Source organism: Bos indicus x Bos taurus, chromosome X, assembly GCF_003369695.1.
Source record: "Bos indicus x Bos taurus breed Angus x Brahman F1 hybrid chromosome X, Bos_hybrid_MaternalHap_v2.0, whole genome shotgun sequence".
NCBI classification, from domain to species: domain Eukaryota; kingdom Metazoa; phylum Chordata; class Mammalia; order Artiodactyla; family Bovidae; genus Bos; species Bos indicus x Bos taurus.
In genome coordinates, this window is record NC_040105.1 from 57414777 (window position 1) to 57479388 (window position 64612).

Sequence of the window (64612 nt, forward strand, 5' to 3'; positions counted from 1 at the left end):
TTGCCCCCATATAACAGCTCTGTCCCCGCTTTAATACAGGGGATTGAGCTGATGAATTACTCAGACATCTCTACTCCCCGAGATGTCTCTTGAACATGTTGTTCAAAGTGTTCTGCCTCATACGTTATATACATTCTCTCATTTTACCCTCACAACCAACCCACAAGGTAGCTACTTTTGTCCACATATTACTAATGAGGAAACTGAAATTCAGAGAATTTAGGGGACCGGTTTGCTAAAGGTCACACAGCTAGTGCAAATAAGGCTGAGCAGTGTCTTATAAAATGTTGTCCCCAGTTCCCCTATCCCCTCACCTCATTTGTCTATCAACCTCCTATTGATCCTTTGGATTTTAGCTGAAACATCTCTTTCCTTCCTTGACACCCTGAGTTCAGTTTCTGAGCTTCTCCTGTGGGCTCCCGTGGCCCCCAGACTTACCCCATCATCCCTCCTCTGTAATCCCTAAGTGGCCAAGAGATTTGTGGCTTGATTTTACAGTTTTAAGCATGTAGGAGATGTTCAAGAAATAGCTGTAGGGACTTGGAAAACAAACTCATGGTTGCCAGGGGGAAGGGATAGTTAAGGACTTTGGGAAGGTCATGTGTATATTGCCATATTTAAAATGGATGACCAACAAGGACCTATTGTATAGCACAGAGAACTCTGCTCAATGTTATGTGCCAACCTGGATGGGAGGGGGCTTGGGGGAGAATGGATACATGTGTGTGTATGGCTGAGTCCCTTCCCTGTTCACCTAAAACTATCATAACATTGTTAATCAGCTATACCCCAACACAAAATGTTTTTGGTCTTAAAAAATAATAAAATTTAAAAACAGGAATGTGAAAAAAAAAGAGAGAGAAATAGCTGTGGGATGAGTAAATAAACAAATGCACAAGCAGGCCAATCCCCATGTTTCCACAAAACCCCATCATCTCCCATAAGCCACAGTAAGCCCAGTGCTGAACCCTCTAGGGTAGGGGGAAATGTCCAGAGATGAATGAGTTCTGCCTTTGTGGCTTTACTGCTAGTTAGAGAGACAATCCAGAAAACAATAATTGGTAACGCAGTGTCCTCTGAGCTAGAGGTGGAGTGGATAGAGGCCAGCTGAGGCAGGAAAATCAACTGATGTCATTGGCAAAGAGGCAAATAGAAGTCTGGTTCATCCAAGTTCATTTCTCAGTCCAAATATGAAAACAATCACATGAATATAAAGTATGAACTTAGGGGTGGGGTTTTCCTGGTGACTCAGTGGTAAAAAGTTTTCCTGCCAATGTAGGAGACACAGGTTCAATCCTGGTCTGGGAAGATCCCACATGTTATGGAGCAACTAAGCCCATGCACCACAACTATTGAACCCACACTCTACATCCTGGGAGCTGCAACTACCGAGCCCATGTCGCAACTACTGAAGCCCATGCACGCTAGAGCCCATGCTCCACAACAAGAGAAGCCACCACGATGAGAAGCCCACACACCACAACTAGAGTAGCCCCCACTCTCCAAAATGAGAGAAAAGCCCTCACAGCAACAAAGACCCTGCACAGCCACAAATACATAAAAATTTTTACAAATATTTTAAAAAATTCTGAACTGGGCAATCAAGCCTTTATAGTCAGATGTACCTTTACAGTCAGATGTGGATGAATAGGCTAAATACACTCTTACCTGTGAGTGATGTATTATCTATTGTACGGTGTGTGTGTGCTCAGTCATGTCCAACTCTGTGCAACCCCATGGACTGTAGCCCACCGGCTCCTCTGTTCATGGGATTCTCCAGGCAAGAATACTGGAGTGGGTTGCCATGCCCTCCTCTAGGAGATCTTCCCTGACCCAAGGATCAAACCCACTTCTCTTCAGTCTCCTGCATCAGCAGGTGGGTTCTTTACCAGGCAATGGCATGCCACTCCAGTACTTTTGCCTAGAAAATCCCATGGACAGAGGAGCCTGGTAGGCTGCAGTCCATGGGGTCGCTAGAGTCGGACACGACTGAGCAACTTCACTTTCACTTTTCACTTTCCTGCATTGGAGAAGGAAATGGCAACCCACTCCAGTGTTCTTGCCTGGAGAATCCCAGGGACGGGAAGCCTGGTGGGCTGCCGTCTATGGGGTTGTACAGAGTCAGACACGACTGAAGTGACGCAGCAGCAGCACCACCTGGGAAGCCCTTATCTCCCACACAGATGAGCAATTCTTAAATTGTCTTTGATGGTATTTGTTTGACACAAGTAATTCTTGTCATTCAACATTTTTTCTTTTTTTTCTCTTTTGGTTCTTTGTATGGGCAAAGAGGAGACATGAAGACTACCCCAGACCTGACCCTAGCCTGCTGGTGAGACACTGGCTTTCTGGTTTGTGTGACAGCTGCAGATAAGTCTCACTGCTCCTCCTGCTTGCCAAGGCCCTATGCCCTTCATACTACGATAAGAGAGAAGAAATGAGCGCCTCTGAGCCAAGGCTGAAGCTCTGTAATTGGTGACTATCATTACCTTTTTCAGAGTGACCTCCTAATAGGTGCCTCTTGGCAATGCCTGGGCTTAAGAAGAGATTCCTGCTGCCACTTTCTGGGAAAATGAATAACCAAAGTCAGTGTTTGATTGGAATTCAAGGGGAAACCGAATTGGGATCTTGCTGAAGATTTATCCTTTTGATTAATTCCTTTACTCACCATTGAACCTTTGTTTGATATCTTCACAGTAGAAATAGCATCCATTTCAGGCCTTCATCAGACACTTCATTCAACCTCTCAGTTCTTCAATGATTCTGAAGAGATTAGAAGTTGCTTTTCAAAATATTTATTAAATACCTTTTTGCACATGCCAGTTTTCCAGGCAATGCAGAAGGATAATGAAACAGGCCTGGCCTCTCTTCTCCAGAAATTTCTCATTGAGAAAAGGGCCCAGGGGTACAAGATACAGGACAGAACCAAGGTGAACCGATACAGGTACAAGGTTATTTCCCTTTAACATATTATGACCAGAGACACATATATTTTGAAAACAAGATGAAGAAAGGGTAGAAAGCAAGGAACGAGGCCATCAGAAAACAAAATTTAATGGAAGCAGTTGAGGTGAAATCCCATGTAGTTTACTAAACAAGGCCCCCTTAGGCAAGAGTCCAGGTTTTCCTACATTGTGTTTTTTCTGTCATCATCATCATCATTTTTTTTTTTTACTTTTATATTACATGTTATTTACTTCTTGGCAGCTGCTACCTAAATAATGTCTTGGTAGCTGCCCCTGGCTCTGATTCCTCTGTATCCAGAATTATTGTTCCTTTTCTATGTGGGGACACAGGAGAAGGATAACCCTGGGCTAGTACCTGAAAACAAATTGAACACATAAATTCCACTTTCTTAGAAGTCCCCTCAGTCCTGGGAGGGAGGTTGCTGCTGCCCCCAGGACACTTTGGTAGGGCGCTGGGTACCTCCTGGCCCAATTTCTTCTTCTTTTCCCATTTCTTCTTCACTTCACTCTTCCAAGATTGCCTCTTGTCATTTCATTTAAGCAATGGCACAAAACCAAACTTTCAGCTATTATTACTATTTTTCCTATTGGTCTTTTAGCAGAATCCAGCCTTCTGCAAAATTTGCCATTTTTTAGACACAATATGGAGACTATTGGTGACTTTTTAAAATAAATGTTATAATTTATTTATGATAAATTTTATGTACATTTTAAAGTATAATTTAAATATATAACATGGACTCTAGTCAAATTTTTGATGGACTAATGAATCTCCTCCTCCCCTCCCCCCAAAACAGGTATGGCCATGTATGTACACATGTGACAGGGGAAGAGGTTGGCCAACTTTCAATTTACCAAGTTAGTGCTCGCTTTGGCAGCACATATACTAAAACTGGAATAATGCAGAGAAGATTAGCATGGCCCCTGCTCAAGAATTACATGCAAATTCATGAAGCAGTCCATATTTTTTTTTGTATGTGCCATTAAACCACCTCTGGATGAGATGGGGGAACACTCGTTCTTTAATTTTGAAATTGTATTTGGAATTTATTGTTGCTGTGTACTAAGAACTTGGCCTAAATAAAATCCTACAAGATATATTCACACAAAAAATTTTTTTACCAAAAAAATTGCTAAGGTTTTAGAACCTTAGCAATCTAACAGAGCCTCAACTTCGAACTATTCTTGCCATCTTTTTGTGAAAAAAGACAAAATTTTCACATTAGAAACAAAAGGAGAAATGACCTAATCTCAGAATCTAGCCATGTCATTCTCCGGAGTTCCAGAAATCCAGAGAAGGAAGCGAGAATGGGGATAAAGATGTCAAAGACTGAGCAGGAAGGAGAGAAGAAAAGTAAAGAAAATTCCATTTTTCCAGATCTTGGAGTACCAGATCATCTGCTAGAAAGATAAAGGAAATAAGCCTGGGGGGTAGTCATAAAACTTTGGAAGATCTTTTGAGGGAAATGGGAATTTCTTCCCAAAGGCAAACAAAAGGTCTTCTGGATAGTAGTAAGGCCCAACAGCACCTGTGATCCCTTCTTGTTTATTTATTTTTTATTTATTTATTTATTTTTATTTTATTTTATTTTTAAACTTTACATAATTGTATTAGTTTTGCCAAATATCAAAATGAATCCACCACAGGTATACATGTGTTCCCCATCTTGAACCCTCCTCCCTCCTCCCTCCCCATACCATCCAGAGGGAGAGGGTGGGAAGATTTGGGAAAATGGCATTGAAACATGTAAAATATCATGTATGAAAAGAGATGCCAGTCCAGGTTTGATGCCCTTCTTGTTTAAGAAATTGCTGTGGCTGCACCTCTTATCGGAGAAAGCGATGGCACCCCATTCCAGTACTCTTGCCTGGAAAATGCCATGGACGGAGGAGCCTGGTGGGCTGCAGTCCATGGGGTCGCTAAGAGTCAGACACGACTGAACGACTTCACTTTCACTTTTCACTTTCATGCATTGGAGAAGGAAATGGCAACCCACTCCAGTGTTCTTGCCTAGAGAATCTCAGGGATGGGGGAGCCTGGTGGGCTGCCATCTATGTGGTTGCACAGAGTCGGATACGACTGAAGCGACTTAGCAGCAGCAGCAGCAGCAGCAGCAGCACCTTACTAGTTATTGGTGATGATTTGGAGGGAAACGAGAGCGCAGAAACCATGGCCTGGAAAAGTCTGATTTCAAGTCAAGAAAATGAAATATTTTGTTGTGAAGAACCCTAGAAGAGCATCTCACAATGCTAATAGCAGGTCCTTGAGGAAGTCACCAGTTTTGGTCAAGAGAACTGTGGTGGCTGCACTATGCCCTCAGCCCTGGTTTCTCATCTGGTTTATCTTCCAAGCACACACTGTGGTTGGTGTTGCTATGGCTGCCAGGGCAAGATAATAAAGCCCGTCTGTCTCTCCTGAGTCTGTACATGTATTTTATAGCTTCATCAAGGTATAATTTATATATCATAAAATTCACCTATTGTAAGTATACAATTCAATGATTTTTAAATAAATTGACAGAATCATACAACTATCATCATGAACCAGTTTCAGAAGTTTTTCATCAAATCTAAAATTTCCCTCAAGCCCACCTGTAGTCACTTTCCACTCCTGATGCCCAGCCCTAGGCAAGTCCCTGTGGATACTTTTTCTGGACATTTCACATAAATGGAATCTTACAATGTGTAGGCCTTTCTGTCTGGCTCCCTTCACTCTGTATAAGACTTTTGAGGTTCATCAATGTTGTAGTATGTATCAGTATTTTGTTCCTTTTTATTGCTGACAGTAATCCATTGCTTGGATATACCATGTTTTGTTTATCCATTCACCAGTATTGGACATATGGATACTTCCTAGACTTTCATTATTATGAATCAGTTCAGTTCAGTTCAGTCACTCAGTTGTGTCTGATTCTGTGACCCCATGGACTGCAGCATGCCAGGCTTCCCTGTCCATCACCAACTCCCAGAGCGTGCTCAAACTCATGTTCATCGAGTCAGTGATGCCATCCAGCCATTTTATCCTCCGTCGTCCCCTTCTCCTCCTGCCTTCAATCTTTCCCAGCGTCAGGGTCTTTTCCAATGAGTCAGTTCTTTGCATCGGATGGCCAGAGTATTGGAGTTTCAGCTTCAGCATCAGTCCTTCCAATGAATATTCAGGACTGATTTCCTTTAGGGACTCTCAAGAATCCTCTCCAACACCACAGTTCAAAAGTGTATTTATGAATAATGCTGCTATAAATAATGGACTTCCTGGGTGGTCCAGTGGTAAAGAATCTGCCTGCCAATACAGGGACACAAGTTTGAACCCTGGTCCAAGAAGATTCTGAGTGCCATAGGGCTGTTTGCCATGACTAGAGAGTCCTTGAGCAGCAATAAAACTAAGACTCCAAGCAACAAAATAAATAAATAGTAAAAAAAAAAAAAAAGTTAAAAAATATTAACATACAAGTCTTTGTGTGAACATATTTTTATTCTCTTGAGTAGATTCCTAGGAGCGAAATTGCTGGGTTGTATGAGAGTAGCTCAGCTGGTAAAGAATCTGCCTGGAATGCAAGAGACCCTGGTTCGATTCCTGAGTTGGGAAGTTCCCCTGGAGAAGGACATGGCAACCCACTCCAGTACTGTTGCCTGGAGAATCCCCATGGACAGAGGAGCCTTGTGGGCTACAGTCCATGGGATTGCAAAGAGTCGGACATGACAGAGTCACTAAGCACAACAACAACACGATTAGTTTATTGATAAATTTTCAAGAAACCTGTCAAACTCCTTTACAAATGACTGTACTATTTAAAATTCCCATCAGCCATTCATGACGGTTCTAGTTTCTCCACATTTGTGTCAACACTTGGATCTGCCTTTTTGGTAATAGCCATTCAATAGCCATTTGGAATGTAGTGACATCTTATTGTGGTTTTAATTTGCATTTCATTTCCTTAATGACTAATGATGCTAAGTATCTACATTTTCATTTGCTTATTAGCCATTTCTATACCTTCTTTGGTGAAATGTGTACTCAAATCCTTTGCCAATTTTTAAATTGGCCTGTCTTCTTACTAAGTTTGAAGAGTTCTTTGTATTTTTCAGATATAAGTCCTTTATTAGACGTGTGATTTGAAAATATTTTCTTCCAGTCTATGGTTTGTCTTTTTTTTGAGAAAAGTTTATTTTTATTTTATAATATTCATTGGAAATACACTGGAAGAGTATATATCAAGTCTTCAACAGTGGTTATTCTGGGGCAATAGAAATTTTAGGTAGTAAGCTTTTTACTCTTCTTGCTAAATATTTCTGTAATTAATTTTTTTCATTTTAATGGGTATTATTTTTTATTTTTTAAATTTATATTTAATTGGAAGATAATTGCTTTACAATGTTGTGTTGGTTTCTGCCATACAACTACATGAATCATTCGTAAGTATACAGATGTCCCCTCCCTCTTGAACCTCCCTCCCAATCCCCACCCCATCTCACCCTTCTAGGTTGTCACAGAGCACAGGGTTGAGCTCCTTGAGACTCTCAAGAGTCTTCTCCAACAACACAGTTCAAAAGCATCAATTCTTTGGCACTCGGCTTTCTTTATAGTCCAACTCTCACATCCATACATGACTACTGGAAAAAACCACAGCTTTGACTAGAAGGACCTTTGTTGGCAAAGTAATGTCTCTGCTTTTTAATACACTGTTGAAGTGCATGGGCTTAGTTGTCCTGCAGCGTGTGGAATCTTCCCAGAGCAGGGATTGAATCGGTGCCCCCTGCATTGGCAGGTGGATTCTTAACCGCTGGGCCACCAGGGAAGTCCTCTAGAAGTTATTTTTAAAAGGATTTCTTAGGATACTATTTTCTACATATAGGACCATATTGTTTATGAATGAAGATAGCTTTACTTGGTGTTGTTGATTGTACTAGCTAGAATCTCCACTACAGTGTTAAATGGAGATGGCAAGAGCAGACATCTTCACCTTATTCCTGACACTAAAGAATTGATGCTTTTGAACTGTGGTGTTGGAGAAAACTCTCGAGAGTCCCTTGGACTGCAAGGAGGTCCAACCAGTCCATCCTAAAGGAGATCAGTCCTGGGTGTTCTTTGGAAGGAATGATGCTAAAGCTGAAACTCCAGTACTTTGGCCACCTCATGCGAAGTGTTGACTCATTGGGAAAGACTCTGATGCTGGGAGCGATTGGGGACAGGAGGAGAAGGGGACGACAGAGGATAAGATGGCTGGATGGCATCACTGACTCGATGGATGTGAGTCTCAGTGAACTCCGGAAGTTGGTGATGGACAGGGAGGGCTGGCATGCTGCGATTCATGGGGTCACAAAGAGTCGGACACGACTGAGCGACTGAACTGAACTGAATGAAATGCTTAGTGACTTCCCTGGTGGTCCAGTGGTTAAGACTCCACACTTCCAGTGAAAACGATGTGGGTTCAATTCCTGGTTAGGAAAGTAAGATCCCACAGGCTGCAAGGTACAGCCAAAAGAAAAGAAGCTCTACTCAAAGATACTTTTGAATATGCTTGCACAGTGACAAGGGGTTTGTTAAAAATATCTTTTTCCATTTTTATGTTAGTATTTAGAAATCATTTTAAGAATTGCATATTAGTTGACTTCTGCTGCATAAGAAACAGCCCCAAAACGTAGTGACTTAAAACAGTAAACATTAAATTACTTCCCAAGATTCTGTGGGTCAGCTGGGTGGTTGTTCTGGTGTAGGTAGGCCAACTCAGTTGGTGTTGGAGGGTACCAGATGGTGTCGCTCACACATGTAGCAGTTGGCAGGCTGGTAGGTATAAGAGAGGCCTCTGCTGACCTGGCTCACCTCCATTCTGGTAGGCTAGCCTGGGTTTAGGGTTCCCAAGAACAGCATATGTAAGCACACCTCAAGTCTCTGTTTTCATCACATTTGCTACTGTCCTATGGGCCAGAGCAGAGAAGGCAATGGCACCCCACTCCAGTACTCTTGCTTGGAAAATCCCATGGACGGAGGAGCCTGGTGGGCTGCAGCCCATGGGGTCGCTGAGGGTCGGACACGACTGAACGACTTCACTTTCACTTTTCACTTTCATGCATTGGAGAAGGAAATGGCAACCCACTCCAGTGTTCTTGCCTGGATAATCCCAGGGACGGCGGAGCCTTGTGGGCTGCCATCTATGGGGTCGCACAGAGTCCAACACGACTGAAGCGACTTAGCAGCAGCAGCAGCAGCAGGTCGAGTAGAAATGGAATTCTAGAAGATGTCAGACTTTGCAGCTTAGACTTCAGATTTATTTCAGATTCATCAAAGGAGAAAGATGGGCAGTACTGCCGCAGTGAGCGGGTTTCCCGCAAACACGGCAGCCAGCAGCTTCCTTCCCAATCGCCAAAGGGCTCTGCTGCGTTTTTTTCAGACGCGAAAGGCGGGTGAAGAGGCAGTGTAGATGGGGGTGGGGGTGAGGAATTAAGGGCTTCTTGGCATTTCTGGAGCAACATTGCCACCAAGAGGAAAATGTAACAAAGCCTCAAGCCATGTGAGCAAACAAAAGGAGGCTGTTGTTCAGTTGCTCAGTTGTGTCTGACTCTTTGCAATCCCATGGATTGCGACACACCAGGTTCCCCTGTCCTTCACTATCTCCTGGAGTCTGCTCAAACTCATGTCCATTGTGTGGATAATGCCATCCAATCATCTCATCCTTTGTTGCTCCCTTCTTCTCTTACCCTCAATCTTTCTACAATACCAGAAAGAAAGGAATGCTTTGGTGGAACAGAAAATCCAGAAGTCACGAGTGACTGACTCAGAAGCCAAATTGAAGATAATCCCAGGGATTTGTCGATGGGACAATTTGAGCATCAACAAGGTTGCAGTGGTTTGAAATACATGAAATATAAACCTGGGTTTTTTTGTTTTCTTTTTTCCCCTGCATCATGTGGCCAGTGGGATACGTTTTTCCACCAGGGGAACCTGTGGTCCCTGCAGGAACCTGCAGTCCCTGTGGACTCCTGCAGGGAGTCTTAATCCCTGGACCACCAGGGAAGTCTTGGAAAACAGCTCTTTATGTTGGAAACTGATAAATACAGGGAAAGAATCAAGTATCAAGTATTGATCCTGTTTTTCTTATACAAGCAAAGAGTTGGGGGGGGAGATCCTTTTATAAATATATTTGGGCTAATAAATGAAAGAATAAGAGAATCAAAATATTCTACTTTTTCACCCTCTTGTAAATAAATGGATCCAGTCACTGCTCATCAATGCCTGGTGACATCATAAAAAGAGACAGCCAACAGTATGTGCCTAATTATGGGGGTGCAAAGCATTCACACTGACAAACCTAGACAGTGTGTTGAAAAGCAGAGACATTACTGTGCTGACAAAGGTCCATATAGTTAAGGCTATGGTCTTCCCAGTGGTCACATACAGTTGTGAGAGCTGGACCTTAAGGAAGGCCAAATGCCAAAGAACTGATGCCTTCGAACTATGATGCTGGAGAAGACTCCTGAGAGTTCCTTGGATGGCAAGGAGATCAAACCAATCCATCTTAATGGATATCAACCCTGAATATTCATTGGAAGGACTGATGCTGAAGCTGAAGCTCCAATACTTTGGCCACCTGATGCGAACATCTATGGTCATCTGATACAGACAGCTGACTGACTGGAAAAGTCCCTGACGCTAGGAAAGATTGAGGGCAGAAGGAGAAGAGGGCGTCAGAAGATGAGATGGCTGAATGGCATCACCCATGCAATGGACATGAACTTAGGCAAACTTCGGGAGATGGTGAGGGACAGGGAGGCCTGGCATGCTGTAGTCCATGGGGTCGAAAAGAGTTGAACACGACTGGATGACTGAACAACAACAACAATAAAGCATCCATATAAAGCCATCTTGAATATATATTAAAAAATTAGGGTAATATGAGGGCTGAATGGATATTTGAAACTATTTAGGATTTCTTATTATTGTTTTAAATGAGAAAATGGTATTGAGGTTAGATTTTCTAATGAGTCCTTATCTTTCAGATACACATACACATATTGTACATTCAAAAATATGATGTCTGAGATTTGCTTCAAAATAATCTGAAGGGTACATAGTCGATGGGATATGTAGATGATTGGCCATGAGCTTATGAATGTTGGAGCTGGATGTGGTACAGAATGTTCATTTTGCTGTTCTCTAGATTTTTGTGTAAGTTTCTAATATGCCCTGCCGCTGCTGCTGCTGCTACTAAGTCACTTCAGTCTTGTCCGACTCTGTGTGACCCCATAGACAGCAGCCAACCAGGCTCCCCCGTCCCTGGGATTCTCCAGGCAAGAACACTGGAGTGGGTTGCCATTTCCTTCTCCAATGCATGAAAGTGAAAAGGGAAAGTGAAGTCGCTCAGTCGTGTCCGACTCTTTGCGACCCCATGGACTGCAGCCTATCAGGCTCTTCCACCCTTGGGCTTTTCCAGGCAAGAGTACTGGAGTGGGTTTCCATTGCCTTCTCTTAATACACTGTCAAAATAAAATTAGATTGCTGGAATTATGCCTTTTATAAGCACAGTGCCCTTAATTCAGATCTAGCTTTGAATACACTCTTAGCACATACTCTATTTATATAATTTGTATACATACAGCTTGTATGAAATGAGACTTAATAAAGTTTTAGATGGCCTAGTTTCATACAGTCCTGAGTCATCTCACAATTTATGAGTCATTTCCAAAATCCACGACACCTACTTCCGGTTAAGGAAGTAGCAGTTCAATCCATGTTTAGCTTTTCTTTTTTCTGGTAAACACATGCATGAATTCACATGGTACTGCATTTTATGTGTATTTAATACATGGAATTATTGTATGTACATGAGGTCTAGTAAATACAGTCAGAGGGTCTCAACTTGCCCTGATCCATTTCATAGTGAATTGCATGTCTGAAATCCTTGTTTTTGCCACTTGTGAGAAATGAAGCTTCTCTCAGTCAGCAGTGTTAGCTGTTAGTGTTACTCAAAACCCTGCAATGACTCCCCGCTAAATAAAGGACACATTCTGTCCTTTACCTGTAGGGATGCCTTCTGCTCTTACATCTACTTCTGGTTTCGTCAGCGGTGACCAAGCTGGCAAGAAGGTACTCCACACACAGTGAAGGAGTCATTGTAACCTGGACCACAGCACCGAATGGGGCCCACTTCCTCCCAGGGAACAATGTGATTGACAGCCATTTCAAGGCTTCCAGAACTGGGTTTGGAGCCTGTGCTGAAAAGATGTAGCACAGAAGGCCTGTGACTGCTGTCCTTAGGAAGGCCTGTTTGAAAACTTGGACACTGGTTAGTGTAAGAGACTGAATTGTGCCCCCACCCCAAAGTCCTATGTTGCAACCCTTTACCCAAAGTGAATGTATTTGGAGATAGGGCCTTTAAGGAGGTAATCAAGGTTAAATGAGGCCATAAGTGTGGGGTCCCACCACCTAATGAGGCCATAAGGGTGGTGTCCTTAGATGAAGAGGAAGAGACCCTAGAAATTTCTCTCTCTTGGTGCACGCACAGATAAAAAGCCATGTGAGGGCCTAGCAAGAAGGCAGCTATCTACAGGCCAGGAAGAGAGTCCTTACCAGAAACCAACCCTAGTGGCACCTTGATCTTGGACTTCCAGGCTTCAGAACTGTGAGAACAGAAATTTCTATGGTTTAAGCCACCCAGTCTGCAGTAACTCGTACGGCAGCCCGAGCTGACTAATATAGCTGCCATCTGGGAACTCAGATTTCGGGAGAATTCCCAGCACTCTCTAAATGACAAGTAGGTGACTGTGCTTAAATAGTTTGGACAAATTCTGTGGTTTATGCCTAACACCTGCTTTCCTTCTGGGGATCTACCATTCTGGTGCCTGTTAACCAGGGGGTACCTACATGACTGGCCTCTGAGAAAAATCTTAGACTCTTACCCCAGGTGAATTCCTCTGTGATAGCATTTCAGATGCTTTGTCACTGGTCATTGCTGGAGGAATTAAGCGTGTCCCGTGGGACTCCCCCAGGACAGGAGCCTAAGAAGCTTGTTCGTGTTTCCCTCCCCGCTTCACCTCATGTGCCTTTTCCCTGTGCTGACTGTGTTTTGTGTCCTTTCACTGTAACAAATCATCACCGTGAGTATGACTCCACAGAGTCTGGAGTCCTCAGAGTGAATTATCAAACTTAGGGACTTGAGGCACAGAGCCTCTTCCCCACAGTCTCATGCCATCATTCTCAGAGCCCCTTTGTTCATTGCTTTGTTGTTGTTGTTGTTCAGTCCCTAAATTCTGTCCAATTCTTTGCTACCCCATGGACAGCAGCATGCCAGGCTTCCCTGTCTTTCACTATCTCACAGAGTTTGTTCAAATTCATGTCCACTGAGTCGATGATGCCATCCAACCATCATCCTCTGTCTTTTCCTTCTCCTCCTGTCCTCAATCTTTCTCAGCATCAGGGTCTTTTCCAGTGAGTCAGCTCTTTATATCAGGAGACCAAAGTACTGGAGCTTCAGCTTCAGCATTAGTCCTTCCAATGAACATTCAGGGTTAATTTCCTTTAGGATTGACTGGTTTGATCTCTTCGCTAATTTCCAAGAGACTCTCAAGAATCATCTCCAGCACCACAGTTCAAAAGCATTAATTCTTCAGCATTCAGCCTTCTTTATGGTCCAACTCTCACATCCATACATGACTACTGGAAAAACCATAGCTTTGGCTATACCAACCTTTGTCGACAAAGTGATATCTCTGTTTTTTAATATGCTGTCTAGGTTTGTCATAGCTTTCCTTTCAAGGAGCAAGTATCTTTTAATTTTATGGCTGCAGTCACCATCTGCAGTGATTTTGGAACCCAAGAAAAGAAAATCTGTTACTGTTTCCACTTTTTCCCCATCTATTTGCCATGAAGTGATGGGACTGGATGCCATGATTTTAGTTTTTTGAATGTTGAGTTTTAAGCCAGCTTTTTAATCAAGAAGTTCTTTAGTTCCTTTTCACTTTCTGCCATAAGGGTGGTGTCATCTCCATATCTGAAATTGTTGAGATTTCTCCTGGCAATCTTGATTCCAGCTTGTGCTTCATCCAGTCCAGCGTTTCGCATGATGTACTCTGCATATAAGTTAAATAACCAGAGTGACAGTATACAGCCTTGACATACTCCTTTCCCAGTTGGAAACCAGTCTGTTGTTCTATGTCCAGTTCTAACTGTTGCTTCTTGACGTGCATACAGGTTTCGCAGGAGGCAGGTAAGGTGGTCTGGTATTCCCAGCTCTTTAAGAATTTTCCAGTTTGTTGTGATCCACATAGTCAAAGGCTTTAGCATAGTTAATGAAGCAGAAGTAGATGTTTTTCTGGAATTCCCTTGCTTTTTCTATGATCCACCAGATGTTGACAGTTTGATCTCTGGTTCCTCTGTCTTTTCTAAATCCAGCTTGTACATCTGTCACTTTACTGCTTGTTTTGCTGCCAGCTCATCAGATGCAGAATTCTTACTTTAGTCATCACTGTATTCTCAGTACCTAGAAAAGAATAGGGTCCCAGTGTCTGTTGAGTCATTAGTGGGGGGTGCTTAAAACAACAGAAATTTTGGGAATTCCCTGGCTGTCCAGTGGTTAGATACCCATACTTTCACTGCCAAGGGCCCAGGTTCAATTCCTGGTCAGAAACTAAGACCCACAAGCCATGCAGTGCTGCCAAAAAAAAAGAAAAAAGAGAAAAAAAATAGAAGTTATTTTATAGTTCTGGAAGTTAGAAGTCTGAAATCAAGGTGTTGGTGGCAGGGCCCCCTGAAGGCCCCAGGGGAGGGTCCTTTCTTGCCTCTTCCAGCTTCTGGTGGGTTGCCAGCAATCCTTGGTGGTCCGTAGCTTGCAGACCCATCACTCTAATTTCTGTATCCATTGTCACATGGCATTCTCCCTGTGTGTGTATCTCTGAGCCTCTTCTCATCAGGATGCTAGTGATTGTATTCAGGGCTTGCCCTAATCTAGGATGACCTCATCTTAACTTACATCTTAATCACACCTGCAGAGACTGATTTCCAAATAAGGTCACATTCACAGGTTAAGACTTGAATAAACTTGGGGGGCGGGGCAAGGGAACACAATTCAACCCACAACACCTTGTTTCAGCTATACCAGGATGCCTCATTGGTCAATGCTAATGATTACTGACAATAATTTCTAATTTTCCTGAGCACTTGCCATATTGTGGGCACTGGACTAAGTACTTAATGTGCATTATTGCATGTGATTCTTTCCCTCCACCATAGACACTATTATTATACCCATTTAATTGATAAGGAAACTGAGGCCTAGTGAGGTGAAGCAACTTGCCAAGTTTCTCATTCAGTTAGTGGTAGATTATAATTTCCAAAATTATGGAAATTATACAGGTAGTAGATTATAATTTTCAAAATTATGAAAATCATACAGATTTCTCCAGACCACCTTATCTCTCTCCTGAGAAACCTGTATGCAGGTCAAGAAGCAACAGTTAGAACTGGACATGGAACAATGGACTGGTTCAAAAGTGAGAAAGGAATATATCAAGGCTGTATATTATCACCCTGCTTATTTAACTTATATGTAGAGTACATCATGCAAAATGCTGGGCTGGATGAAGCACAAGCTGGAATCAAGATTGCTGGGAGAAATATCAATAACCTCAGATATGCAGATGACACCACCCTTATGGCAGAAAGTGAAGAGGAACTAAAGAACCTCTTGATGAAGGTGAAAGACGAGAGTGAAAAACCTGGCTTAAAACTCAACATTCAAAAAACTAAGATCATGGCATCCAGCCCCATCACCTCATGGCAAATAGATGGGGAAACAATGGAAACAGTGACAGACTTAATTTTATTGGGCTCCAAAATCACTGCAGATGGTGACTGCAGCCATGAAATTAAAAGACGCTTACTCCTTGGAAGAAAAGCTATGACGAACCTACACAGTGTATTAAAAAGCAGAGACATCACTTTACATACAAAGGTCCTTATTGTCAAACTATGGTTTTTTCAGTACTCATGTATACATATGAGAATTGGACCATAAAGAAGGCCGAGCATCAAACAATTGATGCTTTTGAACTGTGGTATTGGAGAAGACTTTTGAGAGTCCCTTGGACTGCAAGGAGATCCAACCAGTCAACCCAATCCTGAAGGAAATAAACCCCAAACATTCATGGGAAGGGCTGATGCTGAAGCTGACGCTCCAATACTTTGGCCACCTGATGTGAAGGGCCGACTCATTAGAAAAGAGCCTGATGCTGGGAAAGATAGAAGGCAGGAGGAGAAGGGGATGACAGAGGATGCGATGGTTGGATGGCATCACTGACTCAATGGACATGAGTTTGAGTCAACTCTGAGAGAGAGTGAAGGATAAGGGAATCTGGCCTGCTCCAGTCCATGGAGCAACTGAACAGCAACAATGTAATTTCCAAAAATGGTCGCAGCAATATTTCTGGCCCCATGTGCCTTTCCAGAACCTTCTCACTCCCCATCAAGAAGCAGAACCTTTTTCTTCTCTTTCTGAACCTGGGCAGGACTTTATGACTGACTCAATGAATAGGGTATAGGGGAAGTGACACTATGTAACTTCCAAAACTGGTCATCAAAGGTACAACTTCTACCTGCCTCTCTCTCAGAGTCCTTGGCCTTGGAACCCAGCCATCATGCTGTGAGGAAGCCCAAAGCAACCACATGGAGAGGCCCAGGCTACAACCAGCATCAATGTCCATTCATGTGAGTAAAGGAGCCTTCAGGTGACCCAGGCCCTGGTCTTCAAGTCTCCAGCTGGGGCTACAGACAAAGAGGAGCAGAGACAAGCCATCGTCACTGATGTAACCCTATGGGGCTGTCCCAGAGCTCTGTGGCTAGTCCCAGGGTGGAGGAGTGGGGGACAGGGCCTGGCGAGTAGATTGCTCCTGCTGGCTAGTGTGGCATTTCTTTCATAGGATCTTATGAGACTAGGACAGCAGAATGGTGGCAACAGACTGATTTGGGGTGACTTTCAGTTGTGTTGTTCATAGGCCAAGTTCAAGGCTCCAGGCCTGAACATTCAGTGCCAGCCCTTGTGCTTGAGCTGCATGTGTATCAGCTCTCACCATGACTTTTTCATGCCTCCAGTCTAGAGCACCTAAAGGTACAGAGGTGGTGGCAGGTGCCTTTACCTTGTATAGCATCCAGGGCAATCATTTCCTCCACAGGCTCTGCACCAGGTATCAGGCAATTCTCTGGGCCATGTCCACTCCCTCTAGGAACTTTCAAGACAATTGCTCCACAACTCCAGTCAGGTCTCTTGGCTCATCAATGTGGTGATATCATGCTCCTCTAGGTGGGTCTCAAGCCCTGCCAGATGAAGAAAATGGCAACCCACTCTAGTATTCTTACTGGAAAATTCCATGGGCAGAGGAGACTAGTGGTTTACAGTCCATGGGGTGGCAAGATGAAGAATGGACATTCTTCAAAAAAAAAAAAAACCACTTCCCTGATGATCCAGTGGTTAAGGGTCCACCTGCCAGTGCAGCTCACACAGGTTTGATCCCTGGTCCAGGAACTAAGAGCCCACATGCCGTGGGGCAGCTAAGCCTGAGTGCCACAACTACTGAGCCCATGCACTCTAGAGTCTGTGCTCTGGAACAAGAGAAGCCACTGCAATGAGAACCCTGCACACCACAACTAGAAAGTAAACTCCACTTGCTACAACTAGAGAAAGCCCGCTCCCAGCAATGAAGATCCAGTGTGGCCATAAATGAATACAATTATTTTAAAATGAAATATATGCATTTATTATTATTATAGATTGTTTTTATTTATTTATTTTTGGCCATGCCTTGTGGCATGGGGGAATCTTAGTTTTCCGACTGGAGATTGAAGCCGTCCATGCCCTGTGTGTTGAGAGTGTGGAGTCCTAACCACTGGACTTCCAGGGGAGTCCAAGAATGGACATTCTTTCTACAGCTGAGACTTCTCACTCTGCCATGGGCACCATGCTTTCCTCCCCCCTAGTGGGGATGTGTGGAAGGTAGGGGTGCAGTCAAGTTTGCAATAGATCTCATTCTAGGAATGCAGTGATTATTGTTTAAAGAGTTCAAGAAAAGACATGGCTAGAAGTTTTCTTGTTCTACATTTACGATATAAAATTCCAAACAGAAAATTTAACATGACCAGAAAATGAAGTATTTTTGTTCACATTTCCCCACATACTCTGTGTAAGATTTGCTGTTGTGGGTCTTATCAGCAAAACACAGAAGTATGAGGAGTCACTGGAGGCCAGGATTTATGGGCAGCCCAATGTACGACGTGATGTCCCAAGTAAGATGTAACCAGCATTAAGTAAATGGTATTAGGAAACTGCAGAGGCAGGCGCTCTATATTTTCCAGTACAAACAGATTCTAAAAAGCCACAGTATTGTGGGTAATAATGGCGTTGCTACCTACTTGTGGTAGGAGATGAAATTAGCCAGTAATGGCACTGTGAGAAAATAGAAAATATATATTGTTTCTGCCCCCGATTCCTGACACAGAGCTCATAAACCCCTTGTAAATTCCTACATGACAAGAGCACTAGCAGCCATATATCAACATCAATCAGCCATAGTTATACATGTTGATGTATGGCAGAAACCAATGCAACATTGTAAAGCAATTATCCTCCAATTAAAAATAAAAAAAGAAACAGAGCACTAGCAATATCTTTTATTCTATTGAGTGACTCTAGGTGGGTCTGGATGGCTCCTGGATGCAGGCTGGTCACCAGAAAGACCACACCATAGTTAGAAGCTTGAAATTTTCAGCCCCACCTCCCATCCTCCAGAGAGGGGAGAGGGCTGGAAATGAAGTTAATAATTCATCATGCCTACGTGAGGAAGCCTCCATAAAATCTCAGTAGCGTGAAGTTCTGGGAGCTTCCTGGTGGGTGAACCATCCACATACCAGGAGGGTGATGTACCCCAGTGCCACAGGACAGAAGTTCCTGCACTAAGGAGTCTCCCAGACCTCACACTAGGTATCTCTTCATCTGACTGTTCATCTGTATCCTTTATCATGTCCTTTAATAAACTGGTAAACGTAAGTATTTCCTTGAGTTCTGTGAGTTGCTCTAGCAAATTAATCTAACTTGAAGAGGAGGTCATGGGAACCTCTGATTTGCAACCAAATCAGACAGAATTTGTGGGTAACCTGGGGACCTACTACTTGCAATTGGTATCTGAAGTGGGGTGAGGGGCAGTCTCGTGGGGCTGAGCCCTTAATCTCTGGGATCTGATGCATTCTCCAGGTAGATAGTGTTGGAATTGAGTTAAATTATAGGACACCCAGCTGGTGTCATAAAGAATTGCTTGATGTGGGGGAAAAAAACCCTACACATCTTGTGTCAGAGGTGTTGTGAGTGTTCTGTGTGAGTAGTATAGGAGACACATCAGAAAGAGAAACACAGAAGGAGGTGGAAAACTTGGTTTTTCCCTACATGGAAGGTGAAGGATGTTTTTTTTTTCCTTTTTAGGCACATTTGACAAAAAGAACATAAAGAACATAAGGAGATGGCTCCTGGACCTGAAGAGGAAGAGATGGAGACTGGAAATACAAGGATTATTCAGGTGTATTGACTATACAATAAACAGATACCTAAATCTCTCTTCTTGAGAACTTACTATAGAGCACAGGGAACTCTATTCAGTGCCTTGTGACCTAAATGGGAAAGAAATTTAAAAGAGGGGCTATGTATATATGTATGGCTGATTCACTTTCCTGTGCAGCAGAAACTGACACAGTAGTGTAAAGCAACTATATTCTAATAAAAATACCTCTTCTCTACACTTTTTTCTAAATCCTCATTAATAAATCATAATACCACATATGGACCCATGATTTTAATACATTTTTAATTCAAACTATTCATATAGATGGAGACCTCGCAAAAATATTTGTCTGTGGCCCCGAACACCTTAGAGGCAATGTGGTAGGCAGCCTCTGAGATGGTCCCCCATGACCCCTGCCTCCTGGGGCTCATGCACTTATATCATCTCTTCCACTTGAGTGTGGCCTAGATTTACAGAGTCACTTCTAACAGGTAGAATTAGGCGAAGTGATGAGGTAGCATCTCTGAGGTTAGTTTATAAAAAGACTGCAGCTTCTGTCTTAGGTACATTCTCTGCTGCTGGCTTCCACTCTCCCTGCTGCCACCCATTGCCTTTTCCCTCCCTCAGCTGGAGCCCAGCCAATTATATAAAGAAGTACAGGCTATCCCATGAAGGCAATGTGGAGGAGAGAGGCCTTGGAGGGGCTAGCTGCAAGAGGTACAAACTACCACACCAGATACTCTGTATGGTCTCTTGCCCAACCTCCATTCATTCATTCACAGAGGCCCCCAAATTGTCAGATCATAAAGGCAAATTCCCAATCATTGCTGCCACCAATGGGCAATAACTTGATTACAATAAGCCCAAAACAAACATTTAACAGCCAGCGGGGCAGGCGGTATGGCCTGGCCTTGACTGTCTATTTTTCTTTTCATCCCTGCAAGAAGTAGGGTGATATGCGGTAAAACTTTCTTTTTTCTGCACTTTTGTTACTGCTGCCGCTGGAATAGCCTTTCTATAATGCCACACTTATCTCTGTGTTCTCCTCTTCAAGAACGCACAGTGGCTCCCTCCTTCCTGTCATCACATGGATTCAGCCGATCATTTCCTCCTCTTCTGTGCTGGCCAGCCATCTGTCTGAATATGCATCGAGGCCACGGCGCTCACCGGGCATCACAATCATCAAAAGCAAGGCCAAGGGTGACCTCTGCTCTGAGTCTGCATCACTGCATGGGTTTTAGGGGTCACCAGGAAGGCTGTTTTCCTGAGGGCAGAGGTTTTATCTGTTTTATTTCTTGTTAAATCCTGCTGCAGTGCCTTGCACAGTGTGAAGGCTCAGGTACTACATGTCAAAAGAATGAATGAACTGACTCCCTAACCCTCAGCTGGGTCCAGAGGAAACTGACCCACAGAGTAGAGAGGTGACTGGCTCAGGACTATGGGTTAAAAACTTGGGTCCTCACTCACTCACCCAGTGGCTACCTGTTTCTTTCCCAGCCCTCTCCCTGCACCACCTAGACCCCGTTTCAAGGAAGCCCTGGCTGCAGTTGTCAGCTCTGCAGGGTGGGCCTCAGGTGATGAGAGCCACCTCCCCGAGGTCAAGCCCTGCCTTGGCCAGCCCACATCTGATGGCCCATCAAGGCCCAGACATAAATCCCCATGGTTTCCTCCCAACAGGGTCATTCTGATGGGCAGCTCTGGCTCCAGAGCTCCTTTTTGGGACCACCCAGACTGTGTGGGGCCCTCATCACAGATCAACTGGCCCTTCCCCCAATCCCACTTCCTCCTGCTTCCCTGTGCAGGAACCAATCCTTAATAAACATGTTATACCCCAAACTCCATCTGAAATTCTGCTTTGAGAGAACCCACCTTCTGACACTGACTATTCTCCAAGGGCCCAATAAAATGCCCCAGTGATCCCAGGGGCCTTAACACTGCCTCCAGTTCTACACCAGTTTGGGGGAAGCAGGTGAATAGAATAGCTACCTCATTTATCAGCTAAATATAGATGTCTAACTAGTTGAAAAAGTCAATTTATTTAAAGCTCACCTGAGAATACTGGAGGCACATGATGCAAACCAAAAGGTGCAGGAAATGACGGTGTGTATTTCACTGGTGCTGAGTTGTATTAAACTCAGTCCAACACAAGCAGGCAGGTGGGATGGAGCATGAAAACACAGGGATGGCTTTTATTCAGAACATATCTCCATGCAGTTCTGAGGGAACTGAAAAAAATCTAAAAGCCCAAGGGAACAGCAGATGGACTGCATTTTTCTGGATCTGGGAAATCAGTCTTCCGAGAGCTCCTGAAACATGTAACATGCTGTGTAGCTCAAGAATCATGTCAAACAGGTTATTCTAGCTTAAGACACACTCAACAATGAGGAGTAGAAAGCAATGATACTTGATGCTTGAATAATCTTTCTGATGCAAGAATGAGTAAGACCAGATCAATCCTGTCAGGAAACTAGAGCATCACCCGGGACAGGTAGAGGAAACAGCCTCAGAGAATGTAGCCCAAACCTCATTTAGGGTGGTGGGAGGACCCTGATGTCTTCGTTTTTAGAACTGAGTGCTAATTTCTAATCACTATTGCATCATGGTCTGAGAGTATGGTCATTGAAAGTTATGTTTTTAAATAACTTGAGGGTTTCTTGTGGTTCAGTAATAGAGTAGTGCACATCTTTTTTATTCAGACGAGGTTGTGAGGTAGAATTTGACCACGAGTAACTTCTCATTTCGAATAAAACCTGAAAATGGACCTGGAGTAGGGGATGTTCATAGATACAGAGAGCAGATTGGTGGTTGCCAGAGGTGGGGTGGGGGCAATGTGAAATGGGTGAAGGGAGTCAAAAGGTACAAACTTCCAGTTATAAAACAAATAAGGGGAGATAATGTATCACATGGTGACTATAATACTGTAATATAATAATACTGTTAATACTGTGTTGCATATTTGAAAGTACTCTTAAAAGTTCTCATCACAAAAGAAAACTTGTAACTATATATGGTGATGGATGTTTACTAGACTTATTATGGTGATCACTTCACAATATATAAAGTATCAAATATTAATGTTTTATTATATTTACATCTGAAACTAATATAGTATTTCAAGTATACCTCAATTAAAATAAAAAAAAATAGGACTTCCCTGGTGGTCCAGTGGTTGAGAATCTGCCTTGCAGTACCCGGGACTTGGGTTCAACCCCTGGTTGGAAAACTAAGATCCCATCCATATGCCACAGGGCAACTAAGCTGCAATAAAAGATCCCACATGACATAACAAAAATTCCCCCATGCCACAACTAAGACTGACACAACCAAATGAATCATAAATATGTATTCTTTTTTTTTTTAATGGGCCTAGGGTAGTCAAGAACTAATATGAACGTTAGACATTATACCTGTGGCCACTCATATTCACTGCAAGAGAGAACACCCAAGGCCATGAGAGTACCCTTCTTTGAGTCCAGAGGTGAGGAAAACAGGTAGACCGCTTCCTCTATTTTGCTGCATTTTCCACTAAACCTAACTGCAGGCCTATTTCATTTTTAAATGTCTAGTATGAAGACTGTTGATCCAGCCATATGGATAAGTTGGCAAGGATTCAATTGGCTGTCCTCTAGTTCTTTAGCTGACGGTCTGGTCTGTTATATGGACTATAAAAATTCGTGACTACTATATTTTCAATCTTGATCATGCTCTAGATCAATAAAAAGGGTCCTTTTTGACTGCTTCATGCTGTTTTCCTTAATTTTATCTTGAATTTATATTGCAACTACTATTTTCTCTGTCTTTACTTTTCTCATACATTTTTACTTGCTGTTTAAAAAAATCTTTCTGAATTATTTTGATTTAGACATTATTTGATTTTTGAATTTTTACTCAATCTGTGTGCCCAATCTGCATGTCCTTGTCACTTAATGTATGGAATTTAATCCATTAATATTTATCCTCAGAATTTTAATTCTGTGTTGTTTTATGTTTTCAGTATTTTTTATGCCTTCTTGGTATTTCCTTCTTGGTCTATCTTTTGTTACAGAATAATTTCTGTTTTTCAAGTGATGGGAATTTCTCTCTCCTGTTTTTAATTCAACTTATGATTATCTCTAAGTCTTTTAAAAAAAGACTTTGTTGAATCTACCTTTATCTAATTATCCACAACAGAAATGAAGGATATCTATTCATTTCTCTCCTTTGTGAATGGAGTGTGAACACTCCTATGGTCATACAGCCATGAGTTTGAATGTTCCGAGTCACACAGACTGAGTACAGACACATCTGGGGTAACAGCTGGGATGCGGAGTCCCATGAGTCACACACAGAGTAATTTAGAAACAGGTTAGACAGACCAGGCACAGACACTCCTGTATAACACAGACTGTGGTATGAACACTTCTGGAGTCATAAAGACTAGGGTATTGACATGCTCAGGTCACAAAGGCTAGATGTGGACACTCCTGGGTACATATATCCTGAGGTAGGGACCTCCTGCAGTCACACAGACTGGAGTGTCGACACTTTGGGGGTCTACAGACTGGAGTTTGGACACTTGTGTTCATAAAGACTATGCTATGGAGACTCCTTGGCTCACACACAGTCAGGTATGCATGATGGGAGTGTCCATATTCCAGCCTGTGATTTCACTAGAACCTACATTTAGCTCTGTGAAGAGTTTGGTGCACATTGCAATCTCCCACCCCATTATATCTGATTGTAGCCTGTATTTCACCAGTAGTAACCACTTTGAAGTCCTTATAAGTTCAGTAGTTTTTATCCCCAATATTTGAATTCAGACAAGAAGGCCACTAATGCTAGAGTATCTACCATAAGTCCTGGTTTGAAGTTTACTAAAGGGGCACAGATGGTGAAAGACATAACAGTGATCCAGGTTCAAGGTCAGAAAACAGGGCATGGGTGATAGACTAGTTGCATGCCAGGGTCTGTGCTCTAAAACAAGAGTGTTGATGGTAAAATGACTAACCGTGTTTAAGGTCAGGCCAGAGGGTCAGTAACAGTAGTTTCCTTATCAGAGGCCCCAGTGGAAGGCAGCACCACCAGAGGGGAATTGACAGTGGAAGAAGTAACAGGGACTGCGGTTCAAAGTCAGATAAGAGGAGTGTTGATGGTAGAAGAGTTAACACACAGGGTTCAGTAATAATAGACCAGAAAAACCACTGATGGGGGAATAAAGAGACCCAGATTTAGGGTCAGATAAGAGAAGCTAGGATTTTTTTTAATTAGCTAACAATCATTCTGTTTTGATTATATAGACAGAGTGGTGTTGATGTTAGACTAGTTAGCAAATGCTTGAATTCAGACTAGATAGGCCATAACAGTTAACAGAGGCCTTGGTTTAGGGTCAGTCCAGAGAAACAGAGATGGAGACAACTGAATAAATATCTGGGTTTGAGGTCAGTCAAGAGGGGAATTCTAAAATAGTTCATAGAGCCTGGGGTTTGAATTCAGATTCCAGGAACACTGATGTTGGAAGAAATAACTGTACCAGTTCAATGATAGACTCACAGGGCAGTCATCAGAAGATCAGGTTTGAGGTCAAGTCAGAGGGGAGTTAATGGTGGCACATGTAACAGAAGTTTGAGGATAGGCCTGGTGTGGAGGGATTTAAATGGCTGTGTTGGATAGTTAAGACAGTAGATCATTGAATCTGGAAGAGTAAACATTAGACAGATGGGAGAGCAAGGATAGTAGAAAAGCTTTGATTAGGAAGCAGGATGACATTGAAGATGGGATGACAAGAAAACAGGCCCTGTTTTGAGAACAGACCAAGACTGTTACAGAAGTTAACAGTGGACCGTGTCTGAGGTCAGACTAACAGAGCATTGTGACTTGTGTTAAAGTGGCCTGGGTCCAAAGTCAGATCAGAGAGGTTGAAGGTTGAATAGTTCAAAAGAAGCCCAGGTACAACCAAGGTAGGAGTCTTAGATGAAGAATTAATAAGACATCTGGATTTGATTTGATACCAGAAGGGCCTTTCAGTTAGAATATGAAGGTGTAGGTTCATGTCATGTCAGAGGAGTGGTGATGGTAGAATACTTAACAGAGACTTTGTTAAGGTAGACCAGAAGGGCACTGATGGTGGAACTGTTAATAGAGGAGGTCAAACCAGAGAGGCTGGCATCTTAAAACAGTACAAAATTAGATCAGAGGAATTCATGTTCGAATAGCTAACAGAATTCTCTACTCACAGTCAGACCAGAAGGCTGATGATGGTCGAATAGTTTATAGAGGCCAGGGCAGCAGTAGAATAACTAACAAAAGCTCTGGGTTTTGGTTGAATGTGAAGCCTATCATGTTGGATTAGTTAAGAAATTCTCATGTGGTATCAAAGATGGTCTTGATGCCATGAGAGCCAGCAGAGTCTGAATTTGAGGTCATACCAGAAATGCCTTGATGATTCTAGAGTTCAAAAAGGCCCAGTCAGAGCAGAAAGCAAGGGATGGTGGGATATTAACTAGAGGGCTACATTCAAGTTTGGACCAAAGAACAGTCGGCAGAATTTCATTTCCAAATAAGACCAGAGGGGTACTGATGGTGGCATGGTTGAGTTCCAGATCTGATGTCAAATCAGAGGCACAGTGATGATGGACAAATTAACAGAGGCCCAGGTTTGACTAAGTTTATTTTTTATTATTTGTTCTTTAATTTCTCCTTAGATTGTAAGTCAAGAAAATCATGAAGATCAATTTAAAACAGAATGTCAACTCTGTTACTTCAGAATTTCGCAAGGAGAAAATCCCCCAAGTCATGTATAACAACATCCATGATCAGTCATCTTGAATCCAGATGCAATAAAGAACATGAAAAATGTGAAGAAAGAAAGGTGTTAGCGGAAAATGAGGTTCCCCCAAATGATGTTGAGGTTGACTAATCTTAGTTAAATCTGAGCATCTTTTTGGTGCTCCATACTATGCAGGAAAGAGCTAGCAGCAGGCCTGGAAAAGCCTGCTTCAATGAGGGTGCTTGGCTGGAATCTGGAAACTTCTGGGAAATTTCCACCACTCTTTTAACTGATAAGAGTGACGTGATGTGCCTGAACTGTTCACCCAAGCACTGTGGTTTATGCTAAATAGCTGCATTCTTTCAGGGAGTCTGGAAGTTGGGTATGTGCTAGGCAAGAGGGTACCTATGTGACCAGCCCCCAGTAGAAACCATGGATGCTTCCCTGGTTGATAATGTTTCACATGTGCTGTCATACCTGAGGGAATTAAGGGTGTCCTGTGAGGCTTTGCTGAAAGATACCTTGGGGCTTGTGCCTCGTCTCCTCTGGACTTGACCCCTGTGTGCCATTTCCCTTTGCTGATTGTACGCTGTATCTTTTTGCTGTAAAAATCAAAGCCATGCATACAACCATATGTGAGACTGAGAATCCTTCTAGCAAATGACTGATTCTGTGAACAGTCCAGCTCTCTGGACTATCACCACTATCTCATCACCATTTACCTTAAGGTCTGTCAGATGGAACTACCAGGTACAAATGCTTCTGGCTGCAAGTAACCACACTGTCCGGTAACAGTGGCTTGGATGAACAAGAGGTTACTTTCCTCCATCAACAGGACTGCTGGTATTAGTTCAGCAGCTCAACTATGTTGGGCCAGGCTGGGGTCTCTGTGACTCTGTGGACTGCGTCTGAGGTGGTAGCTACACTTCCCGTTGATGCATCTGGAGCCAGCAGCCTATGAAGCTAGAGGGAAGAGAGCAACTGGAGCAAGAGCCTCCTTGATATTATGGAACTTTGACATTTTCTGGGTGACTCAGGTCATTGATAAGGGATTTGGGTTATCTGTCTCCCTGCCTATACCCCAAAGTTTCTCTCCTCATTCAGTGCTCAGTAGCTCAGTCATGTCCAACTCTTTGTGACTGTAGCCTGCCTGCCAAACTCCATGGAATTTTCCAGGCCAAGAATACACTCAGGGCTCCTCTCAAATACTGAACATTACTCTGTGGTCTCTGAGCTATTCCAGGCCCTGAATTTGGGCCCTGGGTGGGCTTTGGAGGAGGTGGGGGTGGCCTGGGGTTTCTCTGAGGTGGAGAGAGATTCCTCATCCCCCTTCTCCCACAACAGGAACCATCACCTCAGCCTTGGGGTCCATGGTTGCTGTGCACTGCCTTGGCGTTCTCAACACCTCTGCTCCCTACTTGCAGAAAACAACCAATGCACCAACAGGTGTGGGGCTCACAGAGTGGCTGCCCCAAAGGTGGGGGGAGCCTAGGAACCTCAGCCCCTCTGAGGAGCAGGCGGAGTCCTGCAGACTAATAGGATGAAAGCTCCGTGGTAGAAGCCAATATTCCCTCCCTTAGGCCCTCTGCTGCCACCACCCCATCACTGCTTCCCTCAACTAATGCAGGGTCTCCTGATTGGCCCCCTGCTCCTGCTCCCCTGCCTCAGTCTGTTTTCTTCACAGTGCCTAGAGGGATCCTCTCATAATGAAGTCAGATCATTCCTCTACTGTGCTCAAAATCTTCTGGGAACTCACCCCTCACTCAGAAAAAAAAAGTTCAAGTCCTCACAGTGGCTCCTAAAGCCCTCCAGCATTGGACCTGTCCAACCTAATCTCCTACCAAACCTTGATCCAGCTATACTGGCCTCTATGATGGTCCTTCTGGCACACTCCAGCCTTGGTGCATTTGCACTGCCTTTTCTAAACCTATAATATTCTTCTCCCTCACACACAGTGGCTCTCTCACTTCATTCAGGTATTTGTATAAATTTCACACTGTCAGAGACTCCAGGCTTTCCAGGTGACTCAGTGGGTAAAGAATCCACCTGCAATGCAGGAGACGCAGGAGATGAGGGTTCAATCCCTTGGTCGGTAAGATCTCCTGGAGGAAGGCAGTATTCTTGCCTGGAGAATCCCATGGACAGAAAAGCCTGGAGGGCTACAGTCCATAGGGCTGCAAAGAGTTGGACACAACTGAAGCAACTGAGCACACACAGAGACCTCCAGATAGCCAAAGCAATCCTAAGAAAGAAAAATGGAGTTGAATTAGGCTCCTGACTTCAAACTATACTACAAAGCTACAGTAATCAAAACATTATGGTACTGGCGCAAAAAACCAGAAATATAGATAAAAGGAAACGGATAGAAAGTCCAGAAATAAACTTACATGCCTATGGTCAATTAATCCATGTCAAAGGAGGCAAGAATATACAATGGAGGAAAGACAGTCTCTTCAATAAGTGCTGCTGGGAAAACTGGCCAGCTACATGTAAAAGAATGAAATTAGAACATCCTCTGAAACCATATACAAAAATAAATTAAAAATGGATTATAAACCTAAATGGAAGACCAGATACTATAAAACTCTTAAAGGAAAACATTGGCAAAACACTCTTTGACATGAATTGCAGCAATATCTTTTTGGATTCACCTCCTAGAGTAATGAAAATAAACAAATGGGACCTAATTAAACTTAAAGGCTTTTTGCATAGCAAAGGAAATCATAAACAAAACAAAAAAGACAATTTTCTCCCACAGAATGGGAGAAAATATTTGCAAATGATGCAATCAACAGGGATTCATCTCCAAAATATACAAACAGTTCATGTGGCTCAATATAAAAAAAAAAAAACAACCCTTGGGATTTCCCTGGGGGTCCAGTGGTTCCACACTTACCTTGCAGGGAGCATGGGTTCAATCCCTGGTTAGAGAACTAAGATCTAGCCTACTGTGTGGTGCAGCCAAACAAGAAACAAACAGGCGAAAATGAGCAGCTCTGTCAGGGAATGTTTAACAGGAGGATTCCTACGTGCTGTTTCTCATAAATCCTCTGTTCCTTATCAGTTCCTATTCAGGGAACGAGCAGAGCTGCATGCAGCTCTCAGGACTGAGATCATGGGAAACGCTATCTGCTTGGATTCCTTTCAGTAACTCCCTTCAGTGACTCTTCAGCGTCAGTGACCTTGTATGTATTAGACTATCCATATTGTGGCTATTCATAAAATTTCATCCTGTGTAATAGCTGAGTAATCATCTTACTAAAGATATATAAGCCTGCATTTCTGCTAATAAAATACCTTTGCTCCATCAGAGCTTGGTTTCCCGTGTCTTTCTCTCTCTCTCTCTCTCTCTCTCTCTCTCTCTCCCCCTCCCTCCGGCTCTCTCTTTCACTTTCTTATCGTCGACTCCAGACCACCAGGTTCTGGTCCATTAAAGGACCCCAACAAATATCTAAATAGACATTTCCCCAAAAAATATATAGATGGCCAAAAAAGCACAAGAAAAGATGCTGATTATCACTAATTATTAGTGAAATGCAAATCAAAACTACAATGAGATATCACCTCACTGGTCAGAATGGCTATTATCAAAATTCTACAAACAATAAATGGTGGAGAGGATGTGGCAAAAAAGGGAAAGCCCCCTACACTGTTGGTGGGAATGTAATTTGGTACAACCACTATGGAGAACAGTAAGGAGGTTCCTTAAAAAACTAAAAATAGAGCTACCATATGGTCCAGCAATCCCACTCCTGGGCACATGTCCCGAGAAAAACATAATTTGAAGAGATACATGCACAGCAGTGTTCATTGTAGCACTATTTACAATAGCCAAGACATAGAAGCAATATAAATGTCCATCAACAGAGGAATGGATAAAGATGTGATACACAGAGTTTCCCTGGTGGTCCAGTGGTTAACAGTTCACCCTGTAATGCAGAGACACCAGTTCAGTCCCTGCTCGGGGAAGATCCTACATGCCACAGAGCAACTGAGCCCTTATGCCACAACTACCAAGTCTACACTCTAGGGCCCATGAGCTGCAATTACTGAGCTCACATGCTGCAATTACAGAAGCCCAGGTACCTAGAGCCCATGCTCTGCAACAAGACAGAAGCCACCACAATGAGAAGCCTGCACACCACAACAAAGAGTAACCCCCACTCGCTCCAACTAAAGAAAGCCAGCCTGCAGCAATGAAGACCCCCATAGCCAAAAAAGAAAAGAAATCTTTTCAAAAAGATGTGATACACATATACAATGGAATACTACTCAACCATAAAAAAGAATGAAATAATGCCATCTATAGCAACACGGATGGAGCTAGAGATTATCACGCTAAGTGAAGTCAGAGAAAGATAAATATCATACGATATCTCTTATTTGCAGGATCTAAAAAAAAATGAATTTATTTACAAAATAGAAACAGACTCAGGCTTGGAAAACAAACTTATGGTTACCAAAAGAAAAGGTGGGAAGAAGGAATATTAATAAATTAGGAGTTTGGAATTAACATACATATACTACTATACACAAAACAGATAACCAACAAAGACCTCCTGTACAGCACAGGGAACTTTGCTCAACATTCTGTCACAACCTTATGGAAAAAGAATCTGAAAAAGAATAGATACATGTATATATATATAATTGAATCACTCTGCTGTACACCTGAAACTAACACAACATTGTACATCAACTGTACTCCAAAAAAAAAAAAAAATAAATAAAGGTTTCCCTGGTGGCTCAGGGGTCAAGAATCTGCCTGCCAATGCAGGAGACACTGGTTCGATCCCTGGTCCAGGAAGATCCCACATGCCAGAGAGCAACTAAGCCCATGGGCCACAACTATTGATCCAGTGCTCTACAGCCCAGGAGCCACAACTACTGAGCCCACGTACTACAAATACTGAAGCCTGTGCCACAAGAGAAACCACCTCAATGAGAAGTCTGCTCACTGCAACTAGAGAAAAGCCCACACAGCAACGAAGACCCAGCACAGCCAAAAATAAATAAAATTATTTTACAAAATACATAAAAAATAAGTTTTACATGGTCAGGAACATCTGTGATCATGATACCCAAAAGAGCCTAATCCTCCCCACCCTCTTGCAACTCTATCCCCTATCCTTTCTCCTCACAACACTCAACTTTAGCTGACCCATTATATATTTTTGTCTATTATCTACCTGACTCCACTAGAACGTAAGCCTCACAAGGGCAGCGATTTTTGTCAGTTTAGGTCACAGCTGTACCCTCAGTGCCTAGAACAGTTACTGGCATACAGTAGGTGCTTGATAATGTCTGTCCAATGCATCACTGTGTAAAACACGTGAAGTAGTGCCTTTGACATGGGAGATGTTCATAAATGGTTGTCGAACGAATGAATGAATCAATGTACGAAGGCATGAACGAGGAGGTGAACCTCATCCTATCTTGGGTCCTAAAGCTGCCCTATCCCCCATCTCGCCCCCTGCAGAACTGGAAGCCAACCATCGGCACAACCATAGGAACTTTATTTACAAATACAAGACTGGGGCAGGAGGTGGGTGGGAAGGTGAACAGTAGCAAGGCTGGAAGTCTACTTCTGCTCCCGCCTCCAGACGATAACCATGCCACTAGCGTCGCTCGAAGCCAGCAGGCTCTCATCACAGTTAAAGCTGACATCCAGCACGGGTGCACTGTGGCCCTGTAGCTTGTTGACGGCGGCCTTGGCTGCCCGCTCCACGTCAAAGAAATGCACGCACATGTCCTCACTGCCAGTCACTGCCCAGATGAGAGGAGAGACCATCAGAAGGTGTCGCAGGAGGCAGTGGGATGCCCTGTGTGTGGAGTCTCTGAGGCGTCTGAGGTGTTGACGGATTTATGTCCAAGGTGTGAGGTCCGCAGGCTGGGGGCCCTGGGGTGTACCAGCCCTAGATGGGAGGTCACCTAACTGTGTTGGTTCTGTGTCCAGAGTGTGAGGTCTCTGCGTTCTTTGTTGGTGGGGATGAGGAGGGGTCTGTGTCTCAGGCTATGAGGTTTCTGGGCTGTTTGGGGGTCTGTGTTCAAAGTGTGAGGTTGCCGGGAGTTTTTGAAGCCCAGGAAGTCAGGGAATTAGGGTATCCTGATATTTGAGCCAGAACAGCACCACCCCTGGTCCCCGCTCCTCCCTGGCCACCCCAACACCCCAACCCCATGGGACTCACCCACACAGGCCCCCTGGCGGAAGGACATGAGAGGGCAGAAGATGCTGCGCACAGGGTGTGAGCTCTGCTCAATGGGGAAGCTTCTCTTCAGCTGCAGGGTCCCCTCATTGTCCACCACCCTGAGAGGAGGAGAAGAGTGGGTTGGGGGGCAGCATCAGCCCCGGGGGAGACAAATGATGGGCTAGCCTGTGTCCCCATCCCCACACCCAAGGTCCTTTCAAGGTTCATGAAATCCAGTTTTGAGACCACTGCATAAACATATAAAGCATAGGCTAGAGTGCAATAGTGGCTGTTTGGAAGCTGTATCTGTTGATATATGTGGGGAACCTCTGCTGTTTAATTCACTAGTTCCTTTCTCTAAGGATCCCTAAGATATCCTGGAATTAGGACATGCACAAAGAGGAAATGGCTGACCAAACTATAGGACCCCTGCACTGTGGAACACTGCATGGCCATTCAAAGGAATGAACACGAGCTACTCCAGGAAGTCTGGGGCATTTCCATGGCAGTTTGGTAAGGAAAGCTTCTGGATGCAGCCCAGGCTGAGAATTGCATTTAGGTGACATAATTGTGTGGAGATAGTAAAACTCCCTGCTTCAAAAAGAAAAAAAAAAAAAAAAAAAGGAAGGAAAGAAAGCAGGCCACAGCTCTAAAGGCATGCTAAGTCACTTCAGTCGTGTCCAACTCTTTGCGACCCCATGAACGGTAGCCTGCCAGGCTCCTCTGTCTGTAGGATTCTCCAGGAAGGAATACTGGAGTGGGTTGCCAGGCCCTCCTCCAGGGGGGTCTTCCCAACTCAGGGATCGAACCAATGTTTCTTACATCTCCTGTACTAGCAGGTGGGTTCTTTACCACTAGCGTCACCTGGGAAGCTCTGCTGCTGCTGCTGCTGCTGCTGCTAAGTCACTTCAGTCGTGTCCGACTCTGTGCGACCCCATAGACGGCAGCCCACTAGGCTCTGCCGTCCCTCGGATTCTCCAGGCAAGAATACTGGAGTGGGTTGCCAGGCCCTCCTCCAGAGGGGGTCTTCTCAACCCAGGGATCGAACCAATGTTTCTTACATCTCCTGTACTAGCAGGTGGGTTCTTTACCACTAGCGTCACCTGGGAAGCTCTAAGGGGGCTCTAAAACATTTTACAGCTCAGTTTGCTCATCTATAAAATAGACGTGAAAATAGCACCCACCACATAGGATTTTTGCGAGGATTAAATGAGGTGATATGTATAAGGTGCTTTGAACACAGCCTAGCCCCACTAATTGCTATGAACATGGTAACTACTGCTATTACTATTACTTCTCCTTTTGCATTACTGCTCCTATTGACGTTGCTGTTATCATATTAGGAGACCAGACCTCCACCCTCTAGGAAGTTAATCTCCACCCTCCACGGCTCAGTCTGCTGGGAACAGAAGGCTCTCATGCCAGTCTAATAGAGGGAACAGGCTCCCCACCTCTAGGTGGCACAGAAAGGAGACTCACCTGTAGAGGAGCAGCTTGTTGAGGCAAGCGTTGATGAGTAGTGAGGGGTCCCGGGCCTCACGGCTGACCCAGGAGCGGGCAGAGATGCTGGTCACAGGGCTGCCCTCATGTACCACCAGTCGCTTGGCTTTGGTCAGCTTCCCTGTGGCAGCAGAGAGAGAGGAGGCAGAGGTGAGGGCTAGGGCTGTGCACGGGGAGGGTGGGAGTACAAGCACCTGGATGCAGGCCAGGGGCCTGCCTGTGCGTGCTAAGTTGCTTCAGCTGTGTCCAACTCTTTGCGACCCTATGGGCTGATCCTGCCAGGCTCCTCTGTCCATGGGATTCTCCAAGCAAGAATACTAGAGTGGGTTGCCATGCCCTCCTCCAGGGGATTTTCCCAACCCAAGTATGGAACCTGCGTCTCCTGCAGCTCCTGCACTGCAGGCGGATTCTTTTCCACTGAGCCACCAGGAAAAGCCCGGGTGCCTGCCTACCTGTGGCCATGTCAAAGAGGAAGGAGAAACACTGCCGCGGTCATCACCCGCCCAGAGCAGCCGGCCAGGGGCATCAAAGGACAGAGCAAGGACGCGGCCCGTCAGCTTGCTGGAACCACCCTTCACTTTCTTGCCCGTGGAGATGTTCATGACGTGCACATTGTGCTTGGCATTCCCCACCTGTGGGTAAGACCCATGCACCATCACCCTGCTCCCAGCTAGTCCTTCCTTGAGGCTGCAGTTGATGGGATTGGCTGATCCCTGTGCCCTCTTATTATAGGAGGGTGGGTCGGTAGGCTGCAAGGTGACCCAGGCTGGTAATCCTCCCCAGCTGGTCCCTCTTGCAATTTGACCAGAACAGACAGCTGCTCCCAGAACTAAAGGGAACTGCCTGGTCCTTCTTGGAGTCTTCGACTATTCTAGGATGGCAGCTGCTGCTGCAGCTGAAAGGATCCCAGAGCACAGGCTCATGGGGCCAACTCCCCCTACTCCCTGCTCAGGGCTGGGCCAGACTTTTCATTTCCTTCCCCTGCCCTCTGACTCTCCATCCAGGTCAGACCACCAAAAAGCTGCCACTGAGACAAGGTTTCCAACCAGTAACCCTGCTCCCCAGCCAGCAACCCCCGCAGTTGGCAAATGGCAGGACTACTGCTGATGGGGCCATGACCCTAGCCACAGACTGCCCCATCCCCACAGTGAGCCCACCCCAGTCCAAGAACTGAGACCACAGTCCTGCCTTGTTTCCCTCTGAATCTGGCCAAAGGAGGGTGGAGGTGATGGACTAGAGGGACTCCTTATCCCCATTCCCTGAGATACGCCCTCCCGGCTTGGCATCCCTCCCTTGGTGAGGGGGCGCCCTGGAGCCTGACCACAGTAAGGTTGTTGTTGACCGGCTGGAAGGTGCAGCAGAGCAGTTCGGCGCCGTCAGGGTCAGGGATCTCCCGGATGCAGCGGCCATCCTCAGAGGCCCAGATGCGCATGGTGGCATCAAGGGAGGTGGACACAAGGATGTCATTGGAGAGAGACCAGGCAAAGTCGGAGACCCCGCGCGTGTGGCCCCGCAGCACTCGGAGCACAGTGGGCGGGGCAGGTACCAGCTGGCACAGTGAGATGCTGCCATCAAGTGAGCAACAGGCCAGGCGATGCCGGTCATCATTGGCGAAGCGCACCCTGGGGACTGCAAGGCCAAGGAACCATTTGGGAGAGTCAGCATGCTCACCGAGTGCTTTCATTTATGGAAGCTTCTGACCTCTGAGCTGGGGGCCAGGAACCACTGCACCAGGCACAGTGGCCTCAGAAAAGGGCTTTCCTTGGCTGAGAAAGAGAGTTGGAACCTGGAAGGCCCTCTGCCAAAAACTCCCTAAATCTTGGCAGGTACCTTATGGACTGTAAATGACTTCTGTAGTGTGAAATGGCTTCCACATCTCAGTTAGCACTTTCTAATTACCAAGGTCTTGGCAGTTTGCAAAACCCACTCTGCCCTTTGCAAGAGGATTTCTCTGCAGCAGAGACTTTAAGCTCCTTCAAGTGACTCACAACCCCAGAAGCCAAGTGCTCTTTTAAGCTGTTCAGTCCTTTTATGGTAGATAAAGTAACCAAGGCTTTGCAGATCACTTTGCTTTTAGGTTTGCGAAAAATTTGATGTATGGGAACTGCCCCACCAGAGATGGGCCCAAGACTCTGCATTCCAGAAAAGGAGGCACTGGGTTGCTGTCAGTTTGGGCAAATGCATGGTGATGGGACCCGCCATCCACTGGCTCACCTGCCTCATCCACGTGCTGGTCGAAAACATGGTACATGCCCGCAAAGGCATAGTTCTCGCTCAGCGATGTGTCCCCAGCCATGGCTCGACTTGCTTCTGCCGCTGAGGTGGGCACCACGCTGCCTGGGGGCCTAGGCCCCAATAGGAGTGAGGGGTAAGAGAAGGGAGGTACTAGCGGGTGGCCTTTCGTTGTCCCGGGGCCCCTCCCCTCCTCACAAACCTCTTCTTTCAGGTGCCCCTGGTGCATACCTGTCCTCGTAGACAGCACGGTTCATCTGTGCTTGCAGTTGGTAGGAGCCTCGGCTGACGGAGCGGCGGTGCCCACGGGCCCCCAAGGCCCGAGGATCATCTTCAAAGTCCTGGCAACAGAGGGTCAGAGTGGACAGACCTTGCAAACAGCCCTCAAGAACCTATAAGGTCTAGAGTCTTCAAAATATATCCAGAACCATGGGAACTTCCTGGGGGTTCAGTGGTTAAGACCACACTTCCACTGTGAGGGCATGGGTTCAATACCTGGTTGGAGAACTAAGACCCCATATGCCAGAACCAGATTCCTTCTCACCCCTTCCACAGCCACCACTGCTGGCACTACTGTGGTGGCCTCTGTATTAGTTCCCTTGCTCTTGCCCGGCTCAGAAGATATTCAACAAATGTTCTTTGAACAAAGAATGAACACTTTTCCACCAGAAAACCACTTGATTTAGTCTCTTGCCTCATTCAAGTCTCAGCTCAATTGTCACCTCAGAAAGGCCTTCCCTGATCATCTCCATTAGAAACAGCTTTTTTCTGTCCCCCACACCAGTCCCGTTTCATTCCCCAAGTCCGCTTTATTTTCCCATGTTAGCACTCCTCACTACAAGCCATGGTAGTTATTCATTTATCTGGTTTGCTACGTTTATTGACCTATTTATTTCATTTATTGCCTGTTAATCAACCTATTTACCTTATTTGTATTTGTTGATTTATATCATACATTATCTCTTTTTGCCTTCTGCTCATCCTAAGAGCCTAAAACAGTGCCTGGCACATAGCAGGTGCTTGACAAGTCTGTTGAATGAATAAATATGGAGGCAGGTAGTAAACACAGCAGGTGCATGGGGAGGAGCTCACCTCCATGCGGTCAAGGGTAGTGCGGCTGCTGCGGACGATGCTGTTGCTATAGGCACGAGCACTGCCTGGCTCAGAGAGGGGCCCGTAACGCTGGCCCAGCAGCTGCCCACGCAGCCTCAGGTACTGCCGACGCAACGCTGGAGGGTGCCCAGCTTTGGCATTCTCTCGCAGTAGCTGGCTGCGCCGTCGGATATATTGCGTCCGAAACTGTGGAAACGTTGGTGTGCGGTACGCGTTGTACCTGCGATGGCAGGAGGCAAGGCGGGCAGCAGGCACAGGACAGAGGGAGTCAATCAACTCAAGGGATAGGGAAGGAGAATGAGGTGTGTGTAAGGATGGCAAGTGGTCAGAAGTGGTGATGGGGGTCTCTCTCGTGCTGTAATGAGGGTGAGTCCACAAAAGTAATGGGCATGGCAAGAAGGTCCGTGTGGGTACAATGGAGGCAGTCTGCAATTTTGCTGGAAGTGGTATGGGGTGACTGAGTCAATGTAGACAATGGTAGGGGCCAATCTGACATGGTGTGGGAGTTAGTGTGGGGAATGGTGGGGGTCAGTATGGGATGGCGACTGGGTGAGGCTGGGGAAATGATGGTGGTAAAAGAAGTCTGGAGGCAAAAGTGGGAACAGGATGTCACTAGCCTGGGCTCTAGCACCCCCTCCCAAGGTTCTAATACCAGACGCTTTGCGCATGCCCACATGTGACTGCATTCTCCTAGCATGCTCTTTAACGACCCTCTCTGGCCAGTCATTCTCTCAAGCCCCGCACGCTACTACTGCACATGCTCACCTCCGGCAAGCCCACTCAGCCGCAAAAGGCAAGTCCTCTGCCCAGCCTCATTTATTGCCACTGCGCATGCACCACAATAACTTCCGCTCCCACGAACTCCGACCCCACCCCTCACCTCGCGTCTACTGCTAAGACCTGCTGCCACACCGCGGCCATTCCCTGGCCTCCTCTTCCGGCGTGTCCGCCCGCGGGAGCCTGCAGGACAAGGGCCTGGAATGTCAGCGTCTCAAGTGAAGAGATCTAGTTCTGCCCCTTCTGCCAGGCGATCGTTGCCATAGACACAAAGTCCCTCCAGTCCACGATGTCGCGAAATCCCACCCGGCTGTTAGCATGGTCACCACCCCAGTCCTGCCCTTCCCAGGCAGCGCCCGGGTGACTCATAGCGGCGATTCAGATCTGACCCCGCCCTTCCCGATCACCATAGCAACGCCCCTCCCCCACCTAGTACTCCTTGTCGGCACTCCCCAACCATCTTGCCCCCTCCCACCCCACGCATTCCCTTCCCGGGTCCAAGAGCAGGACCCGGGATCAGGGACCACCTCCGGGGCTGCCTCCCGCTCTTGAGGCTCCCGGGGCGGCCCTGAAACCAGTGTCACCCTTCTCTCCTCTCTCTCTCTCTCTCACAGGCTCCAGTAAGATGGCTGCCTGCTGCCAGGAAGAGCCGCCGAGCGCGGAGCAAGTCGATAGGAATCCTCCCCAGGGCGTGGGAGAAACCACGCAGGCGCATTAAGGAAGAGGCACTTTTGGCACAAGGATGGAGGCTCCGCCCTTTTAAGGTCTATTCACCCCCAGTCCCTAATGGCATTTAGGTACACAAGAACAACGTCCAGGGAGGACCGGGACGGGGCAAGTATGCGAATTACCCACTAAAAATCAGAAATATTACTTTTAAAAAAGACTTTATTTTGAAAAGAGCGACATAAGCTGCTTTTCAGCAGTACAAGCTTCACCAAGCAAGATTAGAAGTGCAGAATATAAAATAGTCACACATGCAGAGGCCCCTAGAAAGTTCTCCAATTCTTAGGTGACTGATGGGCCTTCAGACATGCCCAGAGTAAGAAGAGTACTTTCTGTGTGTCTGTGATGGAGTGGCGGGGTGGGCTTAGATACTCCCAGGAAGCTTGGTCTGGGTGTCTCTAGAGATAGGAGACATAATTATGTACTACAGGCTTTGGGGTTTGGATCCCAGGAGGCCACCTGAATCATCCTTATTTCAACTGCAACAGGAAGTTGCATCTGTATTCATCTTAACGTGATCAGGTTGTACAGTGTATGGAGTTGGACTACAATGTTTAGTAGCTTCCTGTTGTTGTTCAGTTGCTCAGTCGTGTCCAACTCTTTGAGACTCTATGGACTGCAGCACTTCAGGCTTCCCTGTCCTTTGCTATCTCCTAAAGCTTGCTCAGGCTCATGTCCATCGAGTCAGTGATGCCATCCAACCATCTTGTCCTCTGTCGTCTGCTTCTCCTCCTGCCTCCAATCTTTCCCAGCATCAGCCTCTTTTCTAATGAGTTGGCTCATCACACCAGGTGGCCAAAGTATTGGAGCTTCAGCTTCAGCATCAGTCCTTCCAATGAATATTCAGGGTTGATTTCCTTTAGGGTTGACTGGTTTGATCTCCTTGCAGTCCAAGGGACTCTCAAGAGTCTTCTGCAACACCACAGTTCAAAAGCATCAATTCTTTGGCGCTTCTTTATGGTCCAACTCTCACATCCACACATGACTACTGGAAAAACCATAGCTTTGACTAGATGGACCTTTGCATACTTTTTGTATGCAAAGTAATGTTTCTGCTATTTAATATGCTGTCTAGGTTTGTCATAGCTTTTCTTCCAAGGAGCAAGCCTATGTAAGGGCTTAACAGATCTTAACTGATACAGTTCTCAAAAATGTTGTTCAGATTATTGTTTGTTATTAAAGTAGTGTTATTTTCACACTATTTATATAATACAATAATCTGAACAGTATTTTTTAAAGCAACCTTAAATGCGGCTGCTGCTGCTGCTAAGTCACTGGCAGCCTACCAGGCTCCTCCGTCCATGGGATTTTCCAGGCAAGAGTACTGGAGTGGGTTGCCAGTGCCTTCTCCAAACGTTAAATGAGACAGAGCCAAAAACGTATTGCCCTTTGTGTTCTAACAACCTCCCTTGTCCATGTAACTAAGCTATGTGTGGTCTTTTCAGGATGTTGAACACCATTTTGTTTCATGATTGCTAAAGAATAAACTATTTTGCTGCACAAACGTGTAACCACTAACATTTATTGGACAACATGCTAGATACTGTTTAAGATGATTTATATGTATTAATCCACTTAATCCTAATAACTGAATGTTTTGGGTCCCTTTACTATCCCTATTTTACAGCCAAGGAAACCCAAAGCCCAAGGGTGACATTTTGTTGCACCAGACCACTATTTGTGGCCAGCATTGGGTTTACAGTTGGCCCTTGAACAAAACAGGTTTGAACTGTGTGGGCCCCCTTATATGTAGATTTTTTTTTCAAGAAATATTACAGTATTACGTCATTTGTGCTTGGTTGAATCAATAGATGCATAACTGTGGATACAGAGGACCAATTATGGGACTTGAGCATCTGTGGATTTTATTATCCATGGCAGGTCCTGGAACCCATCCCCCACAGACACCCCTGATGAACAACTGTAATTGCCAGTTCTTTTTTTTTTTTTTTTTTTTGCCATAATGAATGATACAACCAATACCTTTCCTGTTCTCCTTGACCCTCCCTAGACAGCACTCCACACCTTCATCCCACCATTCAGCTTCCATAGAAACACTGTGGGAAGAAATCACAGGAGAGTCAGGGATAGCAAGGAGATCTACTGTCTTCCTGCCAGAATTGTTTTGTTCTTGTTGTTTTTACAATTCATGTTAAAATTTCAAAAATTATTTTAGAACTTCATTCGTGATACTAGATAAAACCACCTAATGACAGGGTTGTTATAAATTAGCTATTTATGTGTAAAACATGTTTATAAGGACACCTGTTGTGAGAACATTTGCTGTCATTCCAGGAAGTAGTACAGTACTTTTCAGAAGGCACTACAACCTGGCCACTGCCACAGTCTCTGACAACTATGTGGTCTTGGGCTTAACCTCTTTGTGACTCAGTCTCCTTATCTGAAAATAAAAACTGCCTCATAGAGTTAGTGAGAGGACTAAATGAGTTAATATTTGTAAAGCTTAGATAAGCATCTGGAATAGAGAATATATCCACTAAATGTTGACTACTGTTAGTTGTTTAACTTTTCCCAATAAACAGATCCATCTGCCAGAGGTAAATCTGATGCAAAAATAATAAGAATTAGAATGACCATGATTACCTCTTGCATTTATCTGCTCTTCATTTTTTCAATTTTTGTTTTTAAACATTTACACACTAATACTAGATAAAAAGGGGCTTCACTGGTGGCTCAGCAGTAAAGAATCTGGCTGCGACACAGGAGGAGTGAGTTCAATCCCTGAGTGGGGACGATCCCCTGGAGGAGGGCATGGCAACCCACTCCAGTATTCTTGCCTGGAAAATTGCATGGACAGAGGAGCCTGGTGGGCTACAATCCATAGGGTTGCAGAGTCAGACACGACTGAAGTGACTGGGCATGCATGCACTAGATTAAAAATTGGTTTTGAGAGGCTTCCCTGGTGGTATAGTGGATAAGAATCTACCTGTCAATGCAGGGGACATGGATTTGATCCCTGGTCTGGGAAGATTCCATGTGCTGCGGAGCAAATAAGCCCATGTGCCACAATTGCTGAGCCCACATGCCCTAGAGCCTGAGCTCCACAAGAGAAGCCACCACAGTCAGAAGCCCACACACTGCAAATAGTAGCCCCCACTTGCCGCAACTAGAGAAAGCCTGTTCAGCAACGAAGACCCAACACAGCCATAAATAAATAAATTTTTAAAATGGGTTTTGAACAACAAGCTGGTGATAGAAGGCACTTTCAGTTTGTTGGGAGCTTGGAGAGAAAGGGGCAGAATTTATGTACATGAATGGCAGGCAGGTCAGTGGGTAAGGAAAGAATGATCTAGGGCTGGGGGTATCAAGTCACCAGGAGCAGCTCCTGGAGGTTGTGAGTGACCTTGGTTACAATCATGGCATTTAAAAAAGCTCAAGTCCAGGGTGGACCACAAGTCCCACCCACTCTAACAGAATCTGGGGCTATTTCAGTGTCAGAGTGACAGTTGAGGGTCCTAGCTGAAAGAATAAACAAAAACAGTTGGACAGAAAAGACAGGTAAGCCAGACCATTTGAAGGTAATACCACATCACAATAGTAACTTAAGTAATGGCAGAAACAAGCAGGGGCCATGTCTTTTTTGGACTCCTTTCTTCATGTGCCTCCTGCCTATTTGGCCCCCAGAGTTTATAACTGCAAAGACGAGCACTGGACCACACTGGTTGTGCCGGCTTCTCATTACACAGGCTGAGATGAAACCTGAAGTTGGGCCTCATCCTCAGGAACTAACAGAAGCATGATTTGAGGGAAAGCCTAGATGGCTGGGGGGTGACAAGAGTGTGCTGAGAATCAAAGCCAGAGAATGAAATAGGAAGACCATGGAGATGACGTGTAACATGTAGACCCCAAGTTCTTATTCTCTTATCTCATCCCTGAGGTTTCTTCCTAAATTGGACAAGTAGGGGTTGGGACACAAGATCATAATTTAAATTTGACCATTTCCTGATGGGAAAATATTTGCCTCTGAAGCCAAAGTTCTCACAATCGCCAAAGTCTTAATGGTGATAACTCCCCAATGCCTGAGTCAGAAACCAGATTCCTATACTTGGGAAAAGTCTCACAGACCACTTGAGCAGCCTCCAGCAAGTTGCAATAGCCAGCTTTCCAACAAATAATTATCAAGCCCCTACTAGGTGCCAGCCACTGGAAAAATAGCAGTAACTCAGATAACTGGGCTCTACTCTCGTGGAGCTGCCATTCTAGCTAGAAAGATAAGTGATAAATAAGATCATTTTTCAAACTGTTTTTTACTATCATTAAAATAGTAGTTTGGTTAGTGCTTCCCTGGTGGCTCAGACAGTAAAGTGTCTGTCTAAAATGCTGGAGACCTGGGTTCAATCCCTGGGTCAGGAAGATCTCCTGGAGAAGGAAATGGCAACCCACTCCAGTATACTTGCCTGGAGAATCCCATGGACAGAGGAGCCTGGTAGGCTACAGTCCATGGGGTCGCAAAGAGTCAGACACAACTGAGCAACTTCACTTTTCACTTTTGGTTAGCATTGCTGAGCGGTGGGGGAAGGAGGAAGGAGTGAGAAATAAATTTAAGCTGGTCACAACACTGTAAATCAACTACACTTCAATAAAATTTTAAAAATAAAATGACCAAAAAAGTTAAGCTGAAACCTGAATGAAAAAGCAGCCAGATACATGAAGCTCTAGACAACAAATGTGTGGATAAAGCCAGTGAGGCCAGACAGTGACTGATTTAGAGGAGAAATCACTTTACGGGGCTAGAACTGGAGTCACTCTGCTCTTAAGATCTCAATTCCCTTTACCCAGTGGTGATTCAGGGCCAGACTGGAGCCTGAGCAAGCCTGGACCCTGGATTTGGTACCTCAATCTCAGGTGATAGAGCTACATGGGCACAGCCATTGATTTGTCCCACTTTTTTTCTGTTAATACACTGACCTACATCTGGTTGCTTTTCAAATATTAAGCTATTCTTGCTTGGTTTTGGTGACAGCCTGCATTTACCAAGCTCTTACAACATCCATCTTACAGAACCGTCACAACAGCCCTAATGAGGTGCAACATTTGGCCCCCCTTTGAAGATGAGGAAAGTGAACCCTTGGATGGGTTTACTGCCCATGGCCACAGATGTAGAAAACATTAGAGCTAGCATTTGGAAGCAGGCAGGAAGTAGAACTGGACTAAGTTTCTTATCCAGGATACCAGAAAGCACTACCCCCCTGGTAACCAGCCAGCAGAGTTGACAACAGCATCCCATCCCTCTCTACTTCTCTGTATGTCCCCCTACCCCCACCCCCATATCGAGTCCCAAATCAGTTTCTACTCCTGTCTCTCTTCTGATCTTCTGCACTGGTAGGTCAGCCATGAAATCTACAACAGCTTCCAACTGCTGTGAGAAGCTGACCTCTTAGGCCTCCTCCCCAACTTCATCCTGTGTTTCTCTCACTCTTATCTGGTTATGCTCCAGTTACACTTGCTTTCTCAATTTAAAATTGTACAAATTGTTCCTGAGATCTAGAACACTCTCTTCTGTGCATGCAAACATTTCTACTCATCCTACGTGAATATTAATGATAGCAAGCACTTTATGCCAGACACTGTTTCAAATATTTTATACAACAACCCTCTGAAGTTGGTACTATTATTATCACATGTCACGGATCAGGAACCTGCCCAAGACAGCATAGCCAGTAGGCGATGGAGTTTGATTTACACCCTGGCCACCTGGCTTCACAATCCTTGCTCTTAACCACTACACTAACACCAATTCCCAAGTTACTTTGTGTGACGCCCTCCAGTGTGGATTCATAACAACTGCTTTCTCTCATCCCATCCCCTTTGTTTGATCTCTCAGCAAGTTCTGTCAGTTCTACCTTCAAAACATATCCAGACTCTAACCTCTCCTCTCCACGTCCACTGCTGCCACCACCATTGCTGGCTTGGACTACTGTGGTGGCCTCCTCACTGCTTCTGCCCTTGCTCTCTTCCCCAAGCCTGTCCTCCCAGTAGTCAGAGGATCCTGTTACAATCCAAGGCAGCCCACGGCCCTGCTCTGCTCAGACCCATGCTCCATCTCTCTCAGAGAAAAAGTCAGGCATCCCTGTGGCCAAGGCGGCCCTATAGGGCCAGGCTCCATCACCTCTCAGAATTCACCTCCTGCCACTTGCCCCCTTGCTCACTCTGTTACAGCTGCATTGACATTCTTGCTGTTCCTCACACCCACCAAGCAAGCTCGCACCTCAGGGCCTTTGTGTGTGCTTGCTTTTTCTTCTGCCTCTAATTCCTCTCTTCCAAATGCCAAGAAAAGGCAAGGCTGAGATATTTGGCTGGTAAGGAAATGTGTCCTCATTCAATTCAGATGTTTGCTACTTACATAGATAACAGAAGCGAGAAGAGCCACAGATGGCCAGCTCATGTCCCTTGTACAGGGTAACACAGAAACAAAAAAGGGGCATGACTGCAACATGAGTGGTAGGACACTGTGGCGCCAAGCAGTTGGTGCATGCTAAGCAGTTCTATAACCTTAAATCAGGGGAGAGAAAGAACAGAAAGCCTCATACCTCTTCAGAACCTTGGAAGAGGAGAAACCGTCTCATGGCAGCCTCCTTGGTAGACAGGGAGGTTAGTGAGAAATGGCCTTGTAGCCTCTTGTGCTCTGTGTTCCGAGGATCACAGGGCATTCTGCCAATACTTAGATGAGCTTGCCTACGTGGCCTATGTGGAGACGTGCTATGCAGTCAGAGTGCCATGCAGAACCATTCCTCTACCATTCTCCAATTTTGTCTCTAGTGTAAGGTCACTTCCTCTGAGTCACCTTCCCTAAAACATCTTGTGTAAGACCCCATCACTCTTCATTCCCTCTGCTTTATTCTCAACACTAGCCACTTTCTAACACTATATCACATACCAATTTATTACTTTATTATCCATAGGCCCTAATATGATTCCTAAGCAAAGAAATTTGTCACAGCTCTTGCTGTGTTCCTACAATTAGTATCTGGCACACATAATAAACACTTGCCAAAATTTACTGACTATACCTAACTACCAGACACTGGTAGGTGTTTCCCATGTCTGGACTCATTCATTGGGGATAATCCCCATCTTACCACTGAGAAGACAGGTTTCTAAGAGGTCCTGGGTTTTGAAAGAAGGCAGGAAGAACCTGTGGTGCTAGGCAAAGGAATGGTCCACCTACCTGGAGAAGCCAGAGGGGTCCTGAGAGCTGGGATTGGGGAAGGGGAGCAGGAAGGGGTTCTAGGACCAGTATCTTGTGTTTTTTGCTTTTGTTTTTTGGCTGTGCTGCATGGCATGCAGGATCTTAGTTCTCCAATGAGGGATCAAATTCGTGCCCCCTGCAGTGGAAGTGCAGAGTCCTAACCACTGGAATGCCAGGGAAATCCCTAGGACCAGTATCTGGAAAATATTAATGTCAGATGTAAAGAAATAGAAGCTAGCATTTCAGGGTTTCTTGAGGCCCTTGGAATAGAGATGACTGTAACTATTCAGAAGGGTTTGGGGAACAGAGCAGGCCAACAGAAAATAGCTGACTAAAAGTCATCCACTTCCCACATCAATGTGAAGGTCTTACAAACCACACCAGTTTTCTTTTGAACTTTTTATTATGGAAAATCTCAAACTCACAGTGCATTGATTTAATGTACTTCCACGTACCTATCACCCAGTTTCCACAATTTTAAACACACTGCATTTTCTAAACTGAAGGTTCCATAAGCATTTGAGTGGTTTGAAGCCAACAGTCTTTGTTAAAATACAACTAGGAAACATCAGGGTATTTTGCACATTTAATTCATTAAAACTTTCTTCCACTTAAATAAGACAAATGGCTGGACTGTATTCCCTCCTCTCCAAAATGTACTTTTTAAATGCAAAGTGTACTTTTTAAATGCAAAGTTTAAAATAGAGACTGCAAGTTCTGTGCTTGAACAACTATTAAGTAGAAAGAATAAAGAAAACTTCCTGAGTTTTACTTTAAGGAAGCTTAAAATTGAATTTAGAACAGCATATTAGAAATCTTTATGCAGAACATGCTACAGACTGTTTTCAATTTATAAGCCTTAACTTTGTGCTTTCATTATATATTATTAAAATCCACATCCCATAGACTCTAGTGTAGTTCTCCATAACCAAAAGCTAGTATTTCTGCAGTATATTGTATGCATATTCACACTGAATGGGAAAAACAAAGATTATGAAAACCTTCAGGTCTTGTCACAAATCTTGAGAAAAAAAGCTTCTGGTTTTTCAGATCTCTGTGCATTTTGATTATAAGGGATCATGGCTCATTAGCCTGGAGAAGTGCAGGAGGTAGAAGAGGAATGCAGATATGCAGGAACTGTGCATGTTTTGTCTCTAAAAGCAGGAGGGAGGAACACTGCCCAGTTATCTACTCAATATGCTTTCTAACATACCTTAAGTATTTACAGTAAATTATTTTAAAAACCTTTTAAAAATTATTTGACTGCGCCAGGTCTTACTTGCAGCATGTGGAATCTTTAGTTGCAGCATGTGAGATATACCCATTTGAATGCAGAGTTCTAAAGAATAGCAAGGAGAGATAAGAAAGACTTCTTCAGTGATCAGTGCAAAGAAATAGAGGAAAACAATAGAATGGGAAAGACTAGAGATCTCTTCAAGAAAATTAGAGATACCAAGGGAACATTTCATGCAAAGATGGGCTCAATAAAGGGCAGAAATGGTATGGACCTAACAGAAGCAGAAGATATTAAGAACAGGTGGCAAGAATACACAGAACTACAAAAAAGATCTTCATTGGTGTAATCTAGAATACAATCTAGTTACATTGGTGTAACTCATCTAGAGCCAGACATCCTGGAATGTGAAGTCAAGTGGGCCTTAGGATGCATCACTATGAACAAAGCTAGTGGAGGTGATGGAATTCCAGTTGAGCTATTTCAAATCCTAAAAGATGATGCTGTGAAAGTGCTGCACTCAGTATGCCAGCAAATTTGGAAAATTCAACAGTGGCCACAGGACTGGAAAATGTCAGTTTTCATTCCAATCCCAAAGAAAGGCAATGCCAAAGAATGTTCAAACTACTGCACACTTGCCCTCATCTCACACGCTGCTGCTGCTGCTAAGTCACTTTAGTCGTGTCCGACTCTGTGCGACCCCATAGACGGCAGCCCACCAGGCTCCGCCATCCCTGGGATTCTCCAGGCAAGAATACTGGAGTGGGTTGCCATTTCCTTCTCCAGTGCATGAAAGTAAAAAGTGAAAGTGAAGTCGCTCAGTCGTGTCCGACTCTTAGCGATCCCATGGACTGCAGCCCACCAGGCTCCTCCATCCATGGGATTTTTCCAGGCTGGAGTGGGGTGCCATTGCCTTCTCCGTCTCACACGCTAGTAATGCTCAAAATTTTCCAAGCCAGGCTTCAACAATATGTGAACCATGAACTTCCAGATGTTCAAGCTGGTTTTAGAAAAGGCAGAGGAAACAGATCAAATTGCCAACATCTGCTGGATCATGGAAAAAGCAAGAGAGTTCCAGAAAAATATCTATTTCTGCTTTATTGACTATGCCAAAGCCTTTGACTGTGTGGATCACAACAAACTGTGAAAATTCTGAAAGAGATGGGAATATCAGACCACCTGACCTGCCTCTTGAGAAATCTGTATGCAGATCAGGAAGCAACAGTTAGAACTGGACATGGAACAACAGACTGGTTCCAAATCAGGAAAGGACTATGTCAAGGCTGTATATTGTCACCCTGCTTATTTACCTTATATGCAGAGCACATCATGAGAAACTCTGGGCTGGATGAAGCACAAGCAAGCACAAGATTGCCAGGAAAAATACCAATAACCTCAGATACGCAGATGACACCATCCTATGGCAGAAATCGAAGAACTAAAGAGCCTCTTGATGAAAGTGAAAGAGGAGAGGGAAAAAGTTGGCGTAAAGCACAACATTCAGAAAACTAAAATCATGGCATCTGGTCTCATTACTTCATGGCTAATAGATGGGGAGACAGTGGCAGGCTTTTATTTTGGGGGGCTCCAAAATCACTGCAGATAGTGACTGCAGCCATGAAATTAAAAGACGCTTACTCCTTGGAAGGAAAGTTATGACCAACCTAGACAGCATATTAAAAAGGAGAGACATTACTTTGCCAACGAAGGTCCATCTAGTCAAAGCTATGGTTTTTCCAGTGGTCATGCATGGATGTGAGACTTGGACTATAAAGAAACTGAGCACCAAAGAATTGATGCTTTTGAACTGTGGTGTTGAAGAAGACTCTTGAGAGTCCCTTGGACTGCAAGGAGATCCAACCAGTCCATCCTAAAGGAGATCAGTCCTGGGTGTTCATTGGAAGGACTGATGCTGAAGCTGACTCCAATACTTTAGCTACATGATGCAAAGAGCTGACTCATTTGAAAAGATCCTCATGCTGGAAAGATTGAGGGCAGAAGGGGACGACAGTGGATGAGATGGTTGGATGGCATTACCGAGTCAATGGACATGAGTTTGAGTAGACTCTGGGAGTTGGTGATGGACAGGGAAGCCTGGTGTTCTGAAGTCCATGGGGTTGCAAAGAGTTGGACAGGAATGAACTGAACTGACTAGGGATGGAACACAGGCCCCAGGAGTCTTAGCCTCTGGACCACCAGGGAAGTCCCTGAAAAAGGTGTTTTGAGTTTCTTACACCCCAAAAACCAGAATGTAGGGAAGGTGTAGGGTTATTAGCACAGACCTACCCTTCTCTAAGTATGTCACCTCCAGTACCACTCAGTGAGGTCGATAGTATTATTCCCACTTTGCAGACATAGAACCTGAGGCACATAAAACTAAGCTAGGAAACAGGGTCAGTGACTTCCATGTGGGGTTAGAGAGGAAAAGGTTTGGGATTTCTTCTGGACTTCAAAATGGGCAGGGGGTGGGATGTCTATGAAAATGTTTCTGTCAAATTTGTGGGGAGGGTAGGCAAGATCCAGGGCTTGAAAATAAATACTTGTAGACCAAGGGTCTGGTCTTCACAGGTTTGGGGACACAGGTTCTCAAAGCACCTTTAAATATGAGTTCAAGTCTCAGTGGGTTCTTGGGAAACATGCACACTAGTGAGATTCTGGTCAGAATGAAGAGGACTAATAAGCATTTAATAAGGGTTTTGAGTCTCCCATCTATAACTGTATTGATGAGTGATGCAGTGTCAAAGAAAACTGTCTCCTAGGCCCCTTTCCTTAGAGCAAGTAAACCAGAGCTGGGCAAGACTGGATTACTGCAAGTGTGTGCTCAGTTGTGTCTGGTTCTTTGCAACCCTATGGACTATAGCCCGCCAGACTCCTCCGTCCATGATTCTCCAGGCAATACTGGAGTGGGTAGCCATTTCCTCAAGGGGATCTTCCCAACCCAGGGCCACCTGGGAAGTCCAACACTCCTACACAGCACCTCAGGAAAGGTTATTTATAGTTTTTATGTCACTTAGGGGATCATTTTGTTGTAGAAACTTTGTGGTTACCAGACCCTATCTCAGGCCACATTGGGAAGACACTGTACTTCCTGAGACATAAGGTGCAGAAGTGTTCCCCACCCTAGGCAATAACAGTGGGCCTCCTGCCAGATTCCACTGCCTTAACTCCCTGGAGCCCAGCACAGAATGCCTAGTACTCAACTGGTAAGGAGTGGCTGTAAGGCCCCTTTATCTGGTCCAGACAGGTCTCAGAAGTTCCCAAGTCTCCATCCACCCAACAAAGCAAATCCATGGCTGAGAGAAATGGTCCTAGGCACTGTCCCAGCTAGCTGGGAGGCAGAAGAGACAGGTCATCAGTACTGCAACTTTCACAGTACAGTGACCCATGTGGTATCAGCTTGGATTGCTGTTTATCAACACCACTGAAATACGTGGAAAGCAGCACAGCCTGGGTTTGAACCCTGGAATCCGAATCCAGAGGCTGTGCTCCTAGAATCCTGTTTTCAAATCAGGCTTGTCCTATCTCACACCAAGATGAGTTTATTATACCTGTGTCCACCCCTATTATTTCAGGAGCAGTTGGCACCACTATTTATGACAGGATTTAGTCTCCCATTCCCCCCCGCCCCAGATGCTTACATTCTCAGTACAATCTCCTAAGGAAGGCACCTAAGATGCTCGGAGGAGACATGAAGATCAAAACTCCAGCAGCCTTCCCAAAGCTGACACTGAGATCATCACAATGGGACCAAGAGACCACGTCAGGAAACCCAATTCCAGCCACAAGGGAATTTCGCTGAGATTCCCCACCCTTCCCACAGGCCTGATGTATGTATACCCAAAGCAATCCCAAACCCAACCAAACTTTGAATTCAAGGTCTCTACCCTTCTGGCAGTCCCTGCCCACCTAACTGTATCCTTTTCTCAAAATCTCCCTCTTGGCCTTCCCCTATTTTTAACTTGTAGTAAGCCTCTATACCTTAATTTGAGCAAGAAAAAAGCACTTCAATATCAATTTGTTTTCAGTTTTCATCTTTTTAATCAACTCAGTGAAGGACATCCTAAACACTACATGAAACAACAGAATTTTTTTCTTCCAGTTTAAAAAAAATGACATACACAAGTATTTCTTAGAAAGTTCTATATAATCAAGGCAGAAATCTTGAGTAAAAAACACCTATAAGTTATCATGCTCTTTATTCTTACAGTTGGAAACTGCTTCCTAATCAGGATTCAACATTGTGTACAGGTTTTTAAAATGTTTCTAGATACATATTAGTAAAAGAATCTGGCCAAACATTTCTTGGCAGAAAACCCTAAGAGCTGGAACTAAAAAAAAAAAAAAAAAAACCTGGTAAAAAAGGAAGAAATACTCAGACTCTACAAATATCTTCAGACTTTGTCTTTAAATGGGAGAAGAATTTTAAAACAAACAAAACAAACATGGAGCTTTCTGAAAGATCTTTAATAAGGTACCTTGGGAACTCAACTCAAAAAAAAAAAAAGAAAAGAAAACCAGGTTGGTTTAACTATTACAGATGTTTCAGTGCAGCTCCAAAAGTCTTTATAAATACAGTCATTTGGAGAGGTGGTCCTGGTCCTGGATCAGATTATTCCTTGTGTTTCTGAGAACAGTAAGAAGGGGGAGAATTGTGATGTTGGGAATACACTGCTACTGCTAAGTCACTTCAGTCGTGTCCGACTCTGTGCGACCCCATGGACTGCAGCCTACCAGGCTCCTCCGTCCATGGATTTTCCAGGCAAGAGTACTGGAGTGGGTTGCCATTGCCTTCTCCGGGGAATAAGCTAACATGCTTAATTCCCAGGGTTGACGAGGATGCTGAAAGGCTGGAAACCCCTCCATCTCTTACATGCTCAACAGGAGATGATTATAGACAAGACAGGTGGCCCCCCAACCCCTACTTCCATCAAAGCAGACTAGCCTTAACAGGCACCTGAAAGCAAGAGAGGCCTAGGAATGGTTGTCAGGTGGGCCTGTTGAGGTATGCACATATAGGAGGAAAGGTGAGAGCGACAGGATAACAGAGGTCTCTTAAATGGCAACACAGAAGTCTCACTTACATTAGGTGCACATACCTCATCTCAGTTGTCATAATTGTCCCTGTAATTTCCCCCTGAGTAGCGGTCATAACCACCCTGGCTTCTGGGGAAAAAACATATGTAGTAGTATCACAGCAACGTATTATATATTCTGCAGTATTACTAAACACCATGATAAGTTAAACATGAATATCAAGTAAAACTCAGTCATATGGTATATAATATAGCATATTAAATATTACCACCATACATAATCAAGACAGTACAATAAACAAATGTCGCCATCTATTGCACATTGCAATTACATGACCTAACAAATTATTTACCAACGTTATACTTAACCCAAAATATTGCTTCATACTTGCTTTATAACTTCATTACAATTTGCAAACACTATTAGCACCACAGCAAGGTATGTATGAATACTCAGGCAACTGAGCTTTTTAAATTTTTGAGAAAGAAACTGAGTTTTTAAAAAATTTTTTAAAAGTTTATTCATTCATTTCCCTGCACTGGGTCTTAGTTGCTACACACGGCATTTTCAATCTTTGAGGTGGCACGTGGCATCTTTTTTAGTTGTGGCATGTAGGGTCTACTGCCCTGACCAGGGATTGATCCCAGGCCCCCTGCATTGGGAGTACAGAGTCTTAGCCACTGGACCACCAGATAAATCCCTAAGATGAGTTCTTAGTGAGAGGGAAGAAGCACCAGCGTACCCTAACCTGTTGGTTACCCACCTGCCACCATAGTCTCTGGACCTTCCATATCCATATCCGTATCCAAATCCATATGCTCCAGGTCGATTGTCATACCTGCCACTTCCATAGCCCTGGTCCCACCACCTACAATAGGGAAGAAATATTTTGAATGGCAATTGTCTAGACCTAGACTGCTAACAGGCAACTCTCCTCCATACCCCATGATCAAACTTACCAATAAACTTACCTCTAGGGTAGCCACGACCACGTTCATAGCCCCCAAAGGCACCCCCTCGTGATCCCCGGGCTGACTTGCCAGCGTGGTCTACACGGATCTGACGACCATCCAGAGACTAGGTGTGGGGAGACACAAGGGTGGATGGGTTGGTGGTCAAACAGGGCAGGGGTGAAATAGGAGTGGGCTGGGCAAGTGGGCAAAAGAGCCCAGAAATTCCTGCTGGGCACCAGGTTCTGGGTGCCATATTCCAGAACAAGCTCCTTTGACCCAAATGGTTTTATCTGGAGCTACAGAATCCCACAAAATTACCTGAATCCACCATGTTTCCCCTGCTACTACTTACATCTTGACCGAACTCAGGTTGAATTCTCCTCCCCACTCCTCTAAGCTGCCCGACTATTAGGGCTAGACAGACACCTCTCTTGGTCTGAGGCTTCAGAGTCCATCCCAGAAGACTCACGAGGTCCTCTCCGGGCCAGGCCCGCAGGTCTGCAGACTCTACTACCTAAGCCCAGAGCAGGTCAACCATCCACAGGTGGCTTCTCGGCCTCATGCAGGACCAGTCGTCGCCTCCCAGGCAGCCCGGCTCTGTCTGCCGCTGCCCTCCACCCCCTAGAACAGAAGGCAGTCACGCTCCTGTGAGTGGGCACTGCGGGGCTTGGTGGCCGCGCTGCCCCAAGCAGACACAGAGGGAAAAACAGAATGGTCCAAGTGACAGATGGACGCAGGGCCCCTATGCAGGTAGGAGACCTCACCTCTCCATTCATGGCTCTCATGGCATTTGAGGCATGCTCCGGATTGGTGAAGGTGATGAAGCCAAAACCCCGGGATCGCTGAGTCTCCCGGTCCTTGACGACCACCACTGGGAAAGACAGGGGAAAGAGCTAAGAGGACAAGTAGTAAACGGTGTTAAGAATGGACCCTCCTTCCACTAAAACTCAATGGAAACTTATTGGGTTCTCAGTCTTAGGCCTAGGAACAAAGGCAGGAAAAGGGTAAGGCCTGGGGTTCTAACCTTTCTCTCCTGTTTCCTGAAATGCATGGGACCCAGACTTTCTTCCACAATCCCCCCATCACGCACCTGGCCCATTTCTCACCCTCAGAAATAGGTCCAAAGCTGCTGAAGTGGTCTTCCAGAGCCCGCTCATCAGTGTTGAAGTTGAGCCCTCCCACGAAGAGCTTCCCTTCTTCAGAAGACATGGCAGTAAATTCAAGTCCTGTATTGAGGATATGGAGAATAGGAGAAACTGTGGAGATGGGAGAAAGAAGAGGCTGGAGAAGTGAGAAAGGATGAAGGAAGAGAGAACAGAGAGGAGACAAAACAAGCAAAACAACAACAACAACAACAAAAACCGGGGTAACCAAGCACAGACAAAGACGAAAAAGACAGAAACCTCTGGAGTCGGTGCCCACACAATATCCACTACCCAACGCCCGTCATTTTGTACACCTGCGCATGCCCAGAACAACCTTGAACAAGATGGCGGCGGTCACATGCAAAAAGAGCCCCCTCCCCCCATCCGCCTCCGCCGTCGCACGATCACGGCTGCCACCCACGCCGCCAGCCCTTCCCGGCGTTTCCTGCACTCAAATATAGCGCGCCAGCCTCACACCAACCAAAAAGTGTCACCTCCAAGCACGGAACCCACCCGATCCAGTGAAGCCCAAGCCTATGTGTCAGAGGCCGTTACTTCTCATTCGCGCACCTCGCTCTCAACCGGCGCATCAAACGTCAGTGAGACGAGTAACAGCCGCTCCGCAAAATATATGCTACTTACCTGCAAACTAACAATAACTCAGAAGAGAGCCACCACGAACGAGCCGAGACTGGGGAGGTTGCCGCGCGGCAACACGCTAATAAAGGGCACGGAGTGGACACGTCACGGAACTTCCGCCACGCGTGCCGCCGTGCGCGCTCATTGGCTAAGGTCAGTGAGGCGGAGCGGGAGGAAGGGATAACTGCTTGAAGGGAGCGGGGAGCTGAGCACGATTCCGGAAAAGGACTGGAGGTTTGTGATGTTGATGCAACCTAACATCAGCATCTCGGAGAAGGCAATGGCACCCCATTCCTGTACTCTTGCCTGGAAAATCCCATGGACGGAGAAGCCTGGTGGGCTGCTGTCTATGGGGTCGCACAGAGTCGGACACGACTGAACGACTTCACTTTCACTTTTCCCTTTCATGCATTGGAGAAGGAAATGGCAACCCACTCCAGTGTTCTTGCCTGGAGAATCCCAGGGACGGGGAAGCCTGGTGGGCTGCCTTCTATGGGGTCGCACAGAGTCGGACAAGACTGAAGCGACTTAGCAGCAGCAGCAACATCAGCATCTGCCCAGCCATCTTCATCCCTTACACGCTCACACCCGTTTCCGTCTCTGACATCACCCTTACCACCCTTGATTTCATTTCCCTCATTGATTCGGACGTCTTTCTCTAGGTTCCTTGAGGACATAATTACTGTCCTCTGATACCCTTTCACCTTCTAGTCCTCCGAGCTCATACCCCCTCAAGGGCCCAATGTTTTATCTCCCCACTGACCCTGACGTCATCACCATTCACAGTCCTTAACATCAGACATTCCTTCGTTTCTTAGCCCCTGACCCGGATCCCTTCATTTCCTCCTCTGTGCCCAACATCTAGCCACCTGTTATGCAACTCTTCTCCCTGGCATCGTTTCTTCTCATTTGTAACCTCAGCCCTTATCCTTACCTGACAGCTTCCTGAAGCCAGTTTCTCGAATTCCCCACCAACAAACCACCTGAGGTGCCTTCTATAAAAGAGAATGCTTCAGTCTTCAAAAGGAGTAAATCCCAATCCAACAGAATGATTTCTGCTGTCACTCAGAGTTGCTGAACCCTTGATCCACGCAGAGGACACAATAAGTAAAGGACAGATTGTCTGAGTCCACTGCCCACAATTGTTCTTGTCCGCCTTCTGAGTGCCTGAGCTACCTTTACAATGAATGGATTTGACAGACTTTTTGTTTCTGAGCTCCCCATCAAGGAAGAATGGGTTAGTTGCCCTCAGAGACTTGAAATATGTCATCCATAGAATGGACTCGTCCAGCCTGTTAAGGATCAGCACCCCAAATACAGACTAGATCTGTTAACTTTTGGGATACAGTATGGTGAAAAAGTGAAAGTGTTACTAGTCTCTCAGTTGTGTCTGACTCTTTGCAATCTGATGGACTAGCCTGCCAGGATCCTCTGTCCATGGGATTCTCCAGTCAAGAATACTGGAGTGGGTTGTCATTACCTTCTCCAGGGGATCTTCTCAACCTATGCGTTGAACCCAGGTCTCTTGCACTGTAGGCAGATTCTTTACTGTCTGAGGCACCAGGGAAGCCCCCTTACAGAGGACAGTTAGAATAGATTTACCCTAATTCCTAAGAGCCCTGGGATTTTTCAGAGTGCTCAATGAGCATTGTCTTCTTTCTTAAAGTTACCAGTTGCATTAGCCCCTAAAAGAGAGCCAGCTTGTCCTTAGAAACTTTCAAGTCAGTCATTGAATTCTCTAGCTATGAAAGTACTAGGTGGCATCTTCTTTCGATATAAAGCTGTTGCATCTACAGTGGAAATCTGTTGTTTGGTGTAGCCACCTTTATTATTTTAACTAGATCTGGATAAGTTGCTGCCACTTCTACATTAGCACTTGTTACTTCAACTTGCGCTTTTATGTTTGTTAACACTCATGATCCAACCTCTGCTAGATTCAGACTTTTCTTCTGCAGCTTCCTTCACCTCTCTCAGGCTTAACAGGACTGAAGAGAGTCACGGCCTTGCTCTGGTTTAAGCTTTGGCTTAAGGGAATGTCGTGGGTGGTTTGATCCTCTATCCAAACCACTAAAACCTTCTCCATATCAGCAGTCAGGCTGTTTCTCTTTCTTATCATTTATGTGTTCACTGGAGCATCACTTTTAATTTCTTTCAAGAACTGTCCCTTTGCATTCACAACTTCAGTAACTGGTTACAAGAGATCTGGATTTCAGCCTGCCTCAACTCCTGATGTGCCTTCCTCACTAAGTGTAATCATTTCTAGATTTTTATTTGAAGTGAGAGACTCTTCCTGTCACTTGAACATTTTGAGGCAATTGTAAGTTTATCAAGTGGCATAATTTCAATATTATTATGTCTCAGGGAAAGAGAGGCCTGAGGAGAGGGAGAGGGACAGAAAATAGGGCAGTTTGAACATACATTTGTCATTTAAGCTTGACATCCTAGAGTCACGGATTATTGGTAACATCAAAGATCACTGATCATAGATCATCATAACAAATACAATAATAATGAAAAAGTTTGAAATATTGCAAAAATTACTGTAATGTAACACAGAGATAGGCAGTGAGCAAATGCTATTGCAAAAATGGTGCCAACAGACTTGCTGAATGCTGAGTTGCCCACAAACCTTCAATTTGTTAAAAAGAAAAAACAAAACCCATGATACAGAAGGAGACTCATAGACAGAGAAAACAAACTTAATAGCTACCAAAGTAGGAGGGGTTATTTGGGAGTATGGGATTAACAGATGCACATTACCACACATAAAATAGATAAACAACAACGACCTACTATATAGCACAAGGAACTATATTCAATATTTTGTAATAAACTATAATGGAAATGAATAAAGAAAAAACTCACAATATCTGTAAAGCACAATTAAAATGAGGGATGCCTGTACTAAGAGTTAGGGGAAGTCAGAAGTGGTTTGCAACACTTCCCTGGTAAGTTGGCTGGTAAAGAATCCACCTGCAAAGCAGGAGATGCTGGTTCAATTCCTTGGTTGAGAAGATCCCCTGGAGAAGGGATAAGCTACCCACTTCACTATTTTGGGGCTTCCCTGGTGGTTCAGACAGTAAAGAATCTGCCTGCAATGCATGAGACCTGGATTCCATCCCTGGGTTGGGAAGACACCCTGGAGGAGGGCATGTCAACCCACTCCAGTATTCTTCCCTGGAGAGTCCCGATGGACCCAAGAACCTGGTGGGCCCCAGTCCATGGGGTTGCAAAGAGTCAGACACGACTGAATGACTAGGCACAACAAACTATAGTGGAAAAGAATTGAAAAAAGAAAAAGACTCATGATATCTGTAAAGCACAATAAAGCAAAGCACAATTAAAATTAGAGGTGCCTGTATTAAGAGTTGGGGAGAGCAGAGGTGGTTCACAACACTTCCTCAGACAATAGTTTCAGAGATGAGCATCCATACACAGGGCAGGAGGAGAAAAACTCATGACCAGTATGGGCAGAAACCAGGCACATAGTTACAGCTTTCACTGATTGGTTGAGCAAGGAGCAGGAGGGGATGTGAAGCTTGTTGCAAAAGAATGGGAAGAGCTGAAATGTCTTATGGCTCAGCCCATCTAAAGTCTATCATGCCTACCTCAGATCCATTAAGAAACCACAGCCAAAGGACTCGGGTTTTCTGCAGTAGATCCTGCCTACTATAATTCCTGTTTCTTGGGGAGATTTCACCAAGACAAACTTCCGTAGGAAATCACAGATGAGGCAATGACTGGCATCCGGGCTCTACTGTCTCATAGTAGATAATGCTGATGAAGATGACCTATTGCCAAGGCAGAAACTGACCCCCAAAATTATAGATATATTTTTGAGATCAGCCCCACTGCCCTGCCATTCCATTTTCCAGGGTATCTTCCTGATCCAGGGATCAAGCCCGGGTCTCCCACATTGTAAGCAGACTCTTTCCTGTCTGAGCCACTAGGGAAGCCCCTGCATCCACAAAATGGACTTGTCTGACTTTTGCCATATCCAGACTTCCTACGCCTAGGATAGACATGAAGAGATTTCACATTGTCCACATATGTACTAGTTTTAGCCCTCTGAGAATCTGAGCCTCCATGCAAAAGAGAGGTACTTATTTACCTCTCAAAGTGTCTGAGCTCTGATCACATTCTACAGTTTGTGACACATCATCATAGTTGTTCTATGCAGTCTCTTGTTTTACTTATTCTTTTATTCCTGCACCCGACTATCATTCTTTCATTCCCATGGTTAACTATGTTATTGAGTTTTATGTGTATCTCTTGGTATGATTTCATATAAAATTGGTATTTTGTGTATATTTTTGATTAAAGTAAATGGTAGTGTTATTTTTTAAAACTTTCTTTTTCAACCAGCATTATGTTTTTAAGATCCATCTGTGATAATTCCCTGGCAGTCCATTGGTTAAGACTCTACGCTTTCATTCATGGGGCCCAGGTTTGATCCCTGGTCGGGGAACTAAGATCACACAAGTTGCACCACACAGTCAAAAACAAACAGAAACGAATGGAAGTTTTGTTGGGAATACACTGTAGTAATAGATTTGGGGCAAAATAATATATTAGCTGTGGAGGTTTTAAGATATGGTCATAAACTCTATGATAGTGCCCCCATCAGAAGTTGGAGCCTAGTTCCCTTGCCCTTGAGGGTGGGCTGGACTTAGTGAGTCACTTGTACTGCACAGAATGAGCATGTCACTTCCAAGACTAGGTCATAAAAGGCACTTAGGCTTCCTGCTCTCACACAGACTGCTTTCTCTGTGGGATGGTATCTGGTAGATCAGGCAGCAGCCCTATGGAGGAACTGAGGCCTCCTGCTAACAGCTATGTGAGCGGGCCTTCTTGGAAGTGGAGTCAAGCCTTCAGATAACTGCAGCCGCCTTCCACATCCTGACTGCAGCCTCATGAGAAATTCAAGGCCATAACACGGCTAAGCCACTCCCAGAATTCTTGCCCACTGAAACTTAGATAATGTCTATTGTTTTAAGTTTGGGAGTAATTTGACATCAATACATAGTTGACACATCATAAAATCTTCCCAGCAAAGAGCATGAAATGTCTTTATTGTGCCCAGCTTTGCATGAAATGTTCCCTTGTTCTTGAAGAGATTTCTAGTCTTTCCCATTCTATTCTCCAGGCAAGAATACTGGAGTGGGTAGCCATTCCCTTCTCCAGGGGATCTTTCTGACCCAGGAATCAAACCCAGGTCTCCTGCATTGCAGGCGGATTCTTTACTATCTGAGCCACCAGGGAAGCTGCCTGGATAAGCCCTAGTTATGACTTTTTAAAAAAACATACACTGTTGAACTCAGGTAGCTAATATTTTACTACAATTTTTACATCTATATTCATAAATGAAATAGGTCTGTAACTTTATTGTGTTGTATCTTCTTTATCTGGTTTTAGAATGAAGACTATACTAGCCTCAAAAAATGAGCTGAACAGCTTTTGCTTTTTTCCTATTTTCTGGAACAATTTGTATATTTGGGAATTAACAGTTCCTTGAAAGTTTGATAAACTGTATCTGTAAAACCATCTGGGTCTGTGCTTGAAGCATTTGTTACAGTGAGATAGAGTGTCTGTATCATTTCAATCTGTCTTAAAACTTGTTACAACTTTTCAATTTCTTTTTGCATCAATTTGAGCACATTTTAATTTTTCCAGAAACTTAAGCCTTTCATCTAGGTTTTACATACCATACTTAGCCTTTTTGTGTCCAGTTTCCCTTTTTTCTGTATTTTGCATTCTTTTAAAGCAGTCTTGGCAGAAGCCTATCAATATTTTCAAAGAACCAGTTTTTAATTCTGCTATTCTTTATCATTACTTTCAGAGAAGGCAATGGCAGCCCACTCCAGTACTCTTGCCTGGAAAATCCCATGGACGGAGGAGCCTGGTGGGCTGCAGTCCATGGGGTCGCTGAGGGTTGGACACGATTGAGCGACTTCACTTTCACTTTTCCCTTTCATGCATTGGAGAAGGAAATGGCAACCCACTCCAGTGTTCTTGCCTGGAGAATCCCAGGGACAGGGGAGCCTGGTGGGCTGCCATCTATGGGGTCGCACAGAGTCGGACACGACTGAAGTGACTTAGCAGCAGCAGCAGCATCACTACTTTAAAAACTATCTTTGGCATTTATTTCCTTCCTTACAATATTTCCTTCATGAGTCATGGAGTCATGGGTTTGTTCCTCTGCTCTTTCTCCATCTTTTTTATTTGAATGCTTAGATGATTTATTTTTCAACCTTTATTCTCTCCTGATGAATGTACTTAAAGCTGTATGTTTTCTTTTAATAACTGATTTTGCTGTGTCCCAGAAATTTTGCATGTAGTGTTTTTATTATTAAGTTCTAAATATTTCTAAAGTTCCCTTATGATTTCTTCTTTCACCCAGGGGTTATGTAGTAGTTTCCAAAAATGGGAGTCTTTTTTTTTTTTTTTTTTTGGCCAGGCCATGTGGGATCTCAGTTCCCCTACCAGGGACTGAACCTGGTCCATGGTAGTGAAAGCCCAGAATCTTAACAACTACCAGAGAACTCCTAGAGCCTTTTTTGTGTGTGTGCAAAAAATAGCTTTTCATTATTGCTAATTTTAGGGCTTCCTAGATAGCACTAGTGGTAAAGAAGCCGCTTGCCAATGCAGGGGACACAGGAGACTGAGGTTGGATCCCTGGGTCAGGAGGATCTTCTGGAGGAGGGCATGGCAACCCATTCCAGTATTCTTGCTTGGAGAATCCTATGGAAAGAGGAGCCTGGCAGGCTATGGTCCATAGGATTGCACAGAGTCAGACATGACTGAAGCACCTTAGTACACTGCTAATTTTATTGCATTGTGTTCAGAGAACGTGTTTAATATTGATACTTTTGAATTCATTGAGGATTTCATTGTGCCCTCACAGGGTCCATTTTTGTAATTAATTGTAAGCATAAAAGGAGTCTTCTCCATTTGTTAAGTGAAGGATTATATAGGAATGTGTGTCATATACTTGAAATTATATGCCAAGCTTAAAAATGTATTGTTCAAGGAGAAGGCAATGGCAACCGACTCCAGTACTCTTGCCTGGAAAATCCCATGGATGGAGGAGCCTGGTAGGCTGCAGTCCATGAGGGTCACGAAGAGTCGGACACGACTGAGTGACTTCACTTTCACTTTTCACTTTCATGCATTGGAGAAGGCAACGGCAACCCACTCCAGCTACTCTTGCCTGGAAAATCCCATGGATGGAGGAGCCTGGTGGGCTGCTGTCTGTGGGGTCGCACAGAGTCAGACACGACTGAAGCGACTTAGCAGCAGCAGCAACATAAAATGAGTATTTCAGAAGATAGAACTTCTGTCATAGAGATGGTCAGAAGACCATAACTATATTTATTCTTTCAGGTTCTAGGAGGTATGGGGGTCTTCAGGGAGTGCAGGCTGTCACATTGTTGGCGGGGGCCTGGGGCAGCCAGCACAGAGAGAGGCAGGAAGCCTGGCCCCTGGTCCTGGGGGCCTATGTGCTTCAGGTTTGGAGTCTGGGCTCCACCCAGTGGCAGCCTGGAAACAGTAGCTTCCTCCAGTCACTGGCTCTGTGAGCCATAGCAGCCGGCATGGATGTGGCCGTCTGTGGACATCTCACTGGTAAAGATATGTTCTTTGCTTGGCCACACAGTGCTTTCATCTGAGAACTGAGTGTGTTTAAGTAGGCCTGAGGAAGCTAGGGTCAGCCAGGCTTTTTCAGAGTGCGCCAGGCACACAGACTGCATCCACAGCTTGGTGGACACTTCTCTGCTGTCCAGATGACTTAAAGATAGTGTTTGGAAAAAGTCCTTGGCTGGCTTTAATTGCTACTAGGCACTGTAATGACGATGACATAGGTAAGGGAAAGAGGGCTAAAGCTGGCCCAAGTGTTCCAGGCTAATGAATAGGAGAAGTTGCCTGTCGAAGTGTGGCTTGTGGTTATTTTGCATTTGCATTGGATCTTGTAACCAGGATGAATAGTCTATCCCGAAATCCGTTAGTGATTTGCCAGCCCTCCAACCCTAAAACAATTCTCTTCCACTTTTTGCATTAAGAAACACAGCATATCCTTGGGCAGCAGACTAGAGTGTATAACCTGATCTCCTCAACTTCATCTTGCTTTCTGAGTCCTATATTAAGCATTGAATTTTTTTTAAGGATAATTTACTTAGAAAGGCAAGGAGGAAACAAACTTTGAAGGGAGAGATGAGACATTTATTGTTGCAAAGCCGAGAGACAGGTTCTTAAAGTCTGCATGAAAGTATTCTGGGAGCAGTATTTAATATGCTAAAGGATATGAGTTCTTTAATGAAGAAGTTTGATTTTTCATCTGCTAGTTACAAGCTGTAAAATGAAGCTTTGTCTCCCTGGCAGGCAAATTTTGGTTTGGTTTAGTGGAAGTTCAAGCCAGTGGCCATTTTCCCTAAGGCGGGGTGATGAGTTTAGGAATACCCAGCTCTGGGAGGAGCCAGTGGACTAATCCTGAACCCTTGAACTATTATCTGCTTCAGCAGTTTTGGAAAGTAGCCTGTTAGGATGGTAGCCGATGAATGTGGCCTGTTATTCTATTGGGGAGTTGGTTGGGACTCTGGAGATGGTATCGACACTGGCGTGCTCTGACTGTGTGGCCAGAGATGGCACAGCATTCAGTCTGCGCACCCAGTTCTGTGGTATCCTCTAAACAAGAGAGAGAACGCAGCCCTGGTTTCTAGAAGAAGATTGTCGTTCCACGTAGCGCAATGTGTCACCAGGAGTTTTTTCATTCCAAGCCTTTGGGCTTCATAACATTGGAATTGTTTTTTTCATAATTCCCAACATTCCATAAATATTTGTCAAGGACAAAGAAAAGGAATGTGTTTCTTTATTCTTCTCACATAAATAACTTTGTACACATGACTTCCTGCTTTCATATGAAGAAGAAACTAGCTCCCTTGTGTGGCAGCTCCAAAATTAAAAGATTGTTGCACATATAAGGGGTTGAATATATTTTATAAAACTAATGCATTTGTATTTCTGTGCTGTTCTAAAGATTACCTTTTTACTTATATTAATTAAAGATATAGAAAGTATATATTTAAATCATGTAAATGTGACTCATTAGGGAGTTTCCTCAATCTTAATAGTCATCAGCTTCTCACACTCATATAGTATGCTGCTCAAATTTTTTTGTGTGCAATATGAACATTTGAACATTTCAGTCAGGTACTGAGCCAGAAAAGGTAATTGAAGTTTTTAGAAAACTTAACGTTGCTTAGAAAATATTTTGTTTTCTTGAAGTAGTAATAATTTGTAGCTGGAAAGATAAGATCAAGACTTATTTCAGGCCACTTGGTCACTGGTTCCTAAATTTAGGAAGCACTTGATTAACAAGTTGGTGAAAGCATTTAGTGGATACAGGAATAGTTTAAATACTTGAGATTAAAGGCTTTCCTCCGATCCCTTTCTAAGAAGTTTTAGCTTAGAAATCTTAGAAAGTTTTCTAAGGAAGTATACCTGTGGTACGTTTCGATCAGAAAGGTAGTTTCTCTTTGCTCTATTTGTTTTATAATTTGTACTAGTTATTTGTTTCTGTTGTCATTTTTTTAATGTTAAAATTATAAATCATGTCTAATCAT

The 64612-nt window shown here is 44.6% G+C and overlaps 2 protein-coding genes, 1 long non-coding RNA gene and 1 other non-coding gene across 7 annotated transcripts; 1 reads left to right on the forward strand and 3 right to left on the reverse strand.

Annotated features, from left to right (window-relative positions):
• Positions 1–3828: 3828 nt before the first annotated feature.
• Positions 3829–3935, forward strand: LOC113888341. The gene has a single exon (XR_003509968.1). It is a non-coding gene; the product is annotated as a U6 spliceosomal RNA (small nuclear RNA).
• A 22192-nt stretch (positions 3936–26127) lies between these two features.
• LOC113887830 lies at positions 26128–28318 on the reverse strand. Its single transcript, XR_003509843.1, has 2 exons — positions 26967–28318; positions 26128–26846 (listed from the first exon to the last, which is right to left on the reverse strand). It is a non-coding gene; the product is annotated as an uncharacterized LOC113887830 (long non-coding RNA).
• A 3420-nt stretch (positions 28319–31738) lies between these two features.
• Positions 31739–38784, reverse strand: WDR13 (WD repeat domain 13). The gene is given in 11 exon segments (XM_027533800.1): positions 31739–32010; positions 32433–32551; positions 33912–34053; positions 34385–34414; positions 34417–34564; positions 35254–35561; positions 36147–36277; positions 36396–36505; positions 37257–37463; positions 38158–38237; positions 38667–38784. Coding segments are annotated over 11 exon segments (1563 nt in total). The 5' UTR covers positions 38770–38784; the 3' UTR covers positions 31739–31825.
• Positions 38785–51238: 12454 nt separating this feature from the next.
• On the reverse strand, positions 51239–55105 carry RBM3 (RNA binding motif protein 3). Of its 4 annotated transcripts, XR_003509657.1 has the most exons (8): positions 54999–55044; positions 54318–54437; positions 53976–54082; positions 53564–53832; positions 53230–53335; positions 53022–53126; positions 52321–52387; positions 51239–51848 (listed from the first exon to the last, which is right to left on the reverse strand). XR_003509657.1 is itself a non-coding variant. In XM_027534095.1 (7 exons), the coding sequence occupies exons 2-7, from the start codon at positions 54418–54420 to the stop codon at positions 51800–51802; spliced, it is 534 nt and encodes a 177-aa protein (XP_027389896.1). In that variant the 5' UTR covers positions 54421–54437; positions 54999–55105; the 3' UTR covers positions 51239–51799. The 4 variants fall into 4 exon arrangements, 3 of the variants coding, with proteins under 3 accessions (XP_027389896.1, XP_027389894.1, XP_027389895.1); XM_027534095.1 differs by lacking the exon at positions 53564–53832 and having other exon boundaries at positions 52321–52384; positions 54999–55105; XM_027534093.1 differs by lacking the exon at positions 53564–53832 and having other exon boundaries at positions 54999–55090.
• Between the last annotated feature and the right edge of the window lie 9507 nt (positions 55106–64612).

What these genes read in the sequence shown, in the direction of transcription:
- RBM3 (XM_027534093.1), bottom strand. Translation starts at nt 54,420, where the DNA reads ATGTCTTCTGAAGAAGGGAAGCTCTTCGTGGGAGGGCTCAACTTCAAC. An exon ending in TCCAGAGACTATGGTGGCAG is followed by an intron (nt 52,388 to 53,021) that starts GTGGGTAACCAA and finishes TTTTTTCCCCAG; the next exon opens with AAGCCAGGGTGGTTATGACC. An exon ending in ATTATGACAACTGAGATGAG is followed by an intron (nt 51,849 to 52,320) that starts GTATGTGCACCT and finishes TACTGTTCTCAG; the next exon opens with AAACACAAGGAATAATCTGA.